Consider the following 56,705-nt stretch of genomic DNA (forward strand, 5'->3'; position numbering starts at 1 on the left):
GACATGATTTAGTGACTGAACATATTTAACAGGAAGTGTAATCAGATTACAGCAGAAATAGAAGCGGTGTCTGCAGCAGCCTGAAAGTTTTGTCAGCCTGATCGTTAAGCAGGCGTTCACATCAGCTTCCAGCTGTGACTCGTTTATCCCTTTAAATATGTTACTGCTTTGAGGATCCAGTTTTAAATCTTGTTACGTGTCTTGATGGTTTGGTGCTGCATTCCTGCGGCCTGTGAAACAGCTAATCTTGGATGTTTCTTGATCCAATGTTGATTTAGTAACTTTTATGTACTTTTTCAGCTGAGGTTTTTAAATGTGCTATAGAAGTAATCTTTTTACTTGACATGAATGTCCTAAGTAAAAAAAATATGCTTTTTGTTGAGGACCAACAGTGATGCTGTGTACGAGAAACTACTTTCTAAAGAAGCTTGGGTCCTTTAATGTGTGCAGCAGGATGTTGGAGATGTTCTACCAGTCTGTGGCAGCAAGAGCCGTTTACTCTGCTGAAGGGCAGCATCAGTGCAGAGATGCAGCTGAATCAACAAACTAATCCACAAGACTGCAAGCATCATTGGTCAGAATTTGGAAGTGTTTGAGTCGAATCATGGACAGCCCATCACCCCCACAGTAGAGCTCGTCCTCCGTCAGACTGATTCAACCTCACTGTCACTGCTATCATGTGTGAACACGTGTTTCTATTGTAGCCTCATGCAGCTGCTTTTCTTAGATTTGTGATTATTGTTCATATTATTTATTAATGTAATTTTTTCTCCTACACTGTGTTAGCTAAAAGACAAGCACTAAAGCACTTTTCTTTGCTTTTTTAAACATTTGTATCATAGTATAAGGCAGGGGTCGTCCACCTTTCTGATGAGTGCCATCTAAAATTTCCTCAGAAGTCAATGTGCCATATCAACCATTGCATTAGCAATAAATTTAATAACGCTCTATATCAACAGTTACACACTATATAGAACAACTTTATAGATCTATATTTGTTGGCATGTTGGCGTCGCCTCTGTCAGTGCGCCCCAGGGCGGCTGTAGCTACACTGTAGCTTGCCATCACCAGTGTGTGAATGTGTGTGTGTGTATAGTGTAAAGCGCTTTGGGGTCCTTAGGAACAAGTAAAGCGCTATACAAATACAGACCATTTACCATTAGTACACTATTGTATTTCCGTGGTGCTGATGCTGCGCTGAGTGGACAGCTCTGAGGCATTTGAAGTGTCGGAATGTGGAAATTTCAACATCGCTTGAAAAAACTGTCAGCTAGCAAGGTCCCTCTCACCGTTAGGCTAGGTGATTTTTGGCCAATTACAAGTTGAATCTGGTAATTGGGTAATTAGCTAAGATGCCGTCATTAAGAAGCAACACAACTAATGTGTCTATGCGAGCTAACTTGCGATGTGCATCGGTGCCCTTTATTTTTAATGCACCTTCTCAGAGTAATTCACTGCGGGTCGTGCCATCAGTTAACCCTTTTCGTGCCAGCTGTGGCAGGCGTGCACAGGGTTGCCGACCCCTGGTATAAGGTCTCAAAGGGATTGTTACTTAATTGATCCAAACATTTCATTCATTTTGTAGTTTGAAAACCAAAACCGTCAGACTATTGCCTCGCACGGATCTTTGTTGCAGCCTATCCTCTAGCTCGGCTAATGTCGCCATCCTTTTACTGCGCCTGCAGTTTCACTGCCATAACAACAGGAAACCAACCCAATCTTTCAACATAAAAGAAGCAAGAGAGTATCCCGGTGTTGTGGCAAAAAGTGGATTGCCTGCCAAAAACTGATTTCCAATGTTTGCGTGTGTTTTTTTATTTTTTATGTGTAATATCGTTACGTTGCTAAAAAGTCTTTGGTGAACAGGTATTACAAAGTGGTTATATATAAAATTAAAAAATTACCTGTTTCTCAAGTATCATTGTGACTGTGTTATTGCACTTACATTATAATCAATCAGCTCCCTTTTGTCCACTTACAATATATTTACAGAACTATTTTTGCATTTGTTGCAATTTCAGCTGTCCTCTTGGTCAGATTACTCTTAAAAGATATTTTTAAAGTCAATATTTTTTTTTAAACTGCAAACATAAAGGATACATAAATCTCACTGCCAAAAACTGATTGCGGCTTCTACCTTGTTACAGGAATGTTGTTTGTTGCTCAAGATGACGTGATATCATTCATGAGGGATACATTTGATATATGTTTCACATATTATACACTAACAAGAAGGCAGTTTTTGGCAGACAATCACCAGTGTGGATGGTACAGCCACATTTAGAAAAATAAAAAGCCATTATTGGTCATTTTAAGAAATAGCAGTGGTAATGTGCAGATTACAGCTGTTGTTTCAGGACAAAGTGCCGCTGTGTTAGCGAGGACGTACTTTCCGTTGTAGTAATAAAGGAAACAATTTGTCTTTGGAATCATAAACACAGGGCGGAAATCAGAATGAGGACGATGAAGCAAGCTTCGTCTGATCAGAAGGAAAACACAAATGTAGAAGATAGGATTTGTGCAAAACGAAATGTCTGGTAATGGAGATATGCGAGGTTATCGATGGTTACACCCTCGTGCATGAACGAGGATGGATGATGTATCACTGAGGGACTGATCGCTTTGTTTCACTGACACGAGGAGGGGACAGCAACGTGTTATCTCCACATTCCATATATTGTTCTCATACCCTGTCGTATGATGGTGTTTTGTGATTCACTGAGTGAAAAATTCCACTCTGTCATCTTCTCCAGGTAAGGGGCACAGTCTGTTACCATGGTAACTGACGCTTTCCGGAAGAGAAAAACTTGCGTTTCTAGAACGTGATGAACACCACAAAGCGGGGTGAGATCCTTTATGACCGATCAGCTGATCTTATTGAGTTTAAAAAATAGTTTGGTTTGACGTAATATAAAGTTTCGGCTTTTATTTTGAAATGGGCGTGTCGTACTCTGAGCTGTAGTTTCCGGTGAGGGTCGGAATGGGAGCTGGTCGGTGATGCACATCGCGTGAAGCTTCAGATCGAAAATCAGAGATTGAACATCAGCTGCAGGTCAGACCCAGCGTGTTTGTTTCCTGTCGGTTGTTTGCTGTTGTTTACAGCGGTAGACTCGATCATCAGTAAGATTTGTGATTGATTTTCTTCCTGTTGTCAGCTAATCAGCGATCGATCAGTGATCGAGAATTAATTCACATTAAAAGTCTGATCAGGAAATGGAAACAAAAACAAATGACGTCACGAGATGTTAAGGGCGTGGCCCTATGGACCGATGACGTGGTCGATCACCTGTTCATGTGATTATTGTGATGTCGTGTTTACCTCACAGGTAAGGCCCCGGGCCCTATTTCAGGAAGCCGGTTTAGTGCAAACTCTGAGTAAGTATACCCTGAGTTAACGAAAACTCTGGGTTTTCGGTTTCACAAAGCGAGTTTAGATTAATTCTGAGTGAGTTACTATGACGACACACTCCGTGAAGCTGACCTGCCCCCTAGCAGGTTTACTTCAACTAACCCTGACGTTCTCCGCCTCTTTGTCAGAAACCTGACTGCAGGAAGTGTCAGACATGGCCTGCCCCTTCCTTGAAGAGCCAGTAGATGTTGAAGCCCAAATTCTCCGCAGAGCTCTCCGCCGGGAGAGAGTGATTAGAGCGCGTTTGGACATTTTATCATTTCCTGATGATTTCCTGTGTGAACGTTACCGTTTTTCAGCACAATCTATAATTTATTTGAATAACATCCTCAGGCCTAATATTGCTCATGTGACACATCGCGGACATTCTCTCAGTTCTGTACATATTATTTGTATTGCACTTCGTTTTTTTGCAAACGGGAGCTTTCTGTATAATATTGGTGACGCTGAGCACGTTTCCAAGGCTACCGTCTGTCGGGCAGTCAGGAATGTTACAGTTGCACTGAAACGTCTCCTGTACTCGTTTGTGGTGTTCCCCGGTCATAGACCCACAAGATTTATCAAAGAAGGATTCCACAAAATTGCAGGTATCAGGATGAACAAAACTTAATTCATGATGTGGTGATACTTGAACTACTACTTAAATTTTACATTTATTCTCACGGTTCCCAGGCGTGATTGGCTGTATAGATGGCACTCACATTCCAATCAGGAGCAATGTGAACAGGAAGTCTTTCCACAGCATTAATGTACAGGTACATGGTTCCCTGTAGCATTTCAAACTAACAAATTATGTCATTATAGTAATGGATGCTAATTTGTGTTCTCTGCACTGTGAAGATCATATGTGATGCTGCCAACATTATCACAAATGTGGAAGCCAACTGCTCAGCCTCTGTGAGTGGTGGTGGTGGAGGACCCCCACCTGTTTTTCGGGCCTCCGCTTTTTTCTAGTGGCTATAATGGGTCACATTTGAGCATACAGAGTAAGCAAATATGTACTTGTAATGTGCTCAGATAATTTCAATAAGTGCTTACAGAAAGAAAATTAGCCTCTAACTGCAATTGATTTACATAGGACAAACAGACAAAGCACTATGGCTCATAATACAATTACACCTTACCTGTTTGGACTATATTTTTATATTTCATTTTTACTTGCTGCCAGGAACGTTTGGGGCCTGTTGGGTTGCACCTGTGCTCACATCACATCACAAAATAAAATGTATAAAATAAAAAATAAAATAAAATGTAATAAAATAACGTGTTAAATGGGTGTAAATCCCTAGATCAATGTTTAAATTAACACTCACGCATTGACTCTGTCGGCTATATTTTGCCATGCATGCTCCCTTTCTTTTGCAGCTGAGGCTGTGTTACTTTTTTTCCGCAAAATTTGCATGTTATCGGCATATGCTGCCATCAGAATTTCGGCCTCAAGCGCTGTAAGATACATTGACCGCGCCTTCTTTCCCTCCGTCTCCATGGTGACTCGCTTAATCTGTGCTCCACTGATCAGGGCTTTATGTATCCTCGTGCGCTCGCTTAATTTGGGGTTAAAGCAACTCTGCGTTGATTGAACTAATTGTTATCAGCCTTTCTGAAACCGAATATTCCGAGTTGGACAGTTCAGGGTTACTCAACCCTGAGTATCGTTTTTAACTCTGAGTTTTCTAAACCTGCTTTCTGAAATAGGGCCCAGGGGTCCGTTCTTCGTACCTCGCTAAGTAAGTTAGCTGGATTTGATTGTTGACGATTTCGCGTGACCTTGGATCGTTCGGTTCTCCGAAGCTCATCCGGGACTTGCTGTCATAGCAACAGATCCGTAAGCGTAAACCTGCTTGGGAGCAGGCTTACTTTATGTAAACTGGATTAGATCGCGGCCACTCAGGTATGTCCGCTTCATTTATACGAAAGCAACAGCGATATTTTACCACTGTTTGTCCATAAATAAATATTATCAATGTAACTAAAGATAATGCAGCACTTGATTCTTTTATTGATTTCATACAGATACATACAGGTCATTTCCTTAAAAAAGGGAAATGTACTATTAATCATTCTATTTCATGTATTTGATTATTTCAGATGTAATTCATATTTTAGAGTTGTAATTGTAAGTTACTTCATGTAAGCAAGATGAGAGACCACGGCTATAAAAGCGAAGGTGGATTTGGGAAGTCTGTCGCAGCCACCCATTGCGGAAGGTGCAAGATTGATAAGGAGAGTTTTCAGAATTCAGCGTATATTGCGGGATAGACAGGATCCTTTAGCTCAGCGCGACAGTGTGCTCATAGAGAGATATCGATTTTCCCGTGAGGGTATTATTTACTTAACCAACTGGTTGACGAGGGGGTGCAGGACCACCACCTGTCTTTTTTTGCTCTGCCCTTTTCCTGGTTGCTGTTATAAACAAACAAACAGATTATTTCAGGGTCTCTTTTCAAGAGACTAAAAGCAATATAAGTGATAAATATTACCATGCTGTAGAATATTCTTATATTTCACTTTTACTTGTTCCCATGTTCTAGTGGGTCCTGTTGTGGCTCTAATGTGATAGAGGATATAATGTAATATAATATAATATGATATAATGTAATATAATATAATAAATGTACCCTACCGCCTACTGGTGTTGGCCAGAGGGGCCGATGGCGCGATATGGCAGCCTGGCTTCTGTCAGTCTGCCCCAGGGCAGCTGTGGCTACAACCGTAGCTGCCTCCACCAGTGTGTGAATGTGAGGGGGAATGAATAGTGGCATTGTAAAGCGCTTTGGGTGCCTTGAAAAGCGCTATATAAATCCAATCCATTATTATTATTATTATTAAATTACTTACGAGTTTAATTTGTCAGCAACTTTCTGCCAGCCTTGCTTTTGCAGCCTTTGCAGTGTTCCCTTGCATTTTAATTAAACTCTGAAACTCCTGAAATCCCTCAATCAAGAGTTCTTGCTCTGCTGCCGAAAAATACTGAGCGCGCTCCTTCGACATTTTCGCTGACCAATCAAAGGGTTGCCAATCAATGTTTCTACTATCGATGCGTAGCTCCTGTTAAGCCACCCAGTGATCTCACATTACTTCATCCAGCTATACTAATCGTCAACAACAGGTGTGTTCGGAGAACCGGGATAGCGAGGTCAAAGTAGGCGCGATGATTTGATCTTGGATGTGTCATTTGATCTTGGATGTAGTAAGCGAGGTACGAAGAACGGACCCCAGGTATACAGTGGGGCAAAAAAGTATTTAGTCAGCCACCGATTGTGCAAGTTCCCCCACCTAAAATGATGACAGAGGTCAGTAATTTGCACCAGAGGTACACTTCAACTGTGAGAGACAGAATGTGAAAAAAAATCCATGAATCCACATGGTAGGATTTGTAAAGAATTTATTCGTAAATCAGGGTGGAAAATAAGTATTTGGTCAATAACAAAAATACAACTCAATACTTTGTAACATAACCTTTGTTGGCAATAACAGAGGTCAAACGTTTACTATAGGTCTTTACCAGGTTTTTACACACAGTAGCTGGTATTTTGGCCCATTCCTCCATGCAGATCTTCTCGAGAGCAGTGATGTTTTGGGGCTGTCGCCGAGCAACACGGACTTTCAACTCCCGCCACAGATTTTCTATGGGGCTGAGGTCTGGAGACTGGCTAGGCCACTCCAGGACTTTCAAATGCTTCTTACGGAGCCACTCCTTTGTTGCCCGGGCGGTGTGTTTTGGATCATTGTCATGTTGGAAGACCCAGCCTCGTTTCATCTTCAAAGTTCTCACTGATGGAAGGAGGTTTTGGCTCAAAATCTCACGATACATGGCCCCATTCATTCTGTCCTTAACACGGATCAGTCGTCCTGTCCCCTTGGCAGAAAAACAGCCCCATAGCATGATGTTTCCACCCCCATGCTTCACAGTAGGTATGGTGTTCTTGGGATGCAACTCAGTATTCTTCTTCCTCCAAACACGACGAGTTGAGTTTATACCAAAAAGTTCTACTTTGGTTTCATCTGACCACATGACATTCTCCCAATCCTCTGCTGTATCATCCATGTGCTCTCTGGCAAACTTCAGACGGGCCTGGACATGCACTGGCTTCAGCAGCGGAACACGTCTGGCACTGCGGGATTTGATTCCCTGCCGTTGTAGTGTGTTACTGATGGTGACCTTTGTTACTTTGGTCCCAGCTCTCTGCAGGTCATTCACCAGGTCCCCCCGTGTGGTTCTGGGATCTTTGCTCACCGTTCTCATGATCATTTTGACCCCACGGGATGAGATCTTGCGTGGAGCCCCAGATCGAGGGAGATTATCAGTGGTGTTGTATGTCTTCCATTTTCTGATGATTGCTCCCACAGTTGATTTTTTCACACCAAGCTGCTTGCCTATTGTAGATTCACTCTTCCCAGTGTGGTGCAGGTCTACAATACTTTTCCTGGTGTCCTTCGAAAGCTCTTTGGTCTTGGCCATGGCGGAGTTTGGAGTCTGACTGTTTGAGGCTGTGGACAGGTGTCTTTTATACAGATGATGAGTTCAAACAGGTACCATTCATACAGGTAACGAGTGGGGGACAGAAAAGCTTCTTACAGAAGACGTTACAGGTCTGTGAGAGCCAGAGATTTTCCTTGTTTGAGGTGACCAAATACTTATTTTCCACCCTAATTTACGAATAAATTCTTTACAAATCCTACCATGTGGATTCATGGATTTTTTTTTCACATTCTGTCTCTCACAGTTGAAGTGTACCTCTGGTGCAAATTACTGACCTCTGTCATCATTTTAAGTGGGGGAACTTGCACAATCGGTGGCTGACTAAATACTTTTTTGCCCCACTGTACAGCACAGGTTCAGGCTTTGTTTATCTAACACGCAGGACGCCATGACTCACCCGGGCCCCATCTCATTGGTCAGCATTGTCCTCATACTCCTGCTAAGCCCCGCCTCCTCAGAGACCAGTGCTCTGCAGGACCTGATCAGCAGGAACGCGGACTTTGGCGCCCGTCTGTACCGAGTACTCGCCGCCCGCACTGACGAGAACGTCCTACTGTGTCCGTTCACTTTGTCTGCTGCTCTGACAGTGCTGCTGAGTGCCACCAACGGACAGACCCGCGAGCAGTTGCAGGCGGGACTTACGCTGACCAGGCTGGACGCTCAGACACTCCCAGGTGGGTTTAAGGTCAAGGGTCACCAGATTCTGGTTGTGGTTCAGGTTCTAAGTGGTGCTCCTGTGCTCAGATGTGTTTCAGACTCTGAGGAACGCCATTCCGACAGTCTCTCTGCAGCAGGGTGCGGCCATCTTCCCCTCTCAGAGTGTCCAAGTGGCCTCGTCCTACCTGAACCTGGTTCAGACCAAGCTCGGAGGCACAGTTCAGGGTGTGGACTACACAAATGCTTATGAAGCCATCAACACCATCAACCAGTGGGCGCTGGAGCAGACTGTAGACCAGGTCCAGGATTTCATTTCCGAAGTGGACCATCAGACCCAGCTGCTGCTCGCCGCCGTTACAGCCTACAGAGGTATGTATCATCTGCCAGAGGGCAGGACTTAGAGTGTTGAAGCAGTCCTGCGAGGCTCCACAACTCCACCTCCTCAGTCTTTGAACTAAGGTGTGACAGCTCTTTTGATTGTCCTGTGTTCTTGATCCACGCTCTGCCGGTATGCCGATAGCATGGAGTCCGCATCAACATGCTTAAAATCTCCACACCAATTAAAGTGTCAGGACGTTAATACTGTAGGTCACTAACAGTCCTGTGCATGACTCCTCTGCTGGACGTCAGAAGAACTGCAGCTTGTCTCAATAATATGTTCAAATAAAGTTTCTGTGTGTTTCAGCAAGCTTCACTCCGCCCTTTAATGCGTCGTCCACTCAGGACGAGCGGTTCTATGTGGATAGCTATCATGTCGTCATGGTTCCGATGATGTTTAGGGCCGATAAGTACTTGCTGGCGTACGATGCTGCGGTGAAGGCTGGCGTGCTGAAGCTGCCGATGACAGACGGTGCAGCCATGTTGGCCGTGCTTCCCGATGAAGGTGTGGACGTCACCGCCGTGGAGGAGGAAGTTACGGCTGATAAGATCCAGGCCTGGATCCGCCAGCTGAAGAAGACGTGAGGCCCTCTTCCTTTCCTTTCCTTTCCTTTCCTTTCCTTTCCTTTCCTTTCCTTTCCTTCCTTCCTTCCTTCCTCCCTCCCTCCTATACTGTTCTTCCTCCCACTGGCTTCTTAATTAAAACCAGGAAATAAATGTTCTTCTTTTGTAAATAGGAAATTGGAGGTACAGTTTCCTCGCTTTTCATTGGACCGTTCATACTCACTTAAGGATGCACTGCAGACTCTTGACATCACCCAGGTGTTTCAGGATGACGCTGACCTCAGCAACATGGGTGGAGCTGAAGGGTCCAAACTTAAACAGGTGAGTGTCTGCCACATTAAGAGCTGTTTGGATATGAGGCATCTCCACCTGGAGGGGGTTGTGATGTCATCACAACCACCTGGAGGGGGGTTGTGATGACATCAAAGGGCAGAGTTCAGAATAAATTCTCTTTATGGTTAAACCTGTAATTCCAGGTGTTGGAGCTATTTATTCTTTATTTTTATTATTTTTGAAATTTGTTAAAGCTTGTTGTTGGTTTACTCATATTTTCGGGTTGTTTGCTAGTTTAATTTGTAGGTTAATACTTCTTTTTCTTTTTTTGTTGTTATTGTTTATCTTGTTAAGTCAGGTAGGAAGAACTCTAGGACCATTTTCTGTAAGTAAAAGGACTGGTATAGGACCAGCATGCACTGGGGTGGGCCTATGGTTTTTACCAGTTTTTCCTTCCCACTGTTGCCAAAGTGGCATCATATGACTGTTGGATTTTTCTCTGTATGTATTATTGTAGGGTCTACATTACAATATAAAGCACCTTGAGGCAACCGTTGCTGAGATTTGGCGCTGTATAAATAAAAAAACAAAAAAACAAAAAACAAGAGCCTGGAGCATCTAACATCCAGCCAAAAGGGGTAAAAAGTTGCCGGTCAATCACTTTTTATGTGATCACAAGCGTCCCCTGGGTCATCATCCTTTCTGAAACATAGGACTGAGCCCTGAACTGTGGTCAGAGGTTAGGAAGCCCTTTTCACCACCAAATTTCATAAAGGACTAGAAACCTTTTTGCCCTCAGTTATCTCCTTCAAGTTGCCATTACAGAGAATACAGGTTTAAGTCATTTCAGTGTTCGCTTCACTTTTCAGACCCAGACATTACGTCCATATTTTAGAGTGTCCATGGTCACAGAGATTTGATCACCTGATGATGACATCTGTGTTGATTTATTCAGGAAAGGTTTAAATCAGGGGTGTCGAACTCCAGGCCTCGCGTGCCGGTGTCCTGCAGGTTTTGAATCGCACCCTGGGTTAACACACCTGAATCAAATGATTAGTTCATTACCAGGCCTCTGGAGAACTTCGAGAAATGCTGAGGAGTCATTTAGCCCTTTAAATCAGCTGTGTTGGATCAAGGACACATCTAAAACCTCCAGGACACCGGCACTCGAGGCCTGGAGGTGCCTAACCCTGGTTTAAATAATCGAGATTCTGCTGTGGTTTCTTCTCCACTCAGGTGTATCATACGTCCGTCATCTCCGTTGAAGAGAGCAGCAGTGACACCAGCGCCGGAAATGCAGTGTTCTCCTCACCTCCTCCTCGACTGACATTCAACAGACCCTTCATCTTCATCATCTACCATCAAAGCACCAGTGGCCTGATGTTCATTGGCCGAGTCAACGACCCCACCTGCAAATAAATGGGCCCAAACACCAACCCAAGCCTCCCCGGCGGCAAACAGTCACCCCCCCCCCCCCCCGTCCCATCTTCTAATGATGTCCTGTGACAAATATTAGCTAGATATATAACAGCGATTTACATTATTAATTCTGTTAGCGTCCCATTAGCGGCTTGTCTGTAACATTCTCTCTGACATCTGACTGTAACATCTTTATCATTATCAATAAGAGCACAGTCACACTAGGAAAAACAATGGTTGGAGATCACGGTGTGACCGTATGCAGTCACCTTGTGATCTCTGTGAAGCTTTGAGATGGTCACTTTGAAGACAGAAAGTAGTTATTAGAGGAACCACTCCTACTCAGCTGCTGTCTTCAGGCCAACATTGGTGGATTAAGATGTGATAAAGGGTTGATCAATTAGTAAGAAGATTTTCATATTTTGGAGTTCTGTATCCACAGTAAGAAAGCGTCGCTATGAGGGCATCTCTAAAGAATTACTAGGTAAATGGTTCTAGAGCTGCTTTAATGGACCCATAAAGAAGAACAGACACACTCCTGAATGAAAGAATCAACACCCGTGGTCCATGGTGATGTGATACAGAGTTGAGTCATTTTCATTTTATTCCCTCAGACTCTGAAAGATTGCCTTTGATCTCAGTGAATGGAGCAAGACTCCTTCCCAAGTTCACAGTTGAGGCAGGAATGCAGAAGAAAAATCCTTCATCAAAGCGGTCTGTTTTCTTAAGAATCTACTGAGTATAAATTTTTATCACTTCTTTCTTTAAACTGGCCGCATTTTCTGTTGTTGCAGTTTGACACATACATGGCACAGCTGGATTTAGTTCTTGTGTGGTAAACATTTGTCTTGTATTTGGAGAATGCGTAAGTCTTTGCACGCATTAATTGAACCCATTTAACATATTGTGACGTTCAAACATTCTAAAACACTGACATGGCCACATTAATAGCTGCATGTTGGCAGAGATACATTTTGCATTATGGCCTATTGAGGGAAGTAAAAGAAGGAAATATGAATGTAGCTCTGTGTGTGCGCACACGTTTTTGTTGTGTACTGATCTCTGTGAAGAATAAAGACTTTTAAAGCCACTCTGCTCTAAAAGGCAATAGGACCTTGCATCCACAGTGTGTTGGGATTCTCCTTCTTCCTCTCCTTGATGCTCCATCAAGTTCAGTTTTGCTCAGTTTAAGTCAAATCCCAGTATTTGTCTTGATGCATGCTCAATCATCTAGTTAAGGAAATCCCCAAAAAGTTGATTCTGTTCATCTGGACGTTTTCAGTGGGAGAAACGTTTCGTCATCATAAGGTGACTTCTTCAGTCTCAGCTGACTGCAGGTTTCCAACCTTATAAACAGTACATTTGCACAATAACTGAAACTAGCCCACTGAATTTCTCTCTGTGAATGGTACTCATGGCTATTGATCAATAGTGGTTGACCAATGGTCATGACAAGTTGCATATAATTGATCAAGGAACTGACCTCGCAGCCCATTATTCAGTGGGCTGGTTTTAGTCATTGTGCAAATGTACTGTTAGGTTTTGTATTGTTGATTGTCATTTATGCTTAGAAATATCTACTTATATATGCTTAGAGTTTTATAATTAGTTGTAGATTGGTAGAGGTTTGATCCTTGATAGTCTGCAAACTTTGTGTGCATTAGAGAGCACTCTGGGAGCATGGGAGAGGTCGTACCTTGTCTTATTGTTTTATGGTAGGATAAACGTATCTATACCTGTTTTAGGCTAAGTGCCTTTTGTTTAGATGAACTGCTGGACTTCCAGACCAGCAGGTTTAGGGAAGTCATTTATGGGGTCACACTCTGACCCCACACACACACACACTTACACAACACACAGGCAACGTACTCTTTGTTTGTATGTAGACGTCATATGTTAAATATGTTAATGAACCTATGTATATTCATGTAACCTCAATAAAAGAGCAGTGTTACGGGGGAGTGGACGAGAGCAACTGGGGTCAAGCGAAGGAACGGCGTTTGTCCGGTTCTCTCCCGTGCACGAGAAACATGAAGAACTTTGCCTACTTCGTGTCTTGCTTGCTGTGTAATTATATTGTCTTCAACGTTCCAGCGAATAGGTTTGTAGCTTGAACCTATCATGTACTGTTTATAAGGTTGGAAACCTGCAGTGACTTGAGACTGAAGAAGTCACCTGATGATGACAAAACGTTTCTCACTGAAAACGTCCAGACGAACAGAATCAACTTTTTCAGAAGTCCCAGTATCACTGTGGAGCAGGGATATGTTAGGGTTAACGCTCAAAGTGAGTACTGAGTAAAGTGCGACAGGACAGAGCCAAAGTTTTAAGGCTGAGTAATTTATCCATGTTGGCAATCTGTCTGTGTTTATAAGTTAGATGATTGAGTGATAGGTTGCCGGATTACTTACAATCAGCCCCAGACGTGAAAAGAATTCAGTGCAGTCATTGGCTGATTTCTCCTGGTCACATGAAGGTTACTCTCCTGTTTTTTCCTCTAGTGTGACTGAGGCCATAGTTTCACAGAGAATATAGATAATATTCATCAGTAATTTCAGTAAGTTAGCTCTGATATTTTATTTTTGTTTGTTTTAACTGTTGTTTTTTTTAAATTCTTTTCCACTTTTGAAACTTCTATGTGAAACTCTGATGTAGACCTCTCCATCAGCTGCACATTGTGTTTACAGCTGATTAGCATGTTGTGTATCCTGTGCTGTTGCATTTATATTAAACCTATTTAACGTGAATCCTCCGCAGTACTGATGTGTTCATAGGTGCTCACCTGTGGAAGAAGTATTCTCAACCTCCGCTGATGTACAAATATCAAGTAAAAGTACTGCATTACATGTAGGGTTTTTCAGTCCTGGTTTGTTCACCGTGACTGGTGATTGATTATGTATGACTTTGTTAGATAACCAGTAAGGAAACGTGTTAATGCTGCAGGTGGAGTGGGATTGATATTCACTTTTTTCTGATCTTTGGATCATATGAACTTTTATTGAAATGACACTATGAGAGAAGCTCAGAGAAAAAAGTCACAGGACAGCAGCTGAAACCTTTTACCCAGGGGTGTCAAACTTAAATGAGCTGTGTGCCACTCCTGGCACTGTCGTCTCATTGGAGGGCCACTTTAATGTTCAAGTAGTACAAAACAAACAAACAAGAAAACACCCACAAATATTTCCTAATATGTAGTGTTTGTTTGTTTGGTTTTTAAAAAAAATTCAAATATTGTATATTGACAAGACAATTTTTTTCTCTCTCTCTTAACTAACGGAAGCCTTTCATTGAATGACCAAATAAACATGTTGGTCCTCTCTTTCTGGCTAGACATGTGGCAGCACTTCTGCTATCATTTTGTTCATATTTAACAGAATAAAAATGCAGTGTACACATTAGTTTTTGACTCTCACTGAACTAACACAGCCAATCCCTCAGCATGTTTGTACTCTGGTCACATTGCCTTGCTGTCCATTTTTGGCTTTTTAAAGAACTTGTTTTAACATTGCACTCAACAACAAACAAATCCTCCCTAACAAAAAAAGTAACTTCACAGATCAAACTGCATTATATTTCTTCACATTAACATAGGGAGCCCCCCCCCCCCGGGCCACGAGTTTGAGACCCCTGCTTTAACCAATAAGAACACAGCAACAATTTGTGGGTGGACTCTTTTACTGAATCAATCAGGTGGCAGGATGAGATCATCAGTCTACACAGTTCTCAATAGATACAGGTAGAATCAGACTCCCCTGTCTCTGATGAGGTCCTGATGTATTCTGGGTAATGTCCTGAAGCTGAATGGAAACTCTTTTCTGAATGCTGACTGGCTAATGGCCTAGTGGAGGTATGATGATGTCATCATCTTCAGTCTCGTCCCGATTGGACGCTGAAAGAGTTCGACTTCCTGTTTCTGCAAAATATGAGAAAATGAAACCAGATCAGACTTCTTACTCAGTAGCCCTGAGATCAGCTGATCAAAGGTCAATCAATAATCAATAACTTTATTGCTTTGCGTTCATCTGTATGGGCAAAGAAAACCGCCATCATGGTGGTTAGAAAATAAAAGGTGGGGCCTCCTAAGGAGCTGAATTCTGGATCATGGTGAAGGATTTATGTTTAAACTTTAAACAGGAGTGTAATGGGAAAAGATAATAAAGTGTAGATAAAAAATAAACTGTGGATCAAACAGTTTACGATGTGGTTCTTATCTCATGGTAATTCTGTGGTGTCCACAGATGGCTGTTTCTGTCCTCTAATAGATTGACTACTGAAAACTTTGGACAGTCACCGAAGTTTAAACCATTGTTTAATATTTGCAAAGATTTAAACATCAGTAGAAATTTGCCCTTACATTAACTGTCCTTACATTAACTGTATGGAGGAAGAAATAAATAACAGAGCTCTCTGAAAGTTATCCTCAATGATCCTCAAAACTGTTTGGTCCCAAAGCACCTGAACTCACTTTTTCTAATTCCATGTTGTGGAACAGGACCCAGGTTTATGCTAGAACAAAGAACTTACATGGATAGCTTCCTGGACTGGCCTTCCTTCATGCCGCACCCCCGATCCATTGTTTTACTGCGCTGATCCAAGGTACTGGTCCTGTGGTCTCTCTGCTCTAGAGTACTGGTCCTGTGGTCTCGCTGATCCAAGGTACTGGTTCTGTGGTCTCTCTGGTCCAATGTACTGGTTCTGTGATCCATTATATTGTTCCTGTGATCCATGTTAACTGTCCTGTAGTCAAGTGTATTAGGCCTGTGGTCTCTCTGCTCTAGATTACTGGTCCTGTGGTCTCTCTGGTCCAGCGTACTGGCCCTGTCCAGGAGACTAGTGGTGTTGCTACGGATCAGGACTGGCATGGAGGAGGCAGACTGGGCTCCCATGCTGAAGTGAGCTGTCCTTAAAGAGTCATCTGTAAGAGACATGAAAACAGTAAAGACACTCATATAGAGACTGACTTTGAAGTCGATCAGGCCTGAGTGTCAGTAAGCTACCTTTACTGGTCAACATGGAGGCCTTCCCAGATGCAGATCCACTGCTCAGCTCTTTGACCTTCCTGAAACACACAATTGATAAATCAACTAGAATATAATGGACTTCTGGAACCTGACGCCAACACACACCCATTCTCAAACCGATGGATGCATCAGAGTCAGGTTGGATTTTGGTGTCTTTACAGAAGATACATAAACATTACTGTTTTGAAAATGTGAAGCTGGGTGTGCTAGCTAGCAAAGTGTGGAGTAAGGTCTTTCTCAGAGCTTGTTTAGAGTTAAAAAAAAGTTTCTAATTAAAAGAGCTAATTTTATACAAACCAACCTAAAAAATTTCCAACACACACAAACACGCTAACAAGATACATGTTCATCTGTGGATTAATCAGTGCCATAGAATTATAAGTCTTTACAGTCCAAATTAATGAAAATACAGTCCAAATCAAAAGTTTAAGACCACTTAAAAATGGCATAAAATCGCATTTTGCATTGTTGGATCTTAACAAGGTTCTAAGTAGAGCTTTAACATGCAACAAGAAGAAATGGGAGTGAGACAAAACATTCTTTGAACATGCAATTTATTGAAAACAACGCCTAAACTGAAACAGGCTGTTACAGCTGATCAAAAGTTTAAGACCACACCTGCAAAGAACCCCGTAAACCCCCCAAAACAGAAATCAAATTCCAAACATGAACTCAGTAATGAGTAGCTTCACCGTTATTGCTGTTCATTTCAAATATTCGTATTCGTTGCGGCATGCTTGATGCAAGAGTTTCCATGAGGTGTCTGGGACCATTCTCCAAGTGGTGAAGACGGCCACATGAAGGGCATCTACTGTCTGGAACTGTTTTCCATTTTTGTTAAGTACCCTTACCATCCGTCCTGAAAGGTTCTCAATTGGATTTAGATCAGGGGAACACACATGATAGATGTTATTTTACTGGAAGAAGTACCTTGTCCTGTGGACATTGTGTACTATAGCATTGTCTTGTTGAAAAATACCGATTGTTAGTACACAGACGAGTGTTCTCAGTCATGAAGGATGCTCTCTGCAACATCTGGACATAGCCAATGGCCGTTTGACGCTCCTGCACCTCCTGAAGCTCCATTGTTCCACTGAAGGAAAAAGCACCCCAGACCATTATGGCGCCCCCTCCACTGTGGCATGTAGAAAACATCGCAGGTGAGATCTGCTTGTCATGCCAGTAATGTTGGACACCATCAGGACCATCAAGGTTAAATTTTTTCTCATCAGAGAATAAAACTTTCTTCCACCTTTCAATGTCCCATGTTTGGTGCTCTCTTGCAAAGTCCAAATGGTCAGTTCTGTAGCGTTCAAGGAGACGAGGCCTTTGAAGACATTTTTTGTTTTTGAAGCCCATTAGTCTCAGATGTCATCTGATGATTATGGGGCTGCAGTCGGCACCAGTAACGCCTTAATTTGGGTCAAGGATCTTCCAGTGTCTTGACGGACAGCCAATTGGATCCTCCAGCTCAGTGCTAGTGAAATTTATTTGGATTTTCCACTTGACTCTTCTGCTCCATAAATCTCAGGATCATTTAAGAAATTCCAAATGACCGTCTTACTGCATCCCACCTCAGCAGTGATGGCGAGCAGCAAGAGACCCTGCTTATGCAGTTCAACAACATGACCACGTTCAAAAAGGGAAAGTTTCTTTGCCTTTGCCATCAGAATGTCATGACAGTGTGACCTCCTGACAGAAAATGACAATGAATCCACATTTTTGGCCTTTTAAAGGCATGTGGTCCTAAACTTTTGATCAGCTGTAAAACAGCCCATTTCAGTTTAAGCATTGTTCTCAATAAATTTAATGCTCAAAAAATTGTTTTGTCTCACTCCCATTTCTTCTTGTTGCATGTTGAAGCTCTACATGGAACCTTGTTAAGCTCCAGCCATACATAATATGAGTTTTTGCCATTTTTCAAGTGGTTTTAAACGTTTGATCAGGATTGTATGAAGCAGGGACCCTGACATTACACACAGGATACTGAGATGGTGCCTACTGCTACCCCTGATAAGGTACCTGTTGAATATCATTTAGATAAGAAGGTATCGGGTCCGCGAGATCTTCAACGCCGGCAGAGCTTCAACAGCATTCCAAGGGAGACTGGGGACATTGAGTCCGAATGGACCATGTTCAGCGTCTCCATTGCCGAAGCTGCTGCATTGAGCTGCGGCCGCAAGGTGGTTGGTGACTGCTGTGGTGGTGATCCCCGAACCAAATGGTGGACACCAGAGGTGAAGGTATCGACAGGCCAAGCGGAATGCGGCACGGGCAGTGGCTGAAGCAAAAATTCGGGTGTGGGAGGAGTTCGGAGAGGCCATGGAAAAAGACTTTCGGACTGCCTTGAAGAGATTCTGGCAAACCGTCAGGCGTCTCAGGAGGGGAAAGCGGTGCTCTACCTGCACTGTGTATAGTGCTGGCGGAGCGCTGCTGACATCGACTGAGAAATTTGTCAGGCGGTGGAAGGAATTGGGATTGGGACTGCGGCTGCAGTGATGCGGACACTGCACCCGCCCGTCGTGGTGAAGAGGGAGCTGAGTGTAAATGCGAAGCTCTCAATTTACCGGTCGATCTACGTCCCTACCCTCACCTATGGCCACGAGCTGTAACCGAAAGAACAAGATCGCGAATACAAGCGGCAGAAGTGAGCTTCCTCCGAAGGGTGGATGGCCTCCCTTAGAAATAGGATGAGAAGTTCATGCCATCCGGGAGGGGTTCAGAGTAGAGCAGCTGCTGCTCCACATCGAAAGGAGCCAGCTGAGGTGGTTCGGGCATTCGACAAGGATGCCTCCTGGGCGCCTCTTGGGTGAGGTGTTCCGGGCATGTCCCACCGGGAGGAGGCCCCGGGGCAGACCCAGGACATGCTGGAGAGATTATATCTCTCGGCTGGCCTGGGAACGCCTTGGTGTTCCCCCGGATAAGCTGGAGGAGGTGGCTGGGGAGAGGGAGGTCTGGGCCTCTCTGCTTAGGCTGCTGCCCCCGTGACCCGGCCTCGGATAAAGCGGATGAAGATGGATGGATGGATGGTATTGGGTCTTTAAGATAAGATGGAGCATGATTATTCAAGACTTTTATGTGTTAAGTAAGGATTTTAAGCTTGATTCTGGAAGCCAGTGAAGGGAAGCCAATACAGGAGAAATATGCTCTCTCTTTCTAGTCCCTATCAGTACTCTTGCATTTGGATTAACTGAAGGCTTTTCATGGAATTTTTAGGACATCCTGATAATAATGAATTACAGTAGTCCAGCCTTGAAGTAAGTAAATATTTCAAATTTTAGAAATATTACACAAATGGAAGAAAGCAGTCCTAAATATTTGTTTAATATGTAAATTGAAGGACATATCCTGGTTAAAAATAACTCCAAGGTCCTCACAGTGTTACTGGAGGCCAAGGTAATGCCATCCATTGTGTATCTGTTGCCATAAGGATAATGTTTATATAATTTTTTGTCAATGTCATAGCTGTAATTGCAAGTGGAATCTGTTACTTTTTTTTTCATTTAGTTGAAATGGTGCTGATTTTATTTTGAAGGTCAAGCTTGCCTAAACAATTATTGCACTGCTCGTGTGTGAGAGTGGGTATAAGCTACCGGTAAGCAAGTAGGAAGCAGGAACGTGCAATGTGCTGGGTAAAAGCTTTAACTAAAAAAGTGGACAATTGTAAAGAAACTTCAGAAGAATGGCAACCAGTTCATTTTGCGACATGCAGCCAACGAGGCATTATTAGCATGATCTTTTTTTTACTGTAATAAATGTTATTTTACATGTGGTCTTATTTTGTATTAATGGTCTTTACTTTGTCAATATTATATATAATATTCACAGTTGGTCACAGATGAGATCTTTGTATAGCAGAATTCAAACCTCAGGCTAGACTCAGAATGACCTTTGTATCAGCCTTGTTAATACAGAGACACACATTTTTTCTGTGCTGCAGAAGGTTTACATGTATGTAATTAAGGGTGAGGGTGGAGGAAGTTGATGTTCTTACAGAGATCTGTCTGAGGTCACAGGTTTAGATGTTGTCGGCTGACTGGTGAGGGACCGACTCCGTGACAGCTTTGCCTTTCTCATCTCTTTACCTGCACAGAGAGGAGATCATCATCACCGTCATCACCATCATTAACATCATCATCATCGTCTCACCATAGGAGGATGAGGCGCCTGCAGATGAGGACACAGACATGGACTTGGTGGCAGATAGACTGGTCTTGCTGTCTCTTCCTGTCAAAGAAACATGGTTTACAGACTGAACTGCAGGTCTAAATTTCTGCTGAGACTGCCCCCCCCAGCTCACTTTTTCTCTCCGGGTGTTTGTCAGAGTTCAGTTTTCCTTCATTCTGCTGCCTCTCCAGCTGTTCCTGACAACACAAAGACATTTTTATAACAAAGCAAGGCAGCTCAGGCTGTAGTCTAGTAGCAGGTCTCAGACTCACCATCTCCAGCAACAGCGTCTCCTCCTTCTCCTTCTTCTGGTCCAACAAGTCCCTCTCCTGCCTCTTATGAAACTGTCCACAGACACAAGACATGAAGGAGGTTAGAGGTCAGTAGTAAACCTGTATTCTCATTTCAGCTCCATGTTAAAGCAACTTCTTACAGGTTCTGAGAGGTCTAGTTTGTCCAGTTCCAAGACTGTCTGGAAAAGACGATGGAAACATTGATCACCTTCATCAACAACACAGTCAGAATCTGAAGTCTGCAGACCTGAATATCTGGAATAGTCTGGACTCTGGTAGGCGTTACCTTGCGAATCATGGCCACCACATCTTTGTCTTTCTCTTTGCAAAGCAGCTTCTGGACGCAGAAGTCAAGTTTCTGTAGCAGCTGTTTGTCAGCTGGCAGACGAAGCGAAGAACGCAACCTGGGCAGCAACTGGCACAGCTTGTACCTGAGAGCCAGAAAGGTGTGTTTAGTAGGATGTCGGACAGATTTGCCAATGTCTCATTGGACGAAATGAGTATGATGTACCTGACATTGGCAACTGGGTCATGGACTAGCTCCAGTGCTGGAATCAGGAAATGTTTGTTGAAGTATTTTCTGGAGAAAATCTCTGTGGCAGTTTCACAAACATCTAGGAACCTCAGACGATGCCAGTAGCTGCGTCCCTGAGCCAGATCTGAGATTATCAGATTGTCAGCATTTACATGTTAGCTGCATTCCTATTGATGTTCTGCTGTTCAAATATCAGAGTAAAAGTGCCAGAAGAACCAGAAATGTTCTGACCTTGTATGAGTCGCCCCATCATCTCCTGACGCTGCTCCTGTTTGCGGTTGTAGCGCAGGAATGTGCAGAATGTGCGAGCTGCCGCCTTCTGTACCGGCAACACTTTCTGCAACCAAAACAGCAGTGTTATTGTCACAGGTTCACCTGTGGGATACTATGGGATATTGTATGTAGCATGCTGTGACGTGGTGTGGCATGTGGCAGTGCTCACATTGGTGGTGAGGATAATGAAGATGCGAGGTGAGAAGCTCTGGTGTAGCAGCTCTCCAGGAAGCAGTCTTGCCAGGCAGCTATAACGTTGTAGCAGCTTCTCGTGAAGCCGCCAACGTAAGGAACGTCCAATCTTCTGTTCAGCTAACAGTAGTCCTGCCATCAGATCTGGGAACTTGATTAAAGGAAGCAATGAGAGATAAACTAAAGTGAAAATGAAAATTTTTATTTTCTCACCTTATTGTCCAACGTCTGGTTCTCTCCTCGTGACAGAACTGCCTCCAAAGTTTCTTCTACATGAGTCATCAGAGCATCCAGCACCTCAAGAGAAAATCCAACATAACACTTTATTCAAATAAAACCTGATGTATGATTTTCTAAACTGTGACATCACAGAAAGTTATTGGCATTTGGCCCTAAATCCTGATTGATGAAACAGTGATAGTGGGCATTGCCGCTCACCTCCAGTGCATCATCCTGAAGCAGACACAGAAGTTCTTTGTGGACCAGCTGGACTTTTGAACCAAGCAACTTGACCACCTGACAGCAAGGTGGGAAAGGAAGCAGTCAATCAGAGTGAGGCAATCATTTAGCAATTTTATTTGATCATTTATGTCTTTCTTTCTCAGCCAAAAGGCCCAATCCCTGAGGATAGACCATCTGGAATCAGGCCTGGATCTCACCTGGTGGAAACTGGCTGCTGCGCTGCGCCGGACACAGACCTCTGGGTCACTACAAAGACTAGAGAAAGAAGGGTACAGCTCCGATAGGAAATGAGCTGTGTCTGCAAAAACCACCATAGCCTGCATGGAGAGAAGAGGAAGTGACCCCACCACCTAAAGAGCTGACGAACTGTGAGTGTTTGTCTGTGGGTTTGTGTGCACATGTGTACCGGCAGGTTGTAGCAGCAGTTGCAGCGGATAAGCGTGGATTCGTTGTTGCTATCAGTCTGGTTTCCATCAGTCTGCAGTCCAGTGGTACACATCTCCTTAAATGTCTGCAGTAAATGACTCTTCTGCTCATCTAACAGTGAGCCTGAAACACGATCATCAAACAGTATGATCCACAGAAGTGATCTAAAACAGAGTGTTTCAGATCACTTCTGTGGATCACAACAGACTGCTCTTTTCAAGCACTCCTTCCAGGTTCCTGTCCCTCAGCAGGCAGTGTTCAGATATTCTGCAGTGCTGGTGTTCTATAGGGGCAAGGCTTTCACACCGGGTGTCACGGTCTGGCTGGGGCAGACCGTATGTGTTGCAGAGGAGGACTCAAACGCAGACCAAAACGTGGTGTGGATTAACAAAACAAGCCGTTTATTGAGGTTAGCAACGAGGGTACAAAATAATAGGGCATCGGTGAAAACTAAACAATAACCTAAACTGGGTGAACTAATAACAAAACATGAAAAACCTTAACCATAGTGAACTGACATGGGTACCCGGAGATGAGACATGGATGAGCAGACGACCTGACAATGGCATGAAGAAAACAAAAGGCTTAAATACAGACATGAGGTGATCAGGGGAAGTGGCGACACATGGGGGAAAACAGCTGACAGACATAAACCTAATGACAGGACCAGGAGAGGAAAGCTAAATACAATAAACAAAGAACACATGACATTGTCAGAATAAAACAGGAAATACTAAAACATGACAACACAACTTAACAGACCTAATATGTGATGAATAAATACAAAACCCCAAAACATAGAAAACCCAGGAACAATAACTGCCTAAACTAAAGGCAGATAGGAAATAACACAAACTAAATCACATAACAAAATGAGACAAATACAAACATGAACTCAGAGCGCTGGGTCAGAGACCCAGCCTGTGACAGAGCCCCCCCCCCTCAAGGGCGGATTCCAGACGCCCAAAACCTCGAAAAACAAAACCAAAAACAACCCACCAAGGGCGGGCGGTGGGGTCCAGGACGGAGGGCCAGAAACAAGGCCAAAAAAACCAAAATGTCCATCAAAATCACAGGAGCACAGGGAACAGTTCATGACTCCTCAGGGGGCCGACCCGGAGGGTGACGGTCCAGAAAATCATAGTTCATGTGATCAGGGGGCCGGCCCGGAGGCCGACGGCACAGAAGTCCATGGTCGAACAGTTCCGGGGGCCGTCCGTGCGGACGGCAATGGTGGCGACATGGAAACCGTTCAGGGGGCCGACCGTGCGGACGGCAACGGCGTAGAAACAGTTCAGGTGGCCGACCGTGTGGACGGCAACGGCGTAGAAACAGTTCAGGTGGCCGACCTCGACGGCGGTGACGTCCAGCAGGTGGCCGAAGATTCCCAGGTGCAGAGCGAGGCTTGGGCGGCGGCATAACAGCCGTAGGACCAGGCGACGCTGAAGCAGAAGCCGAGGAAGACTCGGATGAGGCCGAACCAGGCGAGGCAGAAGCTGAGGCCGGACCAGGTGAGGCAGAAGCAGGAGCAGAGGCCGAAGCCGGACCAGGCGTAGATGAAGACTCTGACGAAGCCGGACCAGGCGTAGATGAAGACTCTGACAAAGCCGCACCAGGCGAAGATGAAGACTCTGACGAAGCCGCACCAGGCGAAGATGAAGACTCTGACGAAGCCGCACCAGGCGAAGACGAAGGCTCTGATGAAGCCGCAGCAGGCGAAGCACAGGCTGGAGCTGCAGCAGGCGAAGCACAGGCTGGAGCTGCAGCAGGCGAAACAGAAGCAGAATCTGAAGGTGGCTGGACGGGCTCCTCGGGCCCCCCAGCTGACGTGGCTTGAGGCTGGACGGGCTCCTCGGGCCCTCCAGCTGACGTGGCTTGAGGCTGGACGGGCTCCTCGGGCCCTCCAGCTGACGTGGCTTGAGGCTGGACGGGCTCCTCGGGCCCTCCAGCTGACGTGGCTTGAGGCTGGTGCGGTTCTCCTGAACCCCCAGCTGACGTGGCATGAGGCTGGTGCGGTTCTGCTGAACCCCCAGCTGACGAGGCATGAGGCTGGACGGGCTCCTCGGGCCCTCCAGCTGACGAGGCATGAGGCTGGACGGGCTCCTCGGGCCCTCCAGCAGACGAGGCATGAGGCTGGACGGGCTCCTCGGGCCCTCCAGCAGACGAGGCATGAGGCTGGACAGGCTCCTCGGGCCCTCCAGCTGACGTGGCATGAGGCTGGATGGGCTCCTCGGGCCCTCCAGCTGACGAGGCATGAGGCTGGATGGGCTCCTCGGGCCCTCCAGCAGACGAAACTTGAAGCCGGCTGGGTTCACCCGAACCCCCAGCAGACGAAACTTGAAGCTGGCTGGGTTCTCCTGAACCTCCAGCAGACGAAGCATGAAGCTGGCTGGGTTCTCCTGAACCTCCAGCAGACGAAGCATGAAGCTGGCTGGATTCTCCTGAACCCCCAGCAGACGAAGAATGAAGCTGGCTGGGTTCTCCTGAACCTCCAGCAAACGAAGCATGAAGCTGGCTGGGTTCACCTGAACCTCCAGCAAACGAGGCATGAAGCTGGGTGGATTCTCCTGAACCTCCAGCAGACGAAGCATGACCAGCAGGTGTAGAGACCACCGGCTGGACAGAAGGCTGAGCAGGTGATGGAGCGAATGACTGAGCTGAACAATGGGGAGCTGGCTGAGCTGCACAGTGGGCTAAGGGCTGAGCTAACGGAAACACAGGAAAATGAACTATTGACTGGGCTGCTAACAGAGCTAATGACTGAGCTATAGACTGAAAAGCATGCAGTAGTGATGGTGGTGTTGGTTGCGGACTGAATTCTCCTGAGCCTTCAGTAGAAACAGGAATGGGTGCAGGCACCTGCTGGACACTAGCCACTCCCACCCGAGGAGTAGGTACGGGTGCGGAGACGGGCTGTATCCTGGCTGACCTCACCCTGGGGACCGGCATGGGTGCAGGGGTGGACTGGTTCACAGCCCCCCTCACCCCGGAAGCCGGGACAGGCACCGGCAACGGCTGGGCAACTGCCCTTCCCACCCGAGGAGCTGGTACGGGTGCAGAAACGGACAGAGCCTCAGCTGGCCTGGAAACCAGAGCAGGGACCAGCTGGGCCTCAGACTCCCTCACCCGAGGAACTGGTACGGGTGCAGGGGTACGCTGGGCCCGAGCTGCCCTGGCAGCAGAAACACGAACAGGCAAAGGAGCAGGCTCAGAAAAAACAGTCTTAGAAACGGCAGGCTTAGGGTTAATATGTATTGGGTCGACAAAAACAGACCTAGCAAAAATGAATCCGCCGTCCACTTCATGTTTAGCAGTCTTAGTATTAGCAGTCCTTGGGTTAACGGTCTTAGAGTGAGCTGACTTGGGGATGATTGAACCAGACTTAACAAAACCTGAACTGAGTGTTGTAGACCTGGTAGAAGTGTTAACAGTTTTTCCTTTAACCGCATGTGCAGACTTAAGCGAGCGGGAATTGTCTTTCATCCCTCCCTGCGTAGAGGGAGTAAAACAAAACGGATCCTCCCAGTCCACGTCGTCATCCATAAGGGAAATTCCCCATGGATCGGAAGTGAGCCGATTGTTGTTAATGTCAGACGGGACGTGAGAATAAAAGTCATTTTCACTCACCACCGTGAGCTGCTCAGCGATGTCCGGTTTATGGCGGCGTGCGCGCCGCTTCCTGCGAACAGAGGAAGCTGGCGGAGCGAGCGACTGAGCCCCTGGTGCACAGAATGGTGACACCGAGGCTGGAGCGTGAGCGCCTGAAGCCACACGGAGGACTCCCACCTGAAGCGAGCAAGGCTTAGATGCAGGCAGCGCAACAGGCGGGGACTTTCGGCAGCTCTTGGGACCTCCGAGAGCTAGCCGAGTCCCGTGGAAAATGCGCTCGTAGTCGGGGGTACGCCACGGCTTCCAGCGGAGCTCCTCCTCCAGCTGGGCGAAGGCTGCCTCCCGACGCTCGTAAAGCTCGCGGTCTGCTGAGTCCATAGTGGTCAGGTCGTACTGTCACGGTCTGGCTGGGGCAGACCGTATGTGTTACAGAGGAGGACTCAAACGCAGACCAAAACGTGGTGTGGATTAACAAAACAAGCCGTTTATTGAGGTTAGCAACGAGGGTACAAAATAATAGGGCATCGGTGAAAACTAAACAATAACCTAAACTGGGTGAACTAATAACAAAACATGAAAAACCTTAACCATAGTGAACTGACATGGGTACCTGGAGATGAGACATGGATGAGCAGACGACCTGACAATGGCATGAAGAAAACAAAAGACTTAAATACAGACATGAGGTGATCAGGGGAAGTGGCGACACATGGGGGAAAACAGCTGACAGACATAAACCTAATGACAGGACCAGGAGAGGAAAGCTAAATACAATAAACAAAGAACACATGACATTGTCAGAATAAAACAGGAAATACTAAAACATGACAACACAACTTAACAGACCTAATATGTGATGAATAAATACAAAACCCCAAAACATAGAAAACCCAGGAACAATAACTGCCTAAACTAAAGGCAGATAGGAAATAACACAAACTAAATCACATAACAAAATGAGACAAATACAAACATGAACTCAGAGCGCTGGGTCAGAGACCCAGCCTGTGACACCGGGTAACTTTAGAAGTGTAGAGCTCACTGAACTCCCAGACTTGCTGCTATTTGCAGCCTTTCACCTGATATGTCTTAACCTCCTAAGACCCAAACTCTTCCACCGCATGCGTTTTTAATTTCTCTTTGATATTTAGGTTGATTGGGACTTGATGAATGTAAAAACAAAGAATTACCAGATTTTTTTTTTTACCTAATTTTTGTTTCTAAGAAAAATGAGAGCCACATATGAGGATATTCATTTAAAATTTCCATAGAACAGTAGCAGTATAATGTCCTCGTAAGTGGATATCAGGCCCTTGTAGAGCAAAATTGAGTATTTTGGTCTAAATAACCCAAAATGTGATGTCCATATATGTGGACACCAAAAAAAATTAATTTAAACAAATGACTTTTGTTTCTACTGGTCCTACCTGCCAATTCATTGCAGAGCTTCCCAAACCGGAATGACAAAGATGCCATAATTGCTTCATCCTCCTGCAGCGAGGCCTCACACACCGCCATCACCAAAGGAATGACAACGTGGAGTTGGTCATCTGAGAAGAAGAATTTTTAAACCAGCTGTTTACAAATACACACTGAATAGACTAAAATACTGGGCCACCTATGCATACCGCATGAAATCTGACTTACCGCTGTCCATCATCTCCATTAGGTTGATGATTGTGTCAAAGGCAGCAAGGCGGACACTGCTGTCCTCATCTCCAGCAAGTTCCACTAGATCAGGAAGAAGCTCTGTCCTGGTGTCATCCACCCTGAAAGAAAAACAGCACATATGTTTGGTAGGTGTTGGGTTTTGTTTGATTTTTGGTTGCTTGGTTACTGTCTGGCTAGTGGTTGGTTAGTGGTGAGATTTCATCTGGTCGGTGCAGGGCTTTTGATTGGTCAGTGTTGTGTTTTACCCAATGATTGTTTATTCAGTATTTGCTTGCAATTACCCAGTGGCTCTCGCAATGCTCTCCAGCTGACGGCACATACAGGCTCGGACTTCAAATTCCGGGTCCTGACATAAAGAACGAGCCAAAGGCAGCAGCTCCTTCTTTACACTGATGCACAGAAACAGAGTTAGTATTAGACCAAATGAGAGAACTCTTTGTATTATAATACTACAGAGTACTACTTGCTGCAGCTCACATGTAGGAATCAAATTTGCAGGCAACTTTTCCTAAAATGCGACAGCTAGCCAGCCGAGCCTGAGGAGCGTGAGACAGCTGAGACTGATGTAGTAGGGGGTTCAGCACCTGTGGAGACACGCATTTCATTGACCATATAAATCTGGTAAATAATCAGTTCAAGTCAATTCTTTTGCAATTAAGCCTAATCTTAAAAGTAGAGATAGTGTCTGTCTCCCTCCTATTCTACTTTTAAATATTGTATGAACAACAAGTAAGCCTGCAGTGCGAGAGCGAAGTGCTATAATGGGGTAATATGGTACTATAAAGTCATTAAGATAATAATAATAATAATAATGGATACTTTATTGATCCCCATGGGGAAATTACTTGTTTTTCTCTGCATTTGACCCATTCACTCAGTGAAGCAGTGGGCAGCCCACTAAGCAGGTGCCCGGGGAGCAGTGTGTAGGGACGGTACCTTGCTCAGGGGTACCTCAGGGTAGCCGTTAAGTGGATTCGAACCGCCGACCTTCCGATCATGGGGCGACCACTTTACCTACTGAGCTATCCCTGCCCCAAAAGATAAGATGGGGCCTGATTGTTTAAGACGTTGTATGTGAGGAGCAGGATTTTAATTTCTGGATTTAACAGGGAGCTAATGAAGGGAAGCCAAAATAGGAGAAATATGCTCTCTCTTTTTAGTCCTTGTAAGTACTCTTACTGCAGCATTTTGGATTAACTGATTAGCCAGCATTAACTGACCTCTTGTTTGATGGTTTCTTTGGGCAGAGCGTTGATAGCTAATAGCAGAGTTTCCAGCCAGGCGTTGCTCACCACTGTCAATGAAGATGGCAAAATCAGTAACAAACAAGGCAACTTTGATGTCAGAATGTCAGATATACAGATGTTTTATACCTGTATGTTGGCAGTATAAAAATGATGTCATTATTTATAAGCCATGGAATATTCTTAAAATCTGGAGCAAGCAAAAGTTGCTTTTATTGAATATTGTCTTTGGGGTGTGAGGTTAGAGCTTATCCCAGCTGTCATACGTACACCGTAGACTGGAAAGGTCCATCAAAGAATAACACCACAATTATAGCACTTACACAAAAATCGCAACCACACACCTTCTCATCAGGACCTACAGATCTCTACAGGGAGAAAGGACCTGGACACATTTGAAACTGTTATCAATGAAAGGAGCCCAGCAAACCAGGGTTTCTTTTTTTCTTGTTGTCACGTCTGAAGTTCAGGTTTTTACCTGTGTCTCTGTGGTTCAGGTGCAACAAGACAATCTTTAGGATGGAGTAAGTGTGGGTGTGGATCAGTATGATGTCATCTTGAAGGATGGTTAAAAATGACGCCGCTGCAGCCAGCTGGATTTCAGCTCCAGCTCCGTTCAGAACCTCCTGGGTCACACAGACAGGACAGGTTACCTGTAAGACACACCTGTACATTGCACCTGTCATTTTGTGGCCATACTCTGATGTCCTTGAAGTACAGTGTGACAGAGGTAACTTACCCGAACTTTTGGTACCACTCTACGAAATGTTTCAGCTGGATTCTGTCGGACGAGACTCGAGAGGTTACTGATGACACTGACCCTCTGCACCTCCTGACCAACACTGAAGAGCCGAGGGGAGACAGCGGGGATGCAGAGTTGACATAGAAGGGGAGACGGAGGGAAGAGAGAGGGGAGGAAAGAGGGGAGATAGAATGAGTAGTCAGAATGTTTCCAGGTCAGAAAGGTGTGGATTGGTCTATGGTAGCTGCTTTGCACTGTTCAGTTTCATCTTCTACTGCTGTTACTACTGCTGAAACACAACAAACTACTGCTCTTTATTTGATGTTGTTTATTATATTGTTTATTATATTGCTCTCTTTTTTTTGCTTGTTTTCTCTTTTTTCTTTCTCAACATGTGATCTAGGTGATTGATATATGTATTTTTTGTCTGTTTGTTTTGTTGGTTTTTGTTTTTTTGCCCTTTATCACCGTTCCTCTTCCCTGCTGTTTTTCTTTCCCTACCTCTCTTTCTTTCTCCCTTTTCTTTCCCCTGTCCCATGTGTAGCAAGTGAAAATAGAATAAAATAAACAATTGTGGTGGACCACTGGAGGGCTCCACTCACACCCAGTTCTCAGGAAGTGTTGTTGCTGTGTTTTGGAGGGAAAAGTATTCAGTTGTGTGGTGATGAGTAATAAACGAGCAGTGTTAATCGAGAGCTCTCGTGTCATCTGTGTTTACCTCCACAATGGTAACCCCTGACTCGAACATGGTGCAGTCCGATGGTGGCACCGACTCCGCTCTGGATGCATCAGCAGCCGCCAGCCCTCTGCCTACGGCTGCAGCTGCGTTTGCTGTGGCGCTCAAGCTGCCAGACTTTTGGCTTCACGATCCCCCGTCGTGGTTCGTGCACGTGGAGGCTCAGTTTGCTCTTCGTGGCATCTCGGCTGATATCACCATGTGGTGGCCTCTCTCAACCCACTAGCCACCCGTCGTGCGTTGACTCTATTCCGGGACCCACCCACCCGAGGGAAGTATGCCGCCCTTAAGGAGTTGCTTCTTCGGCGCAATGCCCTCTCCAATGCAGAGCGAGCCGAGAAGCTCCTCTGCCTCTCAGGCCTGGGTGGCGGTACGGCTCTCGAACTGATGGAGCACATGCTATCCTTTCTCGGACCGGACGACGGGGGATTCCTCTTCGCCCACATCTTCCTCCGACAGCTGCCGGCTGCCGTGAGAGCCGGCCTCGCCAACTCTCCGCTTCTGGGCACAAAGGATTATCGCTCACTGGCTGAGGACGCGGATCATATTCTCCTGGCTACCCGCACTTTCCACGATCACGACCTAGTTCCAGCCTCACCGGCGGCGCCTTCCACTTCCCCGTTGACCTGCCCCGACGTATCCGATCCTTCGCTGACGGCAAAGATCGCGGCACAGCAACACCACGGACGGGACCTCTGTTTCTACCATCAGCGTTTTGGCGCCGGAGCGCGCTGCTCTCTGCTGCCTTGTGCTTTTCTGACCCTGGGACACGGGCCCCGCCAGCGCGCTGTAGCGGCCGCCACTGCTAGCGACAAAGAAAAACTGCTCTTCATAGAAGACTCGCGCTCTGGGAGACGTTTCCTAGTGGACTCCGGCTCCCAGAAGAGCCTCCTTCCCCCGTCCGGAGGCGACAGTTTAGCAGCAGGCTGCGGACTGCAGCTTATTGCAGCTAATGGCTCTCCCATCGCAACGTTCAGGGAAAGGTTCGTGACTGTTTGTTTTCATGGTCAGGATTTCCAATGGACCTTTGTTGTTGCCACTAGCTCTGTACCTATTTTGGGCGCCGATTTTCTTTGTGCCCACGGACTGCTGGTCGATGTCACTAACAGACGCTTAATTGATGCCCTGTCTTTTTCTTCAATACCCCGTTTCACTCGCACCATCGAGCCCCTGAATCGGGCTAATTTTGTGACTTCAGGGAATGTTTTTCAGCGTTTGCTCTTGGAGTTCCCTTCACTGACTGTTCCTAATTTCTCGAACACGGCAACGAAGCACAGGGTTGAACATTATATTCCGACGGTCGGTACCCCGGTGTTCGCACGCGCGCGCCGCCTCGACCCTGCGAAACTCTCCGTCGCTCGGGAAGAGTTTGCCGCAATGGAGCGCCTCGGCATAGTGCAGCTGTCGAATAGTGCCTGGGCTTCTCCGCTACACATGGTGCCCAAGTCAGACGGTCGGTGGCGGCCGTGTGGGGATTTTCGCCGTTTGAATAATGTTACAGAGAACGACCGTTACCCGATTCCCCACATCCAGGATTTTTCCGGCCACCTCGTATCGTCAAGGTACACGAAGACGAAAGGCAGCCCGCGCAAGACAGTCTGGGCGGCGCCTTTCAGGCCGAATGGTATGCGCGAAAAATTCAAACAGGCCGAAAGGGGTAATAACGGCAGTTTTGGGGACGTCTTCAGTGCGCACGGGAACCCGGTGATACCCCCGCACCAAGTCAATTTTAGAAAAAATCGAGGTGCCTCGATTTTTTCTAAAATTGACTTCAGCGGTTGATGGACTCTGTCTTGCGCGGGCTGCCTTTCGACTTCGTGTACCTTGACGATATATTGGTGGCCAGCTGTTCTGAGAGTCAGCACGCGTCCCATCTGCATCAGGTTTTCCAGCGCTTGGCGGCACACGGCCTGATCGTCAACTTCTCCAAGTGCCAGTTTGGCTTGCCGGTTCTGGATTTCTTGGGCCACCGCATTTCCGCTGATGGTGTGGTTCCGTTGCCAGACAAGGTCCGGGCCGTTTCAGCTTTTCCGCGTCCCGCGTCCGTTAAAGCGCTGCAGGAGTTCTTGGGGATGGTCAATTTGTACAACCGCAGAGCTGCGCACCTGCTGCAGCCTCTCTATGCTGCCTTGAAAAAGGTAAGGTAAAACAGGTAAGGACCCAATTGATTGGCTCACTGAACGCATCCAGGCATTTTCTGGGGCCAAGGCCGCGCTGGCAAACGCCGCCCTGCTGGCCCACCCGTTTCCGTCGGCGGAGATTGCGTTGACCTCCGACGTGTCGGACGTGGCGGTGGGTGCAGTGTTAGAACAGCGGGTCTCCGGTGCCTGGCCACTGCTCGCTTTTTTTAGTCGCACGCTTAGAAACAGTGAGCGCAAATATAGCGTTTTTGACAAGGAGTTGCTGGCCCTGCACCTCGCAACGCGGCATTTTCGTTTTTTCTTAAGGGTCGGAGCTTCACCGTGTACGTTGATCATAAACCCTTGACATTCGCGATGTCCAAGGTCTCTGATCCGTGGAGCGGGCGCCAGCAGCGCCAGTTGGCAGCCATTTCCGAGTTCACAACTGACATTCAGCACGTGGCTAGTAAGTCCAACTGCGTGGCTGACTGTCTATCCCGCGTGCTGGTTTCTCCCGTTTATGTTGGCATAGACATTGAGGCTATGGCCGCTGACCAACAGGCCGACCCGGACGTCCTTGCCCTTCGGTCTGCGCAAACGGGCCTTGTACTGGAGGACAGACCCGTGTGGAACGGTGGGCCTAGCCTGTTTTGTGATGTTTCCACCAGCCGTCCACGCCCTGTAGTTCCCCTTTCGTGGCGTCGTTGCATTTTCGACTCCGTACACACCCTCTCTCATCCAGGCGTCCGGGCCTCGGTCAAGCTGGTCAGCTCTAGGTTCGTTTGGCCGGGCCTTCATAAATCGGTGAAAGACTGGGCAGCCGCGTGCATCCCATGCCAACGTGCTAAGATCCATAGGCACATAGGCGCCCCTCGAATCCTTCCGCGTTCCAGGGAGGCGTTTTGATCATGTGCATGTGGATCTGGTTGGTCCTCTGCTGCAGTCACAAGGTTTCACGCACCTTTTAACTGTAGTGGACTGCACAACCAAGTGCTTCTGGCGTCTACTACAGCAGCAGCAGTGGCCAAGGCATTTTTGTCAACGTGGGTTTCGCGTTTCGTTCCCCCGCCGACATCACCTCAGACAGGGGCCCCCAGTTCGTTGGTCTGCCATGGCTGACGGCCTGGGGGTCAAGGTCCACCAAACCACTGCGTACCACCCACAGGCCAACGGGATATGCGAACGTTTCCACCGGTCGCTTAAGGCCGCTTCTCTCACAGATGGCAACTGGGTTGACCACCTTCCATGGGTTTTACTGGGGTTGCCCTGCGCGGTTAAAGAAGATCTCAGGGCTTCCTCGGCTGAACTTGTCCTCGGTCAGCCCCTCCGGGTCCCTGGGGAATTCTTGCCCGAGAGCCCACCCCCGTGCTTCGCTCCCTATGTGCTGTCTCAGCCGTTCTGGACGTTTAATTAAAGCAAGGGTTCTGGACTAGGGGATGACCCTACTGGGTGTTCGGGGGGGGGGGGGGGGGGGGGGGGGGGCATGTGTGGTGGACCACTGGAAGGGCTCCACTCACACCCAGTTCTCAGGAAGTGTTGTTGCTGTGTTTTGGAGGGGAAAGTATTCAGTTGTGTGGTGATGAGTAATAAATGAGCAGTGTTAATCGAGAGCTCTCGTGTCGTCTGTGTTTACCTCCACACAATAAAAGCAAAGGTGAATCAAATAGACCAAGGCCGGGATGGTCCATTTGATAAAGTAAATCCATTGGGCATCTTTCTTTGCCTTTAGACAATAATTCTGATGGCAAAAGAACCAAACGGGACGGGGGGGGCAGTGAAGGCAAGCACTACGAACATATTACTTGTGATCTCATGAGGCTTGTTTGTGTCTCGTTTTTAAAAAAATATATTTTTGTTGTTTTGCTTCTGTTTCTTTACTTAATATTTATTTGAGAATAATAAAAAATATTGTTGATTTAAAAAATAACAAGCAAACAAACGAAGACGACCTGAACAGGGCAGGTTTATGGGTTCAGATCTGCTCCAGACTCCAGTCGGAGTCCTGTAGGCTCAAGTCCTGTTTATGAATGAGTTCAGTGAACTAATTTAAACCCTCTGGGATTGGACTGCTGATTACTTCCATTGTTCAATTAGCTCCACAGTTTACTGGGTCACAGCAAAGGAGGACGGGTGGAGGACAATGCTTTCAGCTCCACCCAAGGCATCCAGAAATCCACATAACTACAAAAGCTTTTGTATTTGTTCTTTACTGTAAACATAGCTGAACTTATTTTAGTCTCATTGTAACCTATTTAACTTAGAGAAAAAGAAACTCTGTGGCAGGTTAAAAAGGATTATGGTTATAGTCTCAGCTTGAACTCTGCTCCAGTTTCTTCATTTCCCCACAGGAATGAACAGATCTGCACCTGGAGCTGTCTGACAAACCTGGGGCACTAGGTGGGGTTACAGTTTGAAGTGCTGTTGACCTGCGCATAAACCTTTGCTGAGACTCACCTGAGGAGGTAGACAGCTCTCTCAATGTCATTTAGGTCTTCATCCACAGTCAGCTGATCAATCTCTTCTGCAGTCTGATGGGAAAAACAAAAATACAAAGTCAGCTGATCAGAGTTACCTGTTTGATATGATTGTGCTGTCCTTAGGTGAGCTTTAATGACAGTTGACCCAACACAGACCCTAATCATATATGAGACCATCAGAGGTAAATATGACATTAAAAATCTCTAAAACTGCATTCAGCTTATGAAGCATAGTCTTTGTAAGATCTTTGTGTCTGCAGTCTCTGGTGGTCTTTCCTGGCAACCTCTGTGGTGGATATGCAAATGTGAATTAAGCTTTCTGTGACTCCAGGAAAATGTTTGTCTTGAGGTTGAGCTTAGACTGACTGACTTCTAAATTCTTCTAAATTCTGTTCCTTGGGACTGCTTGTTTTGGTTTTTGAGGCATTTCCCCACTCAAAAAACACCAGAATTTTTGGAGTGGGGAAAACACCAAACAAGGTGATCATTATAATGATCACCTTGTTTTCATGCAGTTGCAGCACATTGGAAACAGTTGTGTTTGGACATGGATTGGGATCATTTTTTGAGAACATTGAGTGATAGGATGTAAAAGCAAAAAAATAATGCATTAAAATGACCATGCGCAAACTTGCAGGAAACGAGCACAAGAGCAGTTTATGGGAGGAAAGAATTTGATTGGAGAATTAGGGTCTTAAGGTCACTGCCTCGGTGAGAGTGATTATGAGTACGAGAGGATCCCAGAATCAGGTCTGAGCAACAGTTAGGAATTCAGAGGTCAGTTAAGGGCTATATATATGTGAGGGAGGAGGGGGTAGTATTTGTTAACAGTCTGAATGGCCCAGTGGAAGAAGCTGTTTGAGAGGTGCTTGTATGCACAATAAATTTCTGTTGCAGAGATGTGGGGGTCTGATTTATTTGACTAAACAAGGGGGCCCAAGCTCCCATAAAGTAGGGCGAAATATTTTTTCTCTGAAAAAATATGATTCATGCCATAGAATAACTATTACTACAAAGGTCCCACAGGGTAGTAACAATAAATAACGTTAACTGCATGTTAGCACAGTAAGTACTAATACAGTAAAATTATTTCTCTGTAAAGTACACATTTTGCATTAAAATGTTTGTTGTCATCATATGATAACATGACAAGATGTGAGAAGTTAATGATAAGTCTGTGATATTGCCTGCCACACAGACTAAAGCTAATCAGACCTCTGTCAGACCTTTGTCAAAGATCATAGCCAGAGCCTTTTAAGGACCTGGGTATTAATACCTGTGGTAACTACAACTAAAAAACAAAACAACACAAAAAAAACCCACCTGTGCTTAGAGCAAGCCATAAAGAATGAGAAACAGCAACTCCAACTCTGACCCTATGATTGTCAGCTGGAAAAAACAATGGAGTGCCCACTCCGGGTCAGGGATGAGTTCAAGTATCTCGGGATCTTGTTTATGTATAACTGTATAGATCAGTGTTTCCCAACCACTGTGCTGTGGCACATAGGTGTGGCGTGAGAAATGATTAGGTGTGCTGTGGAAGATTATCTGGACCTCTACTAAATGGTTGAGATGCCACTTAATGGTTTACGTATTTGTCATGCAAACACAAGTACAGTAGAATTTACAGTTGAAGAAAAATCAAATAAAGTGCCAAATTATAATTAAATTAATAACAAAAACTATCCCGGGCATTGGATACAGATTATTTCAAGTAGCATGCCAGCAAACATTGCTGGTTTTCATTCCATCAAAGGAAAGTATTATATCAAAAAACAAAATATATATTTTTTAAATCTGCAACTATGAAAAAGTGCAAAACACTCACATTCAGGCCATTTCTGATTGAATGCTACTGTGCAAAATCATTTTTGCTTTGCAAAAAATAAAAATAAAACAAAAACAGTGCAAATCTGGTTTGTTGACTTGGTTCAGACACAGCCAGGTGGAACCTTTTGAGAGCCATTGGTTTCTGGTTCTGTAGGGCACAGGAACTCGTGTAGACCAGGAATTCAAGTCAACGATGTATCCGAACAGCAGAATATGCCATCTCCTTAACTTGTAACTTATAACTTATAACTTGTCTTATACAGGTGTAATAGCATATCAGAAAACTCAGTTCCTCCCATATGCTAATTATATGTAAGGATGAGTGATGGGCATGCAATAGTGATCTTTGCGTTGGAGTTTTTGCTCCACCTTTTGACAGATGAAAGAGGCATGAACCCACAGGCATTGTTTAGAGGGTTGACACATTTGTTGTCGAACCATTTTACTGCAATCAGACCTTCTTCAGATCTGTAACCACAGGCCCTTCTTCATTAGGTTTTGGTCTGCCATCAGGGGAGCTCCACCAGTGCAGTTTGGCCATACAGTACCTGATACCCAAGGAGGTGTGCAAGTTCTGGACCAAGCTGAAACTTGTGAAGAGCTGAGGTTCTATTTATCAGTTTGCATAGTGTTTTTTACAACTTTGACTTCTAGAGGTAGCTTCTGTTCCTCTTCACTGAGGGCAACATATGCAAAGGGGACAGAACGTGGACGGAAGAAGTGTGGGGTGACATCACTCTTCACATGAATACCAGCTTTCCAAACTTGAGAAGCTGGAGAAGTACCAAGGGTTCAGCGAAGAGCTCAAGAAGATGTGGAGGGTGAAGGTAACAGTGGTCCAAGCGGTAATCAGAGCACTAGGTGTAGTGACTCCCAAGCTAGACAAGTGGCTCCAGAGATCCCAGGAACAACATTTGAGATCTCTTTCCAGAAGAGCGCAGTGCTAGTAACAGCTAAGATACTGCGCAGGACCCTCAATCTCCCAGGCCTCTGGTAGAGGACCCGAGATTGGAGGATAGACCGACTGCAGGGGTGAGAGGGGAATTTTGTTTTTTTGTTTTTTTTTTAAAGTTCCCATCTCGTCCTGTCAGCTTGAGGGTCCACCACTTCTATGTCTGGTTGGTTAGCCATCACCAACTTGTCTGTCTATCTGGAAGTCTGTCAGGATTTTAGCTCGGTCATTCTCGACCAGATGGCCAGTAATGCGTTACAAGTAACATGTTACTGTAATCCAATTACTTTTTCAAGTAACGAGAAATGTAAGGGATTAGCATTGCAAAAAAGTAATTATATAACTGTTACCTTCCCGTAAGCATGCTGCGTTACTGTGTTACTAAAGTGTTGTGATTTTGTTTGTGAGAGTGTCTCATGACAATGATGTAAGCACGTGCGGTGCACGTGGCAGCAACAGACGTGTGTCGATCAACAATGGATAATATGGAGTGTGGGAGAGAGTACAACCATGCAGCGTTTAAAGGGTGGATGTACTGAAATTACTTTAAGTTTTAGTCCGTAAAAAGTGACAAAAACATTAGCGTCCGCTGTACACTCTGCGTGGGAAGAAAACTTCTTTCGACAGCGAAAAATTTAACTTCAAATCTCAAGCACCTAGCAAGCCGCCACGGGAGTGTGAAATTCACTGAGAAATCTCTAAATCCTCCCACTGACACGACACTGACAAACCTCCATCGGCCCCACTCCTGCTAAATGGGTGAAAATGCATTTAAGAGCAACAGGACTTAGTGCCACTGAATCTTTGATTTTATTTATTTTTTGCTGTGTTTTACTTGAATCTATTTGAAAGAGCGAGTGTTAACACAAAACATTATTTTATTTTATATGCTGGAATATGCTGCCCCAAGTGGAGGAGTTCAAGTATCTCGGGGTCTTGTTCGCGAGTGATGGGAGAAGGGAGCCGGAGATCAACAGACGGATTGGGGCTGCAGCTGCAGTAATGCAGCCGCTGCCTTTTTTGTTTGTTTGTTTTATGAACTTGCCAATTCCTGAGCATTGCTGTAATTCTGCAGTAAAGCTATTCCACAGTTTTACTCCATAAATAGTTACGCAAAAAGTTTTAACATTTGACCGTGCTTTAAGGATCTTCAGATTCAACTTACCGCTTAGTTCATAGTCTCCTTCTCTGTCATAGAACATCCTCTGTATATTTCCTGGTAACATATTGTATCTAGCTTTATACATAATTTTTGCCGTTTTGTATTTTATAAGATCCATAAACTTCAATATTTTTAATTTCAAAAACATGGTGTTAGTATGGTCTCTATATCCAGCTTTACTAATCATCCTGATTGCTTTTTTTTAAATTTTACATATTGGTTGAAGTGAAGTTTTATATGTGTTTCCCCAAATTTCCGCACAGTATTCCAAATATGGCAATATAAGTGAACAGTAAAGTACCCGGAGTGATTTGGAAGGCAAACAATATTTAACTTTACTCAGTATGGAGACACTTCTTGACAGTTTAGCTTGTAAATACTTTATATTAGGTTTCCAGCAGATTTTGTTATCTATTATCACACCCAGAAATTTGACATTATTTACTAATAACTTTGCTTCGGCATCTTTTTTATAATTTCCGAATAACATAAATGTCGTTTTTTCCAAATTTAATGATAACTTATTTCTATCAAACCATGTTTTCAGTTTAATCATTTCTTGTGTGACAATTTCCAAAAGCTGCTGTAAGTTCTCTCCAGCACAAAAAATATTTGTATCATCTGCAAATAGAATAAACTGTAATATATCTGATGTTCTACATATATCGTTGATATAGAGGATAAACAGCTTTGGTCCCAATACTGACCCCTGCAGCACTCCACAAACAATGTCCATACACTCTGATTGATGTTCCCCAATTTTCACAAATTGCTTCCTGTCTCTCAAATAACTCTTTACCCACTCTAACACCACTCCTCTAATGCCATAATACTCCAATTTATCGAGTAATATTTCATGATTAATTGTATCAAAAGCTTTTTTTAGGTCGATGAATATACTAGCTATACATTGTCTTTTATCTATATTGTTAGTGATATTTTCGATCAATTCTATTAATGCCAATGATGTTGATCTATTTGATCTGAAACCATACTGACTATCCGTTATTATTTTGTGTTTGTCTATAAATTTGTCGAGTCTATTAATAAAAATTTTTTCCAGTATTTTTGAAAATTGAGAAAGTAGAGAGACAGGCCTATAATTTGTGAATTGGTGTTTATCTCCATTTTTGAACAATGGTGTTACTTTAGCTATTTTCATTTGTGTCGGGAATGTACCAGTTTGTATGGACAAATTGCAGATATGTGTTAAGGGTTTGGAAATGCCCTCTATCACTTTTTTGACTATTTCCATATCTATGTCATCAGAGTCTGTAGAGTTTTTTGTTTGTAATTTCCCAACAATATCAATGATTTCCTTTTCTTCTACTGCCGTTAAGAACATTGAATGAGGATTGCGATCAATGAATCTGGTTTCTTTCTCTACCGAATCTGTCATATCAGGACAAGTCTGGCCCAACACTTACAAAGAATTTGTTGAAATCATTTACCACATCGCTCATATTATTAATGTTTCTATCATTATTAGTGAAATACGAAGGATAGTCTGACTGTCCAGAGCCCTTTTTAATGATGGTATTTAATGTTTTCCAAATCCCTTTAGTATTATTTTTATTCATAATCAATAATTTCTCATAGTATTCCTTTTTACATGACCTCAAAATACTCGTTAATTTATTTTTATATTTCTTATATTTATTTTCAGCTTATATACTTCGGTTCATTATAAATTCTCTGTATAAGGTATTTTTCTTCTTACATGCATTTTGCAATCATTTTGTAATCCATGGGCATTCTGCATATTTTTGTTTTTTACTATATTTCCTTACTGGGCAACGACTATTATATAACATTTTAAATTTTCCTAAAAAAATCTCATAAGCTTTATCAATATTTTTTTCCCTATACAGCGTCTCCCATTCTTGCTTGAGCAAATCATTTTTAAATGCATTTATTGACTCTTCTGTTCTCATTCGTTTGTATTTTACTATATTTTCCTGTGTAACCTTCCTATAATTTTTATTATACACTATAAAAACAGGTAGGTGATCACTGATATCATTTATTAAAAGACCACTTATGGATCTATTTTCTATTTCATTTGTAAATATATTGTCTATTAAGGTTGCCGATTGTGCTGTGATCCTGCTGGGTTTAGTGATCATTGGACAAAGTCCCAAGCTATACATTGTATTAATAAACTCCTCTGTCATTTTCTGTTTGCTTGGATTTAATAGATCTATGTTAAAATCCCCACAAATGAAGATGACTTTTTGGTTTGTCCTAGTGAATATTTTATCTACCCACTCCTTAAAAATTTCAGTATTTGAACCTGGTGTTCTATATATACAGCTTACAATGACATTTTTCTCTTTTCCCATACTAATTTCTATTGTTACACACTCTAATATATTATCTACCGCCATCGACATTTTTTCTACCATCTTGTATTTTAAATTTTTGTCCACAAACAAGGCCACACCACCGCCATTCTTATTCTTTCTATTTATAAGATTTAATTCATATCCATCTATTACAAAGTCCCCACCTTTCTCTTTATTAATCCATGTCTCAGATACTGCAATCACACTGAATGGATGTGTAAATTTGCTTAAATATTCTCTTATTTTATGAAAATTTGCATATAAACTTCTACTGTTAAAGTGAATTATAGATATTTTACCGTCCACCTTGACAGTTTTGTTGAATTGATCATCATTATGATAATAGCAGGTATTTTTGATGTTAAAAAAGTTCAGTTCTGGATCAATGTCCTGCTCTGTGAAATGTGTTTTGTATTCCTTGTTTGCTGGTGAATTTATCTCCTGATTAGCAATCCTTTGTGATAACAATGTATAGATCCCAGATAATGAGTTACTTGATTGTTCCATCCTTAAATGTGTTACGCTTTTAGCTCGTTGTTGTCTTCTATTACCTGCTTGGATGACTGTAGATTGTTAGCCCAGCTCCTTGTCTTTGTAGTTATATTACTTGTTAATGTTTTCCAGATCCTGCATGCATTTGATGACCAACACTTTAGCTTCCTCCGGTGTGCCGTTAAGCTTAATAAATATTTTACAGTTTGTAGTCCAGGTATTCTGAATTTTTCCCAGTTTCTTTAAGTGTCGTGCTTTCTTCGCCATGTCAGCGTTGGATTTTGTTAGATGGTCATTCATGTAGACATTCGATCCTTTTAGTTTCCTCCCCTGCTTCAGCAGTGCATTCTTGTGTTTCCTGTTTACAAATCTCATGATGATAGCTGGTTTATCACTAGCCTTTGAGGGTGTGGTGATGTATTGCATCTCTGTGTAGTTCTTGAGCCGCAGCATGGCACACAAGAAGGCATTAAGGCATATTTATAATTGAGCTATTTGTAAATATTAGAGCTATTTCTTATATTATGTAAACTTTGGATTATGTAGTATTATTTACTGTCTGTTATTGTTATTGTCTCGGATCAACTGTAACCCACACAATTTCCTTACGGATTATTAAAGTATTCTGATTTAAAAGGGTCGCTAACATGGCCTAGAAAATCACTGAAGGACCTCTGTAGCATCCGCTGTCTCAAAAAGGCACGCAACATCTTGCAGGACTGCACAAACACAGGACACCAGGTGTTTAAGCTTCTGCCCTCTGGCAGTTATCTTGTGTATATGGTATTTATTTATTTGCTTGTCTCCATCATCACTGTTCCCACCTGACCTGAAGTAAACATGACTCCTAAAGCCTGTAATACAACAAAGGACATTACTAATGATTACTAATGATCACTGATTATACAAAACCTTACACACACTTTGATCTGTTCATATAGATCAGGGTGAGGAACTCCAGGCCTGAAAGGCCGGTGAACCTGCAGGTTTTAGATCTCACCCTGGGTCAGCACACCTGAATGAAATGATTAGTTCATTACAAGGCCTCTTCAAGACATGTTGAGGGGGTTATTAGCCATTTAATCGACTGTGTTGGATCAAGGACACATCTAAAACCTACAGCACACCAGCCCTTGAGGCCTGGAGTTTCCCCACCCCTGGTATAGATCATAATCTTGAGCTCATACAGCGTTCTGCATTCATGCAGCAACAACTCAACAGGAAGTAGTTTTATTCCAGCTGTGTGATGTTCAGATATCAGCTGTGAGTTTAACAGCTATAAAAACTATAAATATATCAACGGGTTATGGATGAAAGCACATCATTTCCCTAGGGATTAATAAAATATTCTGACCCTGAAATGGAAAATGCAGTTATGATGAATGTTCTCATGATCTGCTTCACTTTGTTTAATATGTTGCCTGTTTTCATGAACGATCAGATGCTATGAATTAAGATTTGGCGTTTTCTGCTCCCTTTCCTAAAGGATGTTCCAGTGTCTCCTCTGCTAAAGGAAGCAATAAAGGAAGCACTGAAGCTCCTTTCCTTAGTGTTTGGAAAAATGGAACAGCTCTTGTTATGGGCGCAACACAGATACTTCCGGGTCACGTCTGTCAATGAGGAACTGTCCTGAGCATTCACACGTGCAGGAAGGTCGTAAGAGGACACGGAGAGGCTCACCTGAAGTCTGACTGACCACTGTCAACCATAACAACACATACACATGCACACAGTGCAAGTGTGTTTGTCGTCATCACATCAGCTTTCTCCCGTAAGAACACCCAAGCTCCGCCTCCTCTCTCAATGTCATCATGGTGAAACCCCGCCCACACAGCTACAGGTGTAAGAATCAGGCAGCGCGTTTATCTTTTCAGTTACTGATCAGTCATGAATAGCGACTGTCTTAAATTAGATCAGAGACAGCTTCACTCTGTTTCTCATGATTACTGGTTAATCGATCAGTTATTGGCCGTTTTTCTCGATGCACCTCAGACCTGTCTGTCTCTCTGCAGACAGACAGGCGGACAAACTGCGTCATGCTGCGGGTCTCCCTTCTGCTTCCTCCACTGAAGCTGCTGATCTTCCTCCCACTAACTCACCCTCCTCCTCATTACTTTACGTTTCTCTCTCTCACACACACACACCCACCTTCAGGCTCCTGCGGATCGGCCTCTCGATGAAGGCGAGTTCCTGCAGCTCCTCCAGCGGGCCGCACAGCACGCCGGCCGGGCTCAGGGCCATCCTGCCGGGTAACATCTGGCTGTTAGAGGGGGGGCAGTCGTATCAGCTCCGACCATCCCTGTTGAGGGGGCGGGGGTTGCGGGGCTGTCACTAACCGTTTCCAAGGAGATCCCGGCTCGAGCTGAACGTCACTCCAGACTCCGTTCAAAAGTCTGACAAAGTCTCACGAACGCGCTCATTTGCACACGATGCAGCTATCAGAGATCCCAAACAAAACCCGTCCACACACTCACGGCACGATCTGCGGTTCGGCGCTCACAGAACTGCGATTCCTCCAGAAAAATCCCCCGTAACATCCCAAACTGTCACACCGTTACCGGGATGTGTCACACGTTTCCAAGCAGATCCAGTGCAGCGCAGAGAAGCCAGCCAGACTGCGTGTAAAAAGCTCCAGTTAACTCTTTTATTCCCCGAGGACTCTTCATTCACACCACACTCAGTCCAAAAGTCCGCACACGGAATTTATTCGGAGTAAATCCAAAGACTGAATGCAGGAAACCGCACAAACCGGGCGCGGGATGAATCAGATGGACCTCCTCTCCGGTTCGTCGCATATCTCCAAATATTCTGACAAAGTCCAGATCTTCTCCACCTGCTTCAGCTCCTCAGGGCTGCGGTGGGAGCGTCACGCAGAACTGCGGCTGCGCTCCTCCGTGCTCCTTTGAGTCCGTCATCCTCGACAGTGCACAACCGAACCGAATCGCCCACTCTACGTTCAGTGCTGGTCTGTCATACGCAGACCGGTACCGGACAGCGTCAAAGTTCACAGACGGTATCAGACTGATTTTCACACCAAAGGACGAAGAGGAGGAGGCTTCATCACCGTGAGTGACCCGTGAGCAGCAGAGCGGGCTGAGCGAACCTAAACGGAGTCATGAGGATGCAAGCCCGACCTGAACCGGGACCGAGAGATGAGCTGCAGGGCGTTAAGCTGGAGGCGCAGTGCAGCAGCTGATCCGTCTCCATGGAAACGACTGTCCGTGCTAATTCATAAAGTCCAGAACGTGTCTTCGATCTAGAACCCGCTCTCATTCTGAGCTGTCCCATCACCTGTAAACGCACCTGAAAGTTCAATAATCATCAAATAAAACTATCCACGTCACGTGCTTAAAATCCGCATTAATTTGTTTTATTTTGCAGGGTCAGGGTCACTTCCTGCATTCAGGGTTTTCTTCTTTTTTTTCTGAAATGTTTCTTTTTCCACGTGAACATGAAGCTCACAGCTTATGTGATGAATGCCTCACCTGTTAAGCTCTGAGATTGTTTCCTGTGTTCAATCATCATTTTAGAGCAGGTAATCACAGGTTAGCCCTGTTGGCCCTTTGTTAGATGCCTGGAGTTTCTGAATGACATGTAGTTGGGACAGAGCAGGCAGGTAAGCCACTTAAGTTACACTATCATACCGAGACAAAAAACACATAATGCAAAAAGATGGGGACAGGTGAGACCAGACAGACAGGAGGAGAAGGAGGAGGAGGAGAAGAAGAACAGGGGCTGACCTTCAGCTGCAGTCTCAGTGTCAGAGTTGGCTGACAGTCCGGCTCATGAAAGCTCAGAGTTGATCAGACCCTCAGACTCTGAACCAGAACCTTCTGCTGCACACCAGAGAGTGCTGCTTCCTGATTGGATGGTTTCACAGGTAGTACCCAGTCAACAGTTTGTTTTATTTTATTTTTATATGTTTGAATTTGTGGAACTTCCAACCACACTTGAATCCACTTGAATGTTGTTTTGTTTTTATCATCCAATTTGATTGTAATCAAACACTCAGTTCTGTGTTTACCAATTTTTTTCTTTAATGATTCTGATTTTGAATTAATTTAGGTTACATTTGTGTGTTTGAAATCATTGAATTTAAATGTGTGAGATGGGTTAGTAGTTGAGTCTTTGAAATTTTATCAGGCTGCTGTTGACTGACCGGGTTTAAACGATTGATACACAAATCAGTTAGTAGTTGTCTGGGCTGTTGTGAGTCTGGTTATGTGCATCGATCCTGTTTCCATCTGTGTTGTTGGTGAAGGCTGTTTTTCGGGTGCAGGACAGAAGATATTGCTGACAGCAGCTCTCGCAGTGTTTGAATTTTTGTCTTCAGCTTGGAGGAAACAAACACCGCTGACCCGCAGTCTTGACATCATTCAGCAGCAGCTGAGGCCAAAACGCCATCATCTTGGATGACCCGCTGCTGTTCACACGCTGCTGGCATTAACGAGAAACACAGAGAGCAAACCGTTTCCTGTTCCCCTGTCTGACATGGCAGTCTCTGAGCAGAACCTGGATGACTACAGTATCTACAGTCACCTGGCAGACGAGGAGCTGCTGCAGATCGCTGTTGAGAGAAGCTTGTCTGATAAACAGGCTTCATCATCATCATCATCCAAACAAACCCTAACCCAAAGGGGTGCAGACAGTTCCTGCACCTGAACCTGCCCCCCACATCCAAAATTGTATAAACCCTCCCACAGCCCTGTCACAGTTTCAATTCAATTCAATTCAATTCAATTCAATTCAATTCGATTCAGTTTTATTTATATAGCGCCAAATCACAACATAAGTCGCCTCAAGGCGCTTCATAGATACAGAGAAAAACCCAACAATCATATGACCCCCTATGAGCAAGCACAGTGGGAAGGAAAAACTCCCTTTTAACAGGAAGAAACCTCCGGCAGAACCAGGCTCAGGGAGGGGCGGCCATCTCCTGCGACCGGTTGGGGTGAGAGAAGGAAGACAGGATAAAAGACATGCTGTGGACATGCTCTACAAGGTCTACAAGAGGTGAGTCAGTTTGCAATGAAATAGAGCTCAGAGGATGGAAACATCCACAAACATCAGAAAGCAGCAAGAGATCAATAGACGTTTCAGAGTGAGTGTCAGACAGTCTGGAGATGGTTGCAGGGTGTGTGTGTTGGGTGGGTGGGTGGGGGGTGGGGTTGTTTCTGACTTGCTCTGTGCTTGTGACTCTGTCGTTCTACTCATGTTCTGTGTTTGTTCTGACTATCTGTTGGTTCTGTTATGGTGGTTTTAACTCTGTGTTATTCCAGTGCAGCGGCTCTGTGTTGGATCTGACTCTGGCTCCAAGTCTGTGGTTCTGAAGGTTTGTGTGTTTCCTCAGAGAGGTCAGTTCATTACAGTCCATCATCATGAATGGGGATGCAGAGGCTCTGATGGAATTGGTCCAGAGGCGGTTAAGCAGCCTTATGGAGCCAAATGATAAAGGCTGGATCGCTCTTCGTGAAGCTGCTTATTATGGACAGCTGCAGTGCATTAGGATCCTGGTCAGAGGTCAGGACACCTACTGCTTTCTGCTTCTCATTAAGCCTCTAACAACGCCTCTTACCTGATTCAGCCGTTAAATGTGATGTTAATCACCAATAAAGCTTTACTTTGTGTTTTGGTTGATTTGTCATTTTTGTCTGTGAAGGTTCTCAGTCATCCAGGTCATCGTAGTCAAAGGAGCTTGCAAAGAAAAGTGTCTGGACTTCTTTACGTTGCTTGAAGACGTTTCACCTCTCATCCGAGAAGCTTCTTCAGTTCTAAGGTCAAATGGTGGAGAGTCCCAGATATAAACCTAGTGGGAGTATCCCCCCACAGAGGGACAAAAGGACCCCCTGATGATCCTCTAATCGCCTGAGCCAAGGTGTGAAACTGGGTGTGGGTCCCAATCAGCCAGAGTTTCGGGTGTGTTCACTGTGAAACCTGGCCCCACCTTATCATGCGAATTCCTGAGATCAGATGGCCCAGGATGTGAGTGGGCGTTAAGGCGTCTGGGAAGGGATCTCAAAACTGGATTATAGATGGCAGAGAGTTGGTGTCGTAAACCCCCGCCTCTGTTCAAAGATGGTCGCTCACAGTGGACATAGATGGCTTCTTTCACTCCTCTTTCAAACCATCTGTCCTCTCTGTCCAAAATGTGAACATTGGCATCCTCGAAAGAGTGTCCTTTATCCTTAAGATGCAGATGGACTGCTGAGTCTTTTCCTGTGGAGGTGGCTCTTCTGTGTTGTGCCATGCGCTTGTGAAGTGGCTGTTGGGTCTCTCCAATGTAGAGGTCTGAGCATTCCTCGCTGCACTGTACAGCATACACCACATTGTTAAGTTTGTGTTTTGGCGTTTTGTCTTTCGGGTGAACCAGTTTCTGTCTGAGCGTGTTGCTGGGTCTGAAATGCACCGGGATGTCATGCTTGGAGAAAACTCTCCTGAGTTTCTCTGATACACCGGCTACATAGGGGATGACAATGTTGTTGCGTCTGTCCTTCTTATCCTCCCTCGCTGGTGTCTGGTCTTCTTTTCTGTGCCTCTTTGCTGACTTTAAGAACGCCCATTTAGGATAGCCGCACGTTTTGAGTGCTTCCTTTACATGTGTGTGTTCCTTCTTTTTTCCTTCAGGCTTAGAGGGAACATGTTCTGCCTGGTGGTGTAGGGTCCTAATTACTCCAAGTTTGTGTTCCAAAGGGTGATGGGAGTCAAAGAGGAGGTACTGGTCCGTGTGTGTGGGTTTCCGGTAAACTTCGATGTTGAGTTTGCCGTTCTCTTCAATGTGCACAGCGCAGTCCAGGAAAGGCAAACAGTTATCCTTTGTGTCTTCCCTGGTGAACTTGATGTTTTTATCCACAGCGTTAATGTGCGCAGTGAAGGATTCCACTTCTTGTGTCTTGATTTTGACCCAGGTGTCATCCACATATCTGTACCAGTGGCTGGGTACTCTTCCTTTGAAAGAGCCAAGAGCCTTCCTTTCCACTTCCTCCATGTAAAGGTTGGCTACAATAGGTGACACGGGGGAGCCCCTTCGTTGTACTTGAAATATGTAGTGGTGAGGCAGAGGTCTAACAGTGTGCAGATCTGATCGGGTGTGAAGTTGGTCCTGTCCTCCAAGGAGCTGTCTTCTTGTAGTCGTTTTCTGACAGTCTCCACGGCCTCCGTGGTGGGTATGCAAGTGAAGAGAGAGACTACATCAAAGGACACCATGGTTTCATCTGGATCCAGGGTAAGTTTCTGGACCTTGTCGGTGAAGTCGGTGGAGTTCTTGATGTGGTGTGGGGTGTTCCCCACGAGAGGAGCAAGGATGGTAGCAAGGTGTTTAGCAATGTTATAAGTGGCTGAGTTTATGCTACTGACTATGGGTCTGAGTGGGACAGCTTCCTTGTGGATTTTAGGAAGTCCATAGATGCAGGGTATGGCATCCCCTGGGTAAAGGCGGTGATATGTAAGGCGGTCAATAATTTTGTCCTTTTCAAAGTCTTGAAGGCAAGCTATAACTTTCTTTTTGTAGCTGCTTGTGGGGTCTCGCTTTAGGGCTTCGTAGGTATTGTTGTCACTGAGGAGAGTAGTGATCTTTGTATGGTAATCTGTAGTGTTTAGGACCACGGTGCATCTTCCCTTATCAGCTGGTAAAACAGTGATGTTGTGGTCTTTGCTCAGGGAAGCGACGACCTTCTTTTCCTGTATTGTGAGGTTGGATGGAGGGACTGGAGAGCGTGGCTGAGACTTTCATCCTGATTTGCTCTGCTTCTGTCTGTGATAATTTGTTAATCCATATGGCAGATTCTGTGGCTGTGATGAGGTCCAATATGGGCAACTGTTGTGGAGAAATGGCAAAATTGAGTCCTTTGGCTAATACTCTCTTTTCAGGTTCAGTGAGAATCCTGTCTGAAAAGTTCTTAACCCATTTCTCCTGACTGACTTCAGGTGTGTTTTCTTCTCTGGGTTGTGTAGGTTCAGACTGAGGAGTGTGTGTTTTTGAAAGCAAGGTGTGAAATTTCCTGCGTTGTCTTTCTTTTCCTTTACAGTGTTGGGCCTGCTGAGCCTTGTCCACAAACTTGTAAACCTCTTCTAAGATTGGAGAGGGTAGAAGGATTTCCAGTTCCTGCAGGGTCTGGCTGATCTTGATCTGGAGGGCATTTTTGTTTCACATTTAAAAAAACAAAAAACCTTCTGTTCGAACCTTGAGCTACGGTTGGGCAAACCCTCCAGTTTTATGTCTGTAACATGACATCTGACTTCAAATGTTTCTTCTTCAGATTTTCAGCTTCATTCACCTGCTTATGTTTTTATGTCCACACTGTTCATTCATGATGGAAAAATGTGCTGATATGCAACACAATGTTAGGCTTCTTTATTAATTTACTGTAAGGGTGACATGATCATAACCTTCTGGGAAATCCAGATTTTTGTTTCCTGTACATGGACCCTTTGTACAGGTCCATGCACATGTAGTTAAAATAGTTAACTTGTTACAAGACGAGATAAACATTCCTTCATAGCTCTCCTGAAACACCAAGTGCTGGCTATGTCCTCTAGAGAGGGTAAGGGACAACTGATGATCTTTTGTGCTGTCTTAATGACTCTCTGCAGGTTCTTCTTGTTCGCTACCAAGCAATTAACATACGAAACTGTGATTCAGTAGGTGAGGACACTCTCTGTGGTGCTGTGGTAAAAAGCTACCATTAGGTTCTTATCCAGATGGTTTTTCCTCAGCGTCCTAAGGAAGTGGAGTCTTTGTTGCAGTTTGTCAGCCAGGATTCCAGGAATGATCGTATTGACTGATGATGGTACTCAAGGTGGCAGAGCTCTTTTTAAAAAAAATAACTCAGCCCTTATGTAAATACTAGGCCTCTTAGGTGAGTATGTTTATCCAATCAGTTTTCAGGAATCCCTACCAGCTTAACATTCTTACTTAAATATGGTCACTTTTTACTTAAAGAAAAAAAACAAACCCTGCGAACCAATAAGTGAGGTCAGAGATGACATGCCTGGTCAATGGTTTTTCACCACATTCACCCAGTGATCAGTCAATGTGAGATCTGACCTCTAAACCACAAGACAGACTCTTCAGGAGAGGTCATGTGGAGGTCAGTGATGCTTCAGCTTCACGTGTGATAATAGGACAGGATGCTTACATTAAAACATTTGACTAAACTTGCTAAGAAATTAAAGACATCTGTAGACCTTGTTACTGAGAGCAGGTCATAACCGAAGGAAGTCTTGTAGAACAGACTGCTAAAAGAAGTAATACCATTAGTTAATGATTCAGTCTTGAATATGATCAACCTCTCTCTTATAATTTCCTATGTACCACAGGCCTTCAAGCCGGTAGTAAATAAACCATTACTTTAAAAGGCATCATTTGACCCTTTAAGTAAGGCCAATCTCTAACCTTCCTTTCATTCCAAAAATTCTTGAACGAGCAGTTGTCAAACAGCTAACAGGTCATCTGCAAAGGAATGGCTTATTCGAAGAGTTTCAGAGCCCATCACAGTACAGAAACAGCTTTAGTGAAGGTTCCAAATGACCTTCTTATGGCCTCTGACAATGGACTCATCTCTGTGCTTGTCCTGCTAGACCTCAATGTAGTGTTCGATACTGTCGACCATAATATCCTATTAGAGCGATTAGAGCATGATGTAGGTATTACAGGTGCTGCAATGCAGTGATTTGTATCATATCTATCTAATAGACTCTAATTTGTTCATGTAAATGGAGAGTCCTCTTCCACAGAGTTCCACAGGGTGCTAGGACCAATTCTGTTTACATTATGCTTCCCTTAGGCAGTATCATCAGAAGGCATAGCATACATTTTCGCTGCTATGCAGATCACACCCAACTCTACCTATCTGTGAAGCCAAAGAACACACACCAAATGGTTAAACTTCAGAAATAGAATAGAATAGCCCTATATTGTCATTGTACATGTACAACAAAAATGTGGGTTACTCATACCATGCCTCAGATTTGTGAGATGATTGGACAGAGCCTGAGAGTGGGGGGATAGGGCTTGTTTACAGTTGGAATGGCCCAGAGGAAGAAGCTGTTAGTGTTAGTTAGTGTCTGGAGGTGTGGGACCTCCATGGTTGGCAGAGGGCAGCCAGTGATTTTTTTGGGTGGTGTTAATTACCCTCTGTGCAGCCTTCCTGTTTTCAGTTGTGGCCCCTGTGTACCAATCACACAAGCAGTAGGAAAGCATGCTCTCCACTGAGGAGCTGTAGAAGACCAGCAGCAGCTTTTGGTCCAGGTTAGTCTTCCCCAGGACACGGATCAAGTGTACCTGCTGAAGACTAAAGACTCTGGTCTGCTTCCCCCAACTTCCTTACTACACCCCCACAAATTGTCTTACAGTATGGGTGTCAGACTTGTTAAAATCCAGTGGCACCAAGGCATTATACAATAAAATAATGTGATTAGTACATAAGTAAAATAAATTCCTATACAGGGGCAATGGTGTTGTGAGTCTAGGTGAGATCAGCAGAGCTGCAGGTGCCCAAAAACCTGAAAGTGGAGACGTATTTCACCCATGCTCCGTTTATAAGGAGAGGGGAGTGGACCTGTGTGTGCCCTCTGAAGTCCATGATGAGTTCTTTTGTTTTAAGGACATTTAGCTTCAGGTTATTTTCTGATCCCCAGTGGGACAAATTCTCTACTGCCGTCCTTGTACACTGTCTCATCTCAATCACAGATCAGCCCTACTACGGTGGTGTCATTGTCGTACTTGACGATCAATCAGTTAAATGAGTTCAACTGATTGAGATCTGTCTTAAAGACTTAAAGAACTGGATGATGACTGTCCTGTTTCTCCATCCATCCATCTTCTTCCACTTTATCCGGGGCCGGGTCTACTCTGAACCCCTCCCGGATGGCCGAACTTCTCACCCTATTTCTAAGGGAGAGGCCAGCCACCCTTCGGAGGAAGCTCATTTCCATCGCTTGTATCCGCGATCTCGTTCTTTTGGTCACTACCCACTGCTTGTGGCCATAGGTGAGTGTATGGACGTAGATCGACCAGTAAACTTAGAGCTTAGCTTATACACTCAGCTCCCTCTTCACCACGACGGACTGGTGCAGCGTCCGCATCACTGCGGCCGCAGCACCAATCCGTCTGTTGATCTCCGGCTCCCTTCTCCCATCACTCGCGAACAAGACCCCGAGATACTTGAACTCCTCCACTTGGGGAAGGTACTCATCCCCGACCCAGAGTGGGCACTCCACCCTTTTCCGGCTGAGAACCATGGCCTCAGATTTGGAGGTGCTGATCCTCATTCCCGCTGCTTCATACTCGGCTGCGAACCATTCCAGTGTGAGCTGGAGGCCATCACCTGATCAGGCCAACAGAACCACATCATCTGCGAAAAGCAGAGATGAGATTCTGAGGCCACCAAAGTGAAAGCCCTCCGCCACTTGGCTGCACCTAGAAATCCTGTCCATAAAAATTATGAACAGAACCGGAGACAAAGGGCAGCCCTGGCGGAGCCCATCACCCACCGGAAACGAGTCCGACTTATTGCCGGCAATGCAAACCAAGCGGTTCGCACTGGATAGGGATCGAATGGCCCGTAGCAATGGGCCAGACACCCCATACTCCCCCAGCACCTCCCACAGGACACCCCGAGGGACACGGTCGAATGCCTTTTCCAAGTCCACAAAACACATGTAGACTGGTTGTGCAAACTCCTATGCACCCTCAAGTATCGTTGAGAGGATGAAGAGCTGGTCCAGTATTCCGCGACCAGGACGAAAACAGCATTGCTCCTCCTGTATCTGAGGTTCGACTAGCGGACAAACTCTCCTTTCCAGCACCCTGGCATAGACTTTCCCAGGGAGGCTGAGGAGTGTGATCCCCCTGTAGTTGGAACACACCCTCCGGTCCCCTTTCTTAAAGATGGGGACCACCACCCCGGTCTGCCAGTCCAGGGGTACTGCCCCTGATCTCCACGCAACATTGTAGAGGTGTGTCAACCAGGACAGCCCTACAATGTCCAGAACCTTCAGGAACTCGGGGCGGAACTCATCCACACCAGGGGCTCTGCCACCAAGGAGTTGTTTAACTGGCTCAGTAACCTCGCCCCTGGTGTTTATACACCTCTCTGTATTTAATCATGAATTATTATTATTAATCTCTGGCTCTTTTCCACAGCATGTATTCTACTCTGACTTCCTCACCTCACCTTCCTCCTCGGAAGTCAGTTGGATTAAGGAGGTCTATACACAGTGTAGGTAGAGCACAGCTTTCCCCTCCTGAGACGCCTGACTGTTTGCCAGAATCTCTTCGAGGCAGTCCAAAATTCTTCCCAGCACACCCTCACTACGCGTTTAGGTGCACTGGGTCTGTCCAGCTTCTTCCACTGCCACCTGATCCAACTCACCACCAGATGGTGATCAGTTGACAGCTCTCTCTCTTTACCCGAGTGTCCAGAACATATGGTCGCAGGTCTGGTGATACGATTACAAAATCAATCATCGACCTGCGGCCTAGAGCGTCCTGGTGCCACGTGCACTTATGGACACTCTTATGTTCGAACAAGGTGTTCGTTATGGCCAAACTGTGATTTGCACAGAAGTCCAATAACAAAACACAGCTCAGATTCACATCAGGGAGGCCGTTCCTCCCAATCATGCCCCTCCAGGTCTCACTGTCGTTACCCACGTGAGCATTGAAATCTCCCAGTGGGATAACAGAGTCTCCAGGTGGAGCACCTTCCAGCACCCCACCCAGGGACTCTAAGAAGGCTGGGTACTCTGAACTGCTACTCGGCGCATAAGCGTAGATGACAGTCAGGACCCGTTCCCCGACCCTAAAGCGCAGGGAACAAACCCTCTCATCCACCGGGGAGAACACCAACATACCAGCAGCAAGCCGAGGGCATATTAGAATACCCACCCCAGCCCGCCGCCTCTCACCAGGGGCAACTCCAGACTAAGACAGAGTCCAGCCCCTCTCCAGGACACTGGTTCCAGAGCCCAAGCCATACGTAGAGGTGAGCCCGACTATATCTAGCCGGTACCTCTTAACCTCACGCACTAACTCAGGCTCCTTCCCCACCAGGTAACCCTATCCCGGGCAGGGTAAACTATTCCCTCAATGTTTTTTCTCATAAGGGTGTCCTGTTTCTAAATTCAGATAAAAGTGAGGTTATTGCACTCAGTCCTAAAAATCTTAGAAATATGGTATCTAACCAAAGTCTTAGTCTGGATGGCATTATCTTGGCCTCCAGTAACACTGTGAGGAGCCTTGGAGTCATTTATGACCAGGATATGTCCTTCAATGCACATATTAAACAAATATGTAGGACTGCTTTATTCGATATGTGCAATATCTCTAAAATTGGAAATATCCTGTCTCAGAGAAACGCTGAAAAACTAGTTCATGCATTTATTACTTCTAGGCTGGACTACTGCAATTCATTATTATCATGATGTCTTAAAAACTCCCTGAAAAGCCTTCAGTTAATCCAACATCCTGTCAGGGATTGATGAGAGAGCAGATTTCTCCTATATTGGCTTCCCTTCATTAGCTCCCTGTTAAATCCAGAATTTAAAATCCTCCTCCTCACACACAAGGTCTTGAATAATCATGCCCAATCTAATCTTAACGACCTTGTAGTACCATTTCACCCCAATAGAGCACTTCACTTTCGCACTGCAGGCTTACTTGTTCTTCCTATAGTATTTAAAAGTAGAATGGGAGGCAGAGCCTTCAGTTTTCAGGCCCCCCTTCAGTGGAACCAGCTTCCAGTTTGGATTCAGGAGACAGACACTATCTCTATTGTTAAGATTAGGCTTCAAACTTTCCTTTTTGCTCAATGATATAGTTAGGGCTGGATCAGGTGACCCTAAATCCTCCCTTAGTTACTCTTCAATAGGTATCGGTTGCTGGACGCTTCCCATGATGCATTGAGTTTTTCTTCTTCACTTACCCTTTTCCCCCCTTACTGTGTTTATACACCTCTCTGTATTTAATCATGAATTATTATTAATCTCCTGCTCTTTTCCACAGCATGTATTCTACTCTGTCTTCCTCACCTCACCCCAGTCATTCAGCAGATGGCTCCACCCCCCTGAGCCTTGTTCTACCTTCTTCCTGTTAAAAGGAAGTTTTTTCCTTTCCACTGTTGCCAAGTGCTTGCTCATCAGGGGTCTTCTGATTGTTGGGGTTTTCTCTGTATGTATTATTGTAGGGCCTTTACCTTACAATATGAAATGCCTTAGATGACTGTTGTGACTTAGTTCAATATAAATAAAATTCAATTCAATTGAATATGAGGCACACGACTCTCTGTACAAATGAATAGGATCTTATTTTTTATGGTTTCCACTTTCTGTGATGTGATTTCGTTTGCGTTTGCTGCATGTTCTCTGCATGTTTTCTGCATGTTAGAATGATAGGACATGTCTGACTTTAGGTCAGAAGGGACTTCAGCAGATGGATGAGCAAACACACTCAGTATGCTTGTTTACTCAAAGGAGGGTTTAAAAAAAAAAAAAAACAATGCAGAGGGGTTCTATGAAGCACAGTCTGACATTTTACCTTTCTCTGCACTAAGCTGCACCTGACTCAGTGAACAGGGGTACCTTAAAGCATGGTACCGCTCTGATGCTGGCCAGTCAGCGAGGCAATGTTTCCAGTGTCGAGTTTCTTCTGAAGCATGGAGCTGACCTAAACATCACCAACAAGGCCCAGGAGACACCGCTGTTTGCAGATGAATTGTGACATCACAGTGACATAATACAGAAAGTGCTTTAGTGAAGGTGTCATAAGTACTACCTT

The 56,705-nt window shown here is 44.9% G+C and overlaps 2 protein-coding genes and 1 pseudogene across 3 annotated transcripts; 1 reads left to right on the forward strand and 2 right to left on the reverse strand.

Moving 5' to 3' along the window:
• Nucleotides 1-2,979: 2,979 nt before the first annotated feature.
• Nucleotides 2,980-14,540, forward strand: LOC146617720 (protein Z-dependent protease inhibitor-like). 2 transcript variants are annotated; one of them, XM_085372023.1, is made up of 6 exons: nt 2,980-3,052; nt 8,242-8,566; nt 8,637-8,918; nt 9,235-9,508; nt 9,665-9,812; nt 11,001-14,540. In XM_085372023.1, the coding sequence occupies exons 2-6, from the start codon at nt 8,281-8,283 to the stop codon at nt 11,181-11,183; spliced, it is 1,173 nt and encodes a 390-aa protein (XP_085228149.1). In that variant the 5' UTR covers nt 2,980-3,052; nt 8,242-8,280; the 3' UTR covers nt 11,184-14,540. The 2 variants fall into 2 exon arrangements, with proteins under 2 accessions (XP_085228149.1, XP_085228148.1); XM_085372022.1 differs by having other exon boundaries at nt 8,275-8,566.
• A 236-nt stretch (nt 14,541-14,776) lies between these two features.
• ppp4r4 (protein phosphatase 4, regulatory subunit 4) lies at nt 14,777-44,208 on the reverse strand. Its single transcript, XM_085372021.1, has 25 exons — nt 44,081-44,208; nt 35,129-35,202; nt 29,816-29,918; nt 29,555-29,702; nt 29,053-29,126; nt 28,310-28,416; nt 28,114-28,221; nt 27,809-27,930; nt 27,589-27,711; nt 22,533-22,675; nt 22,324-22,443; nt 22,103-22,180; nt 21,878-21,961; nt 21,642-21,815; nt 21,431-21,536; nt 21,176-21,323; nt 20,951-21,095; nt 20,805-20,843; nt 20,644-20,715; nt 20,505-20,568; nt 20,354-20,431; nt 20,199-20,289; nt 16,181-16,242; nt 15,708-16,098; nt 14,777-15,096 (listed from the first exon to the last, which is right to left on the reverse strand). The coding sequence occupies exons 1-25, from the start codon at nt 44,186-44,188 to the stop codon at nt 15,051-15,053; spliced, it is 2,808 nt and encodes a 935-aa protein (XP_085228147.1). The 5' UTR covers nt 44,189-44,208; the 3' UTR covers nt 14,777-15,050.
• Nucleotides 44,209-56,510: 12,302 nt separating this feature from the next.
• The window catches only part of LOC146617722 (histone H1.5-like), a 4,933-nt pseudogene continuing 4,738 nt past the window's right edge, over nt 56,511-56,705 (reverse strand).

The sequence above is a fragment of the Diplotaxodon limnothrissa genome, linkage group LG15 (genome assembly GCF_057381915.1).
Source record: "Diplotaxodon limnothrissa isolate DT_005_m linkage group LG15, D_limnothrissa_male_GT1.1, whole genome shotgun sequence".
Lineage (NCBI taxonomy): Eukaryota > Metazoa > Chordata > Actinopteri > Cichliformes > Cichlidae > Diplotaxodon > Diplotaxodon limnothrissa.

Coding starts and splice junctions, on each gene's coding strand:
- LOC146617720 (XM_085372023.1), top strand. CDS start 8,281: ATGACTCACCCGGGCCCCATCTCATTGGTCAGCATTGTCCTCATACTC. Junction 8,567..8,636: donor GGACGCTCAGACACTCCCAG/GTGGGTTTAAGG, acceptor TCCTGTGCTCAG/ATGTGTTTCAGACTCTGAGG. Junction 9,509..9,664: donor ATCCGCCAGCTGAAGAAGAC/GTGAGGCCCTCT, acceptor TTTTGTAAATAG/GAAATTGGAGGTACAGTTTC.
- ppp4r4 (XM_085372021.1), bottom strand. CDS start 44,188: ATGTTACCCGGCAGGATGGCCCTGAGCCCGGCCGGCGTGCTGTGCGGC. Junction 22,444..22,532: donor ACTGCTGCTACAACCTGCCG/GTACACATGTGC, acceptor CTCTCCATGCAG/GCTATGGTGGTTTTTGCAGA. Junction 20,844..20,950: donor TGGTGGCCATGATTCGCAAG/GTAACGCCTACC, acceptor CGTCTTTTCCAG/ACAGTCTTGGAACTGGACAA.